This window comes from Musa acuminata, chromosome BXJ3-5 (assembly GCF_036884655.1).
Source record: "Musa acuminata AAA Group cultivar baxijiao chromosome BXJ3-5, Cavendish_Baxijiao_AAA, whole genome shotgun sequence".
In the NCBI taxonomy this organism is placed as follows: Eukaryota; Viridiplantae; Streptophyta; class Magnoliopsida; order Zingiberales; family Musaceae; genus Musa; species Musa acuminata.
This window is the reverse complement of record NC_088353.1, coordinates 39,140,404-39,212,492: the sequence shown is the minus strand read 5'-3', so window position 1 is coordinate 39,212,492 and position 72,089 is coordinate 39,140,404. Positions and strand designations below refer to the sequence as shown.

The 72,089-nt window shown below is 35.9% G+C and overlaps 5 protein-coding genes across 6 annotated transcripts; 1 reads left to right on the top strand and 4 right to left on the bottom strand.

The window, feature by feature from the left end:
- Positions 1-8,114: 8,114 nt before the first annotated feature.
- On the bottom strand, positions 8,115-10,094 carry LOC135637715 (dormancy-associated protein homolog 3-like). Its single transcript, XM_065150455.1, has 3 exons — positions 9,898-10,094; positions 9,594-9,770; positions 8,115-8,471 (listed from the first exon to the last, which is right to left on the bottom strand). Exons 1-3 carry the CDS (start codon positions 10,010-10,012, stop codon positions 8,365-8,367), a joined length of 399 nt encoding a protein of 132 aa, XP_065006527.1. The 5' UTR covers positions 10,013-10,094; the 3' UTR covers positions 8,115-8,364.
- Positions 10,095-21,171: 11,077 nt separating this feature from the next.
- LOC135638812 (probable ethylene response sensor 1) lies at positions 21,172-33,200 on the bottom strand. Of its 2 annotated transcripts, XM_065152248.1 has the most exons (7): positions 33,043-33,200; positions 29,900-30,849; positions 25,971-26,339; positions 25,572-25,838; positions 24,951-25,078; positions 24,351-24,408; positions 21,532-21,661 (listed from the first exon to the last, which is right to left on the bottom strand). In XM_065152248.1, exons 2-6 carry the CDS (start codon positions 30,803-30,805, stop codon positions 24,381-24,383), a joined length of 1,698 nt encoding a protein of 565 aa, XP_065008320.1. In that variant the 5' UTR covers positions 30,806-30,849; positions 33,043-33,200; the 3' UTR covers positions 21,532-21,661; positions 24,351-24,380. The 2 variants fall into 2 exon arrangements, with proteins under 2 accessions (XP_065008319.1, XP_065008320.1); XM_065152247.1 differs by lacking the exon at positions 24,351-24,408 and having other exon boundaries at positions 21,172-21,661.
- A 12,885-nt stretch (positions 33,201-46,085) lies between these two features.
- LOC135638237 (putative pectinesterase/pectinesterase inhibitor 28) lies at positions 46,086-48,016 on the bottom strand. Its single transcript, XM_065151271.1, has 2 exons — positions 46,928-48,016; positions 46,086-46,846 (listed from the first exon to the last, which is right to left on the bottom strand). The coding sequence occupies exons 1-2, from the start codon at positions 47,886-47,888 to the stop codon at positions 46,128-46,130; spliced, it is 1,680 nt and encodes a 559-aa protein (XP_065007343.1). The 5' UTR covers positions 47,889-48,016; the 3' UTR covers positions 46,086-46,127.
- A 1,014-nt stretch (positions 48,017-49,030) lies between these two features.
- Positions 49,031-53,322, bottom strand: LOC135638810 (GDSL esterase/lipase At1g28570-like). Its single transcript, XM_065152243.1, has 5 exons — positions 53,027-53,322; positions 52,708-52,917; positions 52,264-52,412; positions 51,867-52,143; positions 49,031-49,545 (listed from the first exon to the last, which is right to left on the bottom strand). The coding sequence occupies exons 1-5, from the start codon at positions 53,277-53,279 to the stop codon at positions 49,295-49,297; spliced, it is 1,140 nt and encodes a 379-aa protein (XP_065008315.1). The 5' UTR covers positions 53,280-53,322; the 3' UTR covers positions 49,031-49,294.
- A 15,757-nt stretch (positions 53,323-69,079) lies between these two features.
- On the top strand, positions 69,080-70,582 carry LOC135638157 (uncharacterized). The gene has a single exon (XM_065151133.1). The coding sequence runs from the start codon at positions 69,223-69,225 to the stop codon at positions 70,357-70,359; it is 1,137 nt and encodes a 378-aa protein (XP_065007205.1). The 5' UTR covers positions 69,080-69,222; the 3' UTR covers positions 70,360-70,582.
- The last annotated feature ends 1,507 nt before the right edge of the window (positions 70,583-72,089 follow it).

Sequence of the window (72,089 nt, the reverse complement as noted above, 5' to 3'; positions counted from 1 at the left end):
CTCGAGGAGCATGTCAAGCACCTTCGGACGATTTTCAAGGTTCTCAGGGAGAACACGTTGTTCGTAAAAAGGGAGAAATGCTACTTTGCTCAAACTGAGATCCTATTCTTGGGGCATCGAATCGGTGATGGCTCCATTCGGATGGATAAGTCGAAGGTGCAAGCAGTTGCGGAATGGCGAACTCCAAAGAAGGTGCCAGAGTTAAGATCCTTCCTTGGTTTCGTCAACTACTATCGACGCTTCATTGCCGGGTATTCGAAGCGGGCAACCCCACTGACGGAGTTGCTGAAGAAGGAGCAGCCTTGGAAGTGGTCGGACAAATGTGAGATAGCATTCCAAGACCTGAAAGCTGCTGTCCTAGAAGAACCAGTGCTCAAATTGCCAAACTATGGAGAGCCCTTTGAAGTCCACACAGATGCTTCAGACTTCGCTATTGGAGGAGTACTCATGCAGGAAGGTCATCCGGTGGCCTACGAGAGCCGCAAACTCAACGAGACCGAGAGGCGGTATCCAGTGCATAAGAAGGAGATGACAGCAGTGATTCACTGTCTACGAGTTTGGCGACACTACCTTCTCGGGTCGCGATTTGTGCTGAGGACAGACAACATCGCCCTGAGTTATTTCCAAACTCAGAAGAAGCTCTCCCCAAAGCAAGCATGGTGGCAGGACTTCCTGGCTGAATTTGATATGGCAATGGAATACAAGCCCGGGAAGGCGAATGTCGTGGCCGATGCGCTGAGTCGAAAAGTGGAATGCGTGAATGCTGCACAACTGGAGGGCAGAGGCCAAGCAAGTCAGTTACACTCCAACTTCCTTTCCCGAATCAGAGATGAACTGTATAGTGATCCTCAGGCAGTTATCCTGATGCAGCTCATCAAAGAAGGCAAGGCACGACGATTTTGGGTCCAGGAGGGACTTGTTTACACAAAAGGGAATAGGGTTTCTGTTCCCCGAGTGGACAATTTAAGGCGTGAACTCTTAAAAGAGTGTCACGATTCCCTTTGGGCTGGACACCCCGGCATTCACAGAACGTTGGCTCTCGTGGAGAGGGCCTTCTACTGGCCAAAGATGGGGATTGATGTGGAGGAGTATGTTCGAACATGCCTTACTTGCCAACAAGACAAGGCGGAACAGCGGAAGCCGGTGGGACTTTTGGAGCCGTTGCCCGTACTAGAAAGGCCATGGGAGAGCATTTCCTTAGACTTCATATCAAGTTTGCCACCTGTAGGGGGACTTGGATCGATACTCGTGGTGGTCGATCGGTTTTCAAAGTATGCAACTTTCATTGCTGCCCCCCTACATTGTTCAGCTGAAGAGGCGGCCAGACTGATGATGAAGGGTGTAGTGAAGTATTGAGGAGTCCCACACAATATCATTAGTGATCGAGATGCTCGGTTCCTGGGACGATTCTGGACCGAGCTATTCAAATTGTTGGGGTCAAAGTTATACTTCTCTACAAGCCTCCACCCCCAAACGGATGGCCAGACTGAAAGAATAAATTCGCTCTTGGAGCAGTATCTCCGGCACTACGTGAGTGCCAACCAACGAGATTGGGTGAAGCTGTTGGACATCGCCCAATTCTCCTACAACTTACAGCGGAGCTCTGCATCCAACAAGAGCCCCTTCGAAATTATCACTGGACAACAACCGTCGACTCCGCACACTATGGAAATTGGGTATACGGGGAGTAGTCCATCAGCCTATCATTTCGCAAAGGAGTGGCATCGAAATGTCGATATTGCGCGAGCTTACTTGGAGAAGGCGGCAAAACGGATGAAGAAGTGGGCAGACTTGGGAAGGCGACCACAAGAGTTCAAAGTTGGCGATTTGGTGTTGGTAAAGCTCCAACCAGCATCACTCCAATTCTTCAGGAACAGAGTTCACAAAGGATTGGTGCGTAAGTATGAAGGGCCCTTCCCAATTATCAGCAGAGTAGGCAATGTTTCTTACAAGTTGCAGCTGCCGGCGTGGTTCAAAATTCACAACGTTCTTCACGCCAGCAACCTGAAGGCCTACCATTCGGATCCGCAAGATGCTTCTCGAAGTGTTCCAACTCGGCTTCCTCCCATCACAGCCTCCTACGAGAAGCGAGTGGAAACCATTCTGGCGGATCGTAAGATAAAGCTACCCAGCGGAGCGGAACAGACAGAGTACTTGGTGAAGTGGCGAAAGCTTCCCCGAACTGAAGCCAGTTGGGAGCCTGAAGACGCCCTGCGACATGAAGAAGAAGTCATCAACAACTACCAACAAGCGTCGACGAGGGCGTCGACAGTTTAAGTGGGGGAGAATGTCACGAACGGTCGTCGCGCACCCGCAACAACTCCGTTCAACGAACCGTTCGTCGCTCACACCCGCATGTACAGCTACTTGACAGCATGTTTTGTCATGGTTTTGGGTCATTTTGCTGTAAATATGTAAGTTCGAACAAGCTGCAGCGTTGCAAAGCGATCGCTCACCGAACCGAGCAAAACAGCCCCAAAACAGCCCAAAACGGTTCCGTTTTTGCGTGCCGCGGGAGGTGAGCGGAGTGCTGCCTCCGCTCACCAAAATGTCAGCCATCTCAGCACCCAGGAACCCCCCAGGTGGCACATGGCTGGATGGGGCTTCGGTTATATACCGGGCGTTGAACACTCTTTCGCAAGTTCGCACGTGACCTTTACGGGAACTTGGTTTTGCGCCCGGGACCAGGTGAGCGGCTGTTTGTGGGCTTGCAGCTATTCATTCATCCTTGAAAGCCTTGTTTTCCTCCCTCTCCCTCTTTTCTCTTGTGCACACAAGGTGTTCGACGATTTGCTTGTAAAGCTTCCCTTTTCGCGAGACTTCGGGACTTGTCCGTTGCTCGTTCTTTCGATCTAACTTTCTTTCTCTTTTACAGGTCCTTCGGGACCTGCGAGAGGTTACAAAGTGGCTGATCCTTGCGGAGCAAGATCGCAAGGGCGAAGCGCGACTTAGGCAACGCAAGCTAAGTTCGCGTCTTTGCCGCACGGGTGACCCGCGACTTTGGCAACGCACGCTAGCTTCGAGTCTTTGGCCGCAAGGGTGCCTCACGCCTTAGGCAATTCCAGCTAAGGTCGTGACAATACGTTGGTTTGCAGTAAAACGAGTCCTGCGGTATCTAAAAGAGACTCTCAATCATGGACTTCATATTTGCAAATACTCATCACTTCATTTGCATGCCTTCGTTGATGTTGATTGGGCAGGTAATATTGATGATAGAACGTCTACATCAATCTATGTTATCTTTCTTGAAGCAAATCCAATCAGTTAGAGTTCCAAGAAACAAAAAACAGTTACAAGATCCGTTACTAGAGTTGAATATTGAGCCATTGGCATCATACTTAATTGAGTCATCAATATACTACAAGAACTTGATATTATATCCAAATCCACTCTTATAATATACTGTAATAATATTGGTGCCACCTACCTATATGTCATTCCAGTGTTTTACTCACGCATAAAACACATTGTCATCGACTTCCACTTCATCAGAGATTAAGTTGTCATCGACTTCTCACGTATATATTTTTGATCAACTAGCAAACTCTCTCACAAAACAACTCGCCCATAAAATATTTTAATTATATCAGTCCAAGATTGACATCCCTGATAGAAACTCAATCTTACGAGGGCATAATAGAAGATCATGATAAAGATATATATGGAATGATATCCATATTTATTAATATCCTTAATCAACCTATGATTTAAGGATCAATCACAGTAGTTGATCTTATTACGTGATTTGAGTGATTTATTAAGAAAAAAATTTCCCTCAAAACTTATATAAATATTCATCATCTTAATAAATAAAATCTATCTCTTTTCGTAACATATTTCTCGGTTCAATATATTTTAAGTTCTATTACCAAAGTCGTTGAGTCACTGTACCGATGCTTATCAATCCCCTATTCTCAAACCAATTCTTCCCTCTCTTTGTGCCATCGAATTTCTTGGATGGAGCCCCCATTCAGAACGAGTAGGGACTCAACCGGTTTCAACTAGTGCGAAAGGGGACGAAGATGCTCCCTAGTGCCCCTGGATTTGTTTTGAACGTTGACCTTTTCGCAAAAGACCTCCGATGAAAGGCACGGTGAACTCATCGGTGATGACGATACTGAAGGAACCACCGGTTGGCACCTCACATGATACTCATGTGAAGGAATGGCAGGTTTTGGAGGCTTTTATCGTCTCAGTGACGCCGTTGATTTCCATGCCTGTAACTGACGGTACCTCAACCGATGCACCCTCTTACGACTCTTGTCCTGATTCATTTACTTCTATCACTGCACCACCTCAAAAGTTGCAATCTCAAAAGATGCAACATGCTCTTCTTACGTCAGATGTTAACACATCTGTCGCACCCTATGTTGGATGCGGATATGTTGGAGGATCCAAAAAACTTTTACCCGAATCCTCTTTGCTTGCACCTGAAGTGGCCATGCCCGGAGGAAACCCCAGAAAACATCCGTTTGCCTCCTTGATCGACTGAAGTGTCTGCACTTGCTTCTCCTCAAGCAACCTCTCAGCTCTATGATGGGTCGGTCCCCCCGAAGCTCAGAATCTTGCTGCCTATGTAACGATGTGTCTGGATGCTCTACAAGATTCACACATTACTCAAACTCAGATGGATGGTTCTGAGGAATTGGATCTTCTCTGGGATTATCTTGTTTAACAAAGGAAAGACTGCTCTAAAAAATATCTCATCATATTTATACACATACTTTATCCGGTCAAGTCTTCTATCTCAATATCTGAGCATGTGTTGCTTTCTACTATAACCTGCTCCTCTGATAGTCCTATATTTGATGGACATATATCTGGAAATTCTTTCCTTTAATAATGATTATTTTATCTGAAACTTGTAGAGGCATAAGAAGGAAGCCAGTTCGTGATTTCCTTACTTATGCTGGAAGAACATCTAATCCTTTTGTAGGAAACACATGCATCGGTAGAACAATCCAATAGACTTATACAAAGCCTTGGAAAGGAGCTATAGGTGCTTCGGGTGATATTTCTCATCACTTGGTGTTCCTCTCTTATCCATGTCCAGATGCTATCTATCAATTAACACATGCAATAGTTCAATTTGGGATTTATGTAAGTACGTTGGCTCTTTTAGGTAATAATTTGTGGACAACTCTTTCTGAACTTAATTTTTCTGATTGTCATGGTGTGTTGTTGGAGATTTTAATCCTATCTTGAATAGTTATGATAAATTTGATGTTTATAGATTTCAAATAAATCAATCTATTAGAGGCTTTCATGATTTTGTTAGAAATTATGATTTAATGGATCCAGGTTTTTTTGGTTCTAAATACACTTGGTATAATAATTGTAAAGGCCATGCTCGCATTTCTGTTCGATTAGCTTGTGTTTTTGATAATTCTACTTAGTTGCAAATCTTTGATCTATCTTCTGTTTATCATCTCAGATCATTCACCCCTTAGAATCTATATTAAAACCACTAATCTTAATCTGGTGAAGTGTAACTCCTTCAGTCCTTTTGATCATTTCCATCACAACCTTTATAAACTAAGAGGTGCTTTTTCTTCTTGGAATAAGCATTGTATTGGTAGATTAGAACATAATCTTGAGAAACTTCAAACCTCAACTTAAATCTCAATTAGATGATAGCATTTCTTTATATTCTCAACTTCAACACTTTGCTTCTCTCATAGAAGGCTAAAGCAAAATGTTCTTTGGGTTAATAATGATGATAGAAATATTAAATATTTTCACAATTTTATGAGGCATTGTTGTTCTTATTCAAGCCTCCCTTATATTTTAGGTTTCAATAAAAGTATGAGAGCTGATGATTTTACTTATAAATTTTATCGAACATATTGGGATACCACCGCTTGTTCTTTTATTAATGTTTTTTAAAAATTATGAAAAATATAAAATTTAAAAAATATTTTTGAGGATAGGAAAGACGTGAAGCCCTTGATTCTCATACTTCCCAACTAATGTGAGATTAAATTATTTTATCACATTCCAAAAATGAAAAACCTATTACTGTTAACCTTTTGCTTTTTCCAACATAAATTAAATTATAGAATCTTTGCTAAAGTCGATAAATTGAAACCTATTATATCATTTCTGATTAATTTCAATCAATGTGCATTCCTTCTAAACTGAAGTATCCATCATCGATAATATATCAATTGCCCAACAAGTTGCTCCGACCATGTTTTCTTCTAAATTTACTCAATGGGTTTAGGCATGTATGTTTGCATGTTTAATAAATGAAAATGTTTCTAACTCAATTCTCTAACATGTGTGCAGTTCATTGAGGTGATCCATTATTATCTTATATATATTTTGGTAGCCGAACTCCTAACTTAACTTTTCTCGTAGATTGTTGATTCAAATAAGCTAACTCTTTTAACATTTAATTTGACCTATAAAGTTAGCCATATGTAGATGATATTCTTTTTATTCTTTCGGATTAATAAAAAATCATGTCAAACTTTGCCGTCCATTTTTTAAACTTATGAATTACTACTCATTAATTAACATATCAGTCTCTCTAAATCTGAGATTTACTTTCCTAAATCAACTTCTAGATATATTCATGCTCACATTTTCTCTCTTTAAATATCTTGGAGCTTATATAGCTCGTTATCGCCTTGCTTTCGCTTACCATAAACGTTTGGGTCATATATTAAAAAAAAAAAATAGTAAGATTGGTAAAAAAAAAGTTCTTGATATCGAAATATATATTGATTGTGTTAAAGAAAAACAAAGTAAGATATATTAAAAAAGGAGCCGTAAAAAATTCACACAGTCATATGTGAATCTTTAAAATTTTCGTATTTTGATGGAGAAAATTATTTTATCATATTTGTTAATGATCATTCATATTATGGTTATAATTATATATTGCATGAAAATCTGTATATATTAAAGAGGCCGAGAGATAATTTGATAAAAAATAAAAAATTATAAGATGGTTATATAAGTCTATTTGCCAAACTCCTTCAAAGTTAAGGTAAATGTGATCAATATACAATGTCAGGTAGTTAGGAGTAAGTTAAGTTATTTATATTTACCTATTTCATTATGGATGTATACATTAAAAACCATTTTATATATGTATATATATATTAAAAACTGTTATATATGTACATATATAAAAACAGTTATATATGTATACATTAAGAAGCAATAATTAGTTTGAGTTAAAACACACACACACACATAATACAAACTACCTAAACTACCCTTAATATTGGATATTAATGCTAGTTGGAGTATAATTTAATTGATAAAAAGATATTTTAAATATTAGTTTGGCAATGATGTATAAGACATTCTTATCAAAGATTGAGAATTCAAAACCTCAACTAATACGTTTAGAAAGTATCAAACTTAGTAATTTATCATAAAATCTTGAATTTGAATTTCATCTTCGTCACTTATTATAAAAAGGGGAGCTGAAGTAAGATTTGTTGACAAGAAGCATAAGATAACAAAGAAATCAATACAAAACTGCTACTGCTATCGAGTATTAGATAACAGAGGAGAATTTTTCAAAGTAAGCAACAGAGGTGACAAGAAAGCAGTTTCTGGAGATACTCATGCAGACAAAGCTGCAGCAGTGCAGCTTAAATGTTAATAAAATGCGCTTGGTGGTACCATTCAGTCAGCCATGCCGGCCTTGCAAGGAACATTAAGATGCAACCTCAAACAAAAGAAACGTTGCTTGATATGGTGCTAAAGGCCATGACTCAAAAAGGGTTGCACAAATAGTCAACCACCCTCATAGGATCTTTCAACAGTTCCGTAATAAGACTGATGTATACTTTGAACAAGCACCAAATACACAAAACATAAGCTATCAAAAAGTTGGATTCTTGTTTGTTTAAAAGTTCCACAAGAATACATAAATCAAATCATCATCTAAGATAAGTGAACATTCACCAAACCAAACAGTTTCATTCAAAGAACAAATTAATCCAAGCACCGAACAAGAAAACTGGAATTGTTGTATGTTTTAGTACGAGTGTTCTATAAGATAAATCACAGCATCATCTAAGATGAAGTAGAACATCCACCAATGCAGAAGAAGCCATAACATATTTGATAGGTGCCATTGACGACATATCTCATCCCAGCAACCATTATCACAAGCTCTTATTATGTCTGCAAAAGTAGGAATATGCACACAAACCAAACAGCCTCCCCAACCCTATGCACATTACAAGAGACCTCATTTCTAAGCTGGCATCCTACATAACACTAGTGCAATTTTACTTGCATCAACATATTAGAACATCTTAGAAAGAAACCCTGCCTCATTTTGCGCTCCGATCATAAGTGAGTCTCTATCTCTCCTCATGGAGCAGATAATGGCACAGCTCAAACCTCATTTGTAGGATCCCGGGATCCGATGCTAACCGTTCCTCCAACTCTTTCATATGCATTGGATGATGATTTCCTCCTAAATCGATCCCAGTCCCCGCTTCCTGCTTAGCACCAAAAAAATTCTTGGTCACCCATTAGATTGCAGAAAGTTTGGCTTGGTAAACTCCAATAAACTAATGTCAAGATTCAGAATACAATACTTCTGTTCTCACTTAATCAAGATGTTATGCCCAGGAAACAGCAAGGGATTCTACAATGAATGTCTTGACAGAATTACGATACAGAAACAACCTACATCGTCACATCGAAGGAGCACTAAGATTCATCAGAAATGAGTTAAGTAGAGATTACTCAGAATATTTCTAAAGCCTCAACCTACACTTGACAATTTATGACTTTGATCAGTTTTGGGTTTATTATTCTTGTACAACTATGAGAACTTTCTAGAAATAATGAAAACTGATTTGATCTATGTTGATTCAACGAGGGAATTACACTAAGTTAATATCAATGGCAAGAAAATATCCACGCAGCAAAAGCCAAATAGTTGAGACATTATGGTTTGTTATTGTGTTGTTATCGTTGCTTTTGTACAATTATATGGCAGTAGAGATAGATCCAAAGAAATTTAAAAAGCTTCGAAACTATTCAACACAACTTAGCAAAAAAACTAATGTCATCATCCGACCTAATGGGCTAATTGATCTATCAACTTTTTTAACCTAAATCATTAGTTAAAATATTTAACTTAAGGTTAGTAATAATATATTCATCGGACTGAGTTAATCTTAATCTTACTCACTTTCAATATAAAACTAATCAAGACATTATAATTTCTCAAACCTGCCCAAATAATAGAAATGACCGACGGGCTAACTGGCGAATCAATTTCGTTTAACCTAAGTTAATTACCAAAATATACGATTTATAAGTCAGTCTTAATTTTACCCGCTTTCAATATAAAATTAATGTTAAAACTAAACTTTTTTCTCTTATATAACTACTAAATCATAAAACTTAAAATTATCAAAGTTATTAAGTAGAAAAAGGACAGCTCGTTCGATCTGCTAACAGCAGAAAAACTCAAAGTAAACCTACCAGAACAACGAGGCGTTAGCAAGCGATCGAAGCATATATCACTAATAAGAGATAAATCTATTCTGTTATGCCCAAAAATAGTCCTTGATTACGGTGTAGATGTTGCTAAAGAAGCAAACCCTCACCGGCGAAGGGCGAGATGGGCGGCGTGGATCCTGCGGGCGACGCAGGCGGCGTGGAATTCCCCGTAGAAGGGCTCCCAGCTGGCCGCTTGATCATGATGCTTCGCGTCACCCTCACTTCCACCTCCTCGCCGCCGCCCTCCGATCGGCCGATCCCTCCTCCGTCCGCCGTCGGTCCCTCTGCTCCACCACCAAACGACCGCCACCGGAAGCATCGGATCAGATCCATCAGACCGTCGGACGCCTCCGATCTGGGTTCAAACCCGAGAGAAAAAGATAAAAGGAGAAAAAAGAAAAAAGGCCGAACCTTTGCTGGGGTTGGAGCGGAAGCCAAAGGAGGAGTGCTTCCGGAGGCGGCCGAGGCCGGTCTCGGGTCGGGGCCCGGCGACGGTGTCGTCCCAGAGCTGGTCAAGAAGGCCCATACCTCTCCACGGAGATGCCCCCGAGAAGAAACAGCTCAGAGTGGCGAGAACCGAGCTATAATAATAACAGCAACAATAACCGATCTCCCAATAACAAGGGGAAGGGATATTTATAGATGGAACGGGTCAGGGGTGAACCGATCCGAGCCGTCGATCCGGATCCAGATAATGACGTGGCGGCGTAATTAAAACGATCAACCGGGTCGTTCCCGTGTGGTTATCGGTACGCGCAATTACCAGTGCATCGCATTGCAGGAGGACAGGTCATGTTTTCTTTCATGATGATTGACGTTTCAGTTTCCTGTAGGATGGATTACAGTGTTTGTGTTGGTGGTGGAACAGGAAGAAAGAAGTGGGAGACAGAGAGGCGGCGCGTCTCAATCACGGTTGAGATGAATTATATTGATTTTAGTTAGACAAAAAGTAAATTCAATCCTTTTTTTTTTTGTTTGGAACCTAATAAAAGTGAACTGAATTTCTTGTTTTATACAAATATAATATAATATTTTAATTACATAGTTGATACTGATATATTATATTTTTGATAAAATAATTAAAAAATATAAATATCAAAATAAAAATAATATATTAGAGATATCAATTATTCTTGTAGTTATCCATAGAGACCCATCATATTAGTGTAGATGAAGAATATATTCTATTTACTGTGCGGTTATGGGACAATGATAGATAGAGCATTTCCTATCTTGTTCTTTTTTTAAATATTATTATATATAATATTTATTATTAATAATATAAAATAAAAAATACATATTTGAGAATTAATCATAATATTTATAGCTTCAACATTCCAAGATTAATCACTAACCAATATTGTTATGATGTAAATTTTATAATAATAATAATAATAATAAATTTTTTTTAATAAATTTTAATATTATTAATTAATTTAGATAATAATTTTATTTTTTTTGAAATGAAATGAACTAATTAGAAGAATACGAAGAATATATGAGTTTCTTACCTCTAATAGGAATTCTCTATCCCTTCCTTCCCTAGTTTGTCTAAATGGAAGAGGTGGTGGAGATGGGGGAAGGAGATGGAGATGAGGTAAAGAAAGCACTTATCGCCCTCGCTTTTATCCCATTGATATCTCTATTTTTTAAATTATAAATATTTAATAAAATAAATATAAATATAAAAAGTATGTGACTGTAAGGCAAAGTGGATGCCAGCATAAGTACTTTCATGACTCTATCTTGCTAAGAATAAGAAAGATATTTATCGTTGTGCCAGCAAAAGGAGCAGGAAAAAAAGAATTCAATACAAACTCCTTCATGTGATCACTATTTCTTCCCACCAAGAACAAGTCCAAGCTCCTCGTAGTAGAGGAATGCCCACAGCGACTGATCTGTGGCTACAGCAAGCAGTCACAAGAGAAACATATATAAGTGCATTGTCCATCACAAACTAATTTTCTTTGTTGGAGACTGACATTTCAAGACAAACCCTTATCTCCCTGCTCTAACCTAATAACCACACTCTCTTTCCACCATTCAAAGAGTCACGATGGTGTGTGTGTGGGTAAAAAGCATCCATTATTCTAAGAGAATCTAATTCCGAATATGGCCCCATGTCTGCACGCCTTCGGAAAGGTCGCCGAGCAACACCCAGCCATCCTTTTGGATTGTAGCTGGCCATTACATCTACTTTATCCCTGCGTTCTGCACACGTTAGATCCAAGATCTTCACCTCGGATTTCGTATCTTTGGAGGAAGTAGAGAGAATCGGTGACGCTTCATCAGAGATCGATGGCTGCTTTGCCATGCTTGCAAGCAAAGACCGGGATTCTGCAACATCCGAAGTCTATGTAAAGGGGGAAGATGATATTGGAGTTGGTAACATTGGTGACATCGCATCACCTGTGTCAGAGAAAGACCTGTTCGACGCTTTTGATTTCTACACGCAACATCGGATAATAACCTATCACTGAGACTTGTCAATTGTCATTTTTATACACCCCGTTCCTTATCATCTCCAACAGCTTTGAAGCAGAAGCCACATGACTTTTGTGTCCTTATTCCTTCAGCTAATAGTGTTCATGGTTGCGGGAACGGACTGCTCATCTCTTGCTCCAAAGAGTACTGAATTTATACCATTTTTCCTAGTGGCGATCGCCATCCTTACCTTCATCGAAAGAGGCGTTAATGCAACTGAACAACGACTTCAAAGCGGACTGTTCTGATGCTTATTGTCTCAATAGAAAAGTTGCTTCTTCCATCCTCTTGAGATAAGATCGACTACAGTCGGGGAATAGACCTCAAAGCAGCTTGACACCGGCAGTTTAACTCTAATGATGGCCTTGACCTTTTCGTGGTATTTATGTTCCTGGAGAGGCAGCAAGAATACGCTTCAGCAGCAAACACCCACCCAGAAGTTTCCCGCGCTGGAACATCTCGGGTGGACTCCGAGTTCGTCCTCATCAACTTTTCTCGTGAGCTTGCTGAGGCCGCGACCACGGCAGTAGGGGTATCCAGCACTGAAAGATTTGTTGTAGTATTGCATGTCTTCATGTAGTTGATGGGTGCTTGCTGGCCCAACTGGAGCAGGAATGGACCTCAAGAAATATTAGATTCTAGAATCCAAAACAACACGAAAACTAAATAGACAAAAGACGTATGATCATTTTTCGTTGTATGCATTTCATCTCGAAATATGCTAATTATCCATGTAGAAGAACTAGAGAGAGGAAAGAAGCAAGAGCAGACGTATGATCATTAACAGCTTATCAGCATCATCTTGCACTAATCAAGTGAGCTTATGCAACTATAAGTACTTGATGCAGACTGCTGAAATATTAAATCAAATTTTATGATTAAATATGATTTTAATTTAGGAGTCTCAGTCAAGATAGAAATTACTAATATAATCGGGATCAAAATCTTGAATTTATCCTTTTATAAATATAAGCTTATGTAATAATACTTTATATATAAAATTAGGAGAAGAGATGTGGTAGAGCTAAAAGAGGCTTAGAGATCCAAAGTCTAAAAGATTGTAAATTATCATATTTAATATAGGTTTTAGTTTTAAGTTCTCTATGCTTCCTTCTTCCCTCTTCTCTCCTCTTCAAGTTTTTTTCTATGAGATTTTTTCCTTCTAACAGGTTTTAAAACCTTATTAAGATAAAATCCTATTAGAGAGATAATTGGATCTGTTTGAGAGAGAAAATAGGTCTGTTACAGAGAGAAACAATGTTGTAGAGAGAGAAATAGGTCTATTAGAGAGAAACAAATATGTAGAGATAGAAACTACAGATAAAAAAAAATTGAGAGAAAAATATATGAGGAAAAAGAAATCATTGATAACAAAATCTAAGGAGAGAGAAAATCCTCACAACATTGACAAAGAGGATCCGATGGTGACAACCATTAGATAAGAGAAGATACCCAAATCTAGAAAGCAACTGATAGCTTATGTTCCGATAGATGAAAGATAGTCAACGGAAGAGATCACTACCATATCGATTATTTGGTAAAGAAAAATCCTTAGATTAAAAGTTTCATCACCTTCTCTTAATTGAAGACATGGAGGATGATTTTTATAAGTTGTTTTGGATCTCTTTATTATCTAGATTTGATGAAAAAGATTACTAAATATGAATAATGATGATGAGAACTTTCGAATTGGAAGGTCTCAAAATTATGTCACACTTGGAAGAATAGAAAGAACAATTAATTTTTAATACAGAAGAAGATAAAGGAGCAAGCTTATTTTTCAATCAATACTAGATAGAAATATTATTTTATCGATTTCCGTAGCTAAGAAGAGAAGGTTTGCTGATAATAGAATATATTTATGAAAGAGATATATATTCTATTATATTAACTAAAAATAAATTAAAAAAATTGCATGATATATAATTAGAAAAAAGGGAAGATCTCTTATAAAAGAAAACCTCATTAGATGTTACATATTTTTCCCAATAATATTCTAATTGATATTGGATTTAGATTGTGGTGTGGATGATATTGATTTTATTAGAGTAGATAATTTTGTTGGATTATATGATTTTATTTTCATCGGAAGCATAAAAATATTTTTACCTCGCTACCAAAAAAAAAATTACAAAGCCAATCATTATAGATTCAGAAGAAGATGTTACTAATGCTACTATCAAGATAATCATTTTCCAAGATTTAGAAGCTATAAAGACTAATGAATACTCAATGATAAAGAAATTAGATTTCTATGTAGATGATTTTAGTTTAGTTATTGTTATGTGTAGTATTTTTTGTAATGCTTTATACATACATACAATTAGGAAAAGAGATGAGATAGAACTAAATAAAACATTTAAAAATCTGTGGTCTGAAAAATTATAAATTATCATGTTTAGGATAATCTTTAAATTTTTAGGTTATCTATTCTACCTTCATCTTCTCTCCTTTCCTTTAAAAAAAAAAATAATAATTTTGGTTTCTTTGAATGCTTCAGTTTTCAAGATGAAGCCTGATTGTGCCATCTGCCAGACAGCACACAGCTGACAACAAGACAATGAATTAACTTCAGCAGTTAAAGAAAGGACCAACATCAACATTTTGAGGTTAATTTCTACGATGGAGATCCGATAGAAAGAGTCGGTGACCTTCGTAATATTTCTCTGTCAACTCCCATTTCTAGCTGACGAACATATGGTTTGCCTGCATCGCGGCAGCGAGCGAACAACTGCTGCAAGTCAGAGAGAATGGTAATACAAATTCAAAATCAATAAACAAAATAAAAGGGTGTGTTATCGACAATGTAGGCTCGAGAATTCAGGAAAATAGAAGACTAGGGAAGCCAATTTTGCATTTGAACAAGACTAGCATAACATGTCAAAGTCCATCGTGAGAACAGTCAAATCTCTCATGATAATAACCTCAATAACAGACAAGATCTCCTCAATCATCTTCTGTTGAGGAAAATTATCCCTTCTAATACGTATAAATACGAAGTATTGTGTATTATTTTTATCTTAATACAATCTTCTTTTTTGTATTTTATTTCTTTCACATCCTTAAGGTTCACATCTATTTCACCCCAGTTGCGTAGAGGGTCGCCCCCATCTTCACCGATAGCGCTTTAGCAAGTTACGTAGTTTGGTCCCGAGCGCGTATGCAAATAGGGATGATCGTAGGCTAATTGACTCTGTACGTATCAAACGTCCCCTTCTCGTTAGACAATATTTTCCTGTTAGAAGCTGCTCATCATGCTCGATGTCATTTACCGCTAAAGAACAGAACAGGTAATGCATGTATGTTCCTAACCACATACTAAGAATCACTTGTTGATCATACGTTAGACTACAAGTGACTCCATACGATAACAATATTGTACACTTAGCTTCAGCTACATTATTTTTTACTAGAGAGTAAAAATATTTTGTAACTATGTCTAAATCTGTTTTTGAACCAAAATTTCGGAATAGCTTTTAAAATAAATGATTATTTTTATTTTTAAGCTTTTAAGATAGGTATTTTTACTAGTTTGAATACTTAAATGATATATAAATTTAACTTTTTAAATATCAAAATCAGTAAAAAAAAATACGATTTAAAATCTACATCTTTCTTATTTATTTTAAAGATTTTTTAACATTTAAAAATTTTATATTCTTTTTTGTTTTTAAATATATAAATACTAATAATATTATTATAATTGAATGTTTTCGTTCAATATAATGAATTTTATAAAAAGAGAGAAATGATGTAATTTTTAAAGGGAAAAGATAAAAAATGATCGATAGTCACTATTATCATTTTTTTAATAAAATATTTTTCTGAAAAATTTAACATAATTTATTAAATTAAAATATCTTACCATTTGGTAACACTCGGAGATCGGCCAGACGAAGAGAATTCACGGTTGATGACCGCCCTGCCATGTAGGTCTATTCTTTCATTTATCAAGCAAAGCATGACAACATCAATCCATGCATGGAATACTTCATTCACATGTTCTCTCTCGATTTTGTTGTTTACTTCTTAGAATATATGGAGATCCGGAATTTAAAGCTTTTAGTGATCAGCACAAGGTTTGTGGCCCATATCAACATGTCGATCATTCAATAGTATAATAATACATAGAGTCGTATTGATATATCATATATCAATATACCACATATCGATGATATCTTTAAATTATCGAAAATAATTCTACAAATATTTAATAAATAAATAAAATTAATTTAAATTTTTTTAATTAAAAATAAATATAAATTTATTATATTTTTAGTAAAAAAATTTAAATTAGAAAAAATAGTGACATATATCTTTTTCGAGTTTTGAGGATTAGCCTTGTGGTATATTTCAGACCGTCCTTATATTAATATTAAATTATTTACAAAAAATAATTTAAATTATTATATTCTTTTAAACAACTTAAACTCTAAGATTCAAATGAATCAAGTAATCAATCGATAGATGTATCTAGTTTTACCATAAAAAAGAATGTGGGACTCCACGAGCGATGGATCGAGATCCTCTATATACTATTAATGCATCAATGTGATGATGATCGTAGTTTAATCATCATAAATCACATGTGTTCAAGGCAACTCTTAACACAAGAATGATTATGACATATATTGGTGTGAAGTATGAAGAATAACGTTAGAATTTCTATTTTCCCAATGATTTGTTGCTCTATATCATAAGATCGATTACCGTACTATTGCTAAAAAAAATATAACCATTGCTACACTACTGTTGGTCAGAAGATTCTCTATAATATGACGATTATAAATATGATGATCTTTGCTCAGTGTCTACGTCATGTAGGCTCTATCGCATTTGCTCAAAATCATCCATTGCCTTCCCTTTCCCCTTTCCCTTCCATGTATAAACTTAACTAGTAGCTTATCGAACTCTATGATCTGAATCTTCAATGACATATATAAAATAATACTTCTTGGTTCATGCACCATTCTCAAATTGGTTAAACAGGACTATCAACTCCCCGACATCACTGCCATCATCAATCGAGGCATTATTGTGAACATCGTTGTCATGTCTTGGATAAGCAGGTTGTTAAATGTGATTGAGAAAGTGTTTTGTGATCCACATCGATTCTTTCTAACGATGCAACTTATGCTACCACTTTCCCCTTTGCCTTTATCTTTATACGCATGACAGATTACATAATGGTTGGGTATCTTAGTTTCTCAAGCAATCTAACTTGATGTTTTTGGCTCCTTCCACTATGTTTTGACCGAGAGGGATCTTTCTCTTATTGGGGATATATTTCATCTTTTTCTATTGCCTCAGTAATAAAACACGTAGGACATTGAGGATCTCCCACCTCATAAAATAGAGGATTCCCTTGGTTCTCTACTACTTTTTTTTACTCTAATATTGGCTTTAAATCTTCATTGTAAAATTGAAGATTGATAGGATTAATCTTTGTTTCCTTTAACTTCTTATCTTAGTTCGACATACCACAATCTTGGTCATATATTATAGTAGACATATACGAATTTATCCAATTATCTATATAATAGACTATTGTAAGCATTTACGTGAATCAATATGAACATTAACAAATTAAATTTGATGTGTCCCCTCCAAATTATAGCCACCACTCAATTACAAAAGGATATAAATAGGACTTTATTAGCATAGTAAATAATTATTAAATATAGTTTATAACTAACATGTGTATAACTATTCTTCATCAACATCCAAATTATAACAACATGATACAACTATAATGTCAGAGAATAAACTAATTATTTTTTGAAATAATCAACCCTCTATAATAGTATCGACTAGATTCGCAGTATTTGACAAGAGTCAATTGTATTCCAAGAATATACCAAAATTGAATGATTGAGTTTAGATAATACACTACAAGATAAATGATTTTATTAGTAAGAATTATAAATATTAAAAAAAATATAAATTAAACTATATTGAATATAAATTTATCTATATTATAGATATCTAGATCCATATGAACTTTAATACTGTGATCGATGATCTGTAAGTATTACTCGGCACTAACAGCATCTTTGAATGATTTCTTGACTTCTGCTTTAATCAACATATGTCTAAGATAAATCATTTGAGAATACTTGTCCATATTGATCTTATAGAGGACAACGTAAAGTGGTTCCACTCGTGTTATAATTTCATTCATTGTATCCTAAAATCTAGAAGAAAAATATAGTCTTTTTCAACTTTTTTCTATCACTAGATCTCGAATACTTAGAATCGGACCATTCCTGTGAGGTGACCATTGCCTTGAGACCTTACCTCTTTTGTTGTATTGACCTTAAGGTAATGAAATTTGTAGCCAACCAAGTGACTCCAAGTTTGAATATCTCATAATTTATATACTTTTACATTAAAGAGTGTATCAAATGATTATATATAAACTTTGTGATTAATTATGCTCTAGCTACACACTTATTGATTGATGATAGCTTACCAACATCCTTTAGTATTAGATCTATGCAATAAGCTGCATACGAAGTCTAAAATAATGTTTTCCTTTTGTTCATTAATTGTAAATCGACCTTCTTAAAATTAGATATACTATGGTTCGATTATATAAATGATATACTATGGTTCGATCTCCTCTACTACGATGTCTATTATGTTTTCAATATAGTTTACATCTTAAATCTTATAAAAAACATTAGCTAACTTATGAAAAATCATTTGTCTATTGAAATAAATAAGAAAATTGATGATACTTATTCTTATCGATCCAGTCCAACTATCATACGTCAATGTCATCCCATATTCGTCCCACTACCTCTTGAAGTACTTGATCTAATCCTTCAGCTCTACTACCTCATCATCTAAATATATACCATGGATCTCCTTTGGTATTGGAGGTTAGATCCTCATGCTAAAATTTTGAATAAAGGAGACCATACTCTTATAATATGGATCTTGGATTGTATTTGTTGGAATAATATGGAAGTTAAACCATTTAGCAATTGTCTTCCCAATATCTTGATTCTTTTCTTTTGTATATGCATTGTCAATTCATATTTGCTTCGTAATTTATAAAGGATAGGTTTACAGATCAATATTAATAATATCTAGTGTTGACCTCCTACCGAGTACTATTATAAAATCATAGATTCTACCCTACCTTATGCTATCAATTTGACTTAACAAAAGAGGGGCAATTGGTTGTCTCACATTAGTCGACCTTTGGATTCCTTATGGCACAGGCCTACTATCATCACCATGCTCTCATTGTGATTCAGGTCATCAATGTCTCATTGCTTCAGCGTACATGTATTGATACTCCAATGATGCATTAATACTAGCTTCGAGATCCGGATCAATTTCATCCTCACGACCCTTATATTTGTCATAAATCGGTTCCTACGTAATTCTATATATTCTTCCTCAACTTTTTATCTTCTTTTTTATTATATCTTCCCTTATTATAACTTACCTTGAAATGATTTACATATGAGAACCTTCTTACATTGTGCAAAAGGTGGATAACCTTTGTCGATGTATCAATAATGATAGTTCTCATTTATCTTTTTAGCACGAGCGTTCCTTTCTGTCATGTTTATACCAAAATTGAATTAAATAAGTAAGCTATGATTAGCTTTAATTTAAAATAACAAAGTGCAATTATAGTAATGAACCATACTTTGTCACTATAAACATGCCAATTAACATATTCCATATTAAATATGTACAATTGATTTAGTCTCATTAAATATACTAATTATAATAGTAAAAAACTTGGTTAAATTGTAAGTAGTTTTATTTTACTACTATAAATATGTCAAATACTTGTCAAATACGGTAAGAAGCATTAATTACATAATTTTGATCTAATATAGGTCAAATTATGATGAAATTATTATTAAATATACTAACCACATCATTAATATACTTAATTACTCTTTAATTATTCCTCTTTCAACATTATAGATATATCAAACATTCTAATAGGCATTAAAGATATTTATTAAAATTTGATATTATCATAATTAAATACACTAATCATAATATTAACATAGTTAATTAATCTCTAATTAATTCTTTTTCACTATTATCAACATGTCAAACACCCTAATAAATATTAAGGATATCGAATTGACCCAATATTAATTAAATTTTGATTAAATCATCATTAAAACTATTAATTATAGTATTATACAATTTAATTAAAATACAATTAAACTTATTATACAAATGCAAATATATAAATCACCTTAATATGCATGAAATACAAAGATTTGACTGTCTAATTTAAAAAATCAGCATTAAACACACAAATCATAATATTAAAAGCTTTAATTACTTCATAATTAATAATATTCTAACATAAAAAATATATCAAATATTATATTAGACATTTGGTCATTAACCACATAGAATAGGCTTAATTATCTCATAAATCAATATAAATCTAAAAAGAGAATACATACCATTTGACTATAATATTCTTTTTTTTTTAATATTTTCAAATTAGGCTTGCAAACTTAATCTAATTTCGTTGAGTTTATAAGAGTGAAAAAGGTGAGAATGTGAGTAAAAACGAGTTTAAGAGAATAAAGAGATCGAGAGAATGAAATAAGTTGAAATAAAGGGAGGAAAATATTTAAAAATCATTTCCTATTGTTCAAATAGAACGCCCTTGATCAATAATGATCAAAATCTGATCGTCATTGATCGGTAGGTAACAATTCGATTGTTACCGTCTGATACATCTAACGATACTGCTTAATAGAAGGTAATCCACATACCAATCCCTTATTTGATACATGACGATATAGCTCTGTAAAGAATACCGTTTGATACATCTAATGATACTGCTTAATAGAAGGTAATCCACATACCAATCCCTTATTCGGTACATGGGCGATATAGCTCTGTAAAAAAATTTCTTCAAAATAAAGTGGCATATATATATATATATATATATATATATATATATATATATATATATATATATATATATAATATGACATTCCATTGGTGAGATTCACACAAGACAATACAATGGTCTGATCAATTTCTACAAGCTAATGTCTTCATATTCATATGAATCTTGAATTTAACTTTCTTGCTCAGAGTCTAAAAGCTAACGCCAACCATGAGCATGGATTTCACAGGGGGGAGAGAGAGAGAGAGAGAGAGAGAGAGAGTGAATAAGTAGAAATAATGAACAGAAAATTAACTAAAGAACTATAATCAAAATATTATTAGTAGACAAAACTTTGGAGTGAATAACATATTGAGCGCATAAGCTACAGATATCACAAGGCATGCGGGTTGGACGCAGCAAGAATGCTATTTAGGAATACAATCTCGATGTACATAATCTCTCCAACAATACATGCTGACTGAGAGCTCTTTCTCCTTGATCACAATAAAATTTCTGGTACAGATATGGGAATAGTTACATGCTGCTAAGGTAACCCATAGCATCTATACACTCTTCTGATACCGAGTCTTCAATCTAATAAGCCCTCCGGGATCTGTTGGCATTCCTCTTGAGCTAGAAAACTTTTGTCTCTGCTTCTTCCAAGGCAGAGGCAAAATTTTCTGCTGAGATCCATCTGGATTTTCGCACAATCTAAGTCTCACTACAAATGTGGCTGTACAACCTTTTCCAATGCCATCGCTTTCGACCCATATGTGACCTTGCATGAGACTGACATACCTGATGGACAAGAAGTAATCAGCGAAGTGGAGAATAATGTAATGTAACACTACTATTGACAAATAGACTTGTTTCACAAACATGTACAGTTAAAGATCAATAATGCATAATGTAGATAGGCAATCATCATAATACTCTTTTGTACAAGCAACAAATCACATCAACGACCTCCAAAGCTTGTTTTGCTTGCATAATTTTACTTACCATCATGGTCCATCACCTGATATTTTAACCTTTGTTTGACTTCTAATCTTCAGCAACATGCCCACTCTGCTATTGTCCTCAACTTTAACTAACACAAGGGAAAAAGTTAAAAGAGGTACTTACCCAGTAGCTGTGGACCTTAACATTTTAATAGCATGATGATTTTGCTACCGTGGACTGGAAGTGCATGTCATAGTATAGCTTCGTTATGTCTATGTCATCTATATTTTCTTTTCTCTCTTAGTTAAGCCCATAATTATGCTATTCTATTGTTTTTTCCTTTTTCTTTCAAATGATAAAAGGTGAGTTTGATATTTGATCCTTACACCTTACTATGAAAATCTTAACCAAATAAGTTAGCTAGCATCCTCTTTCAACCTTTGCTAAATGAATATGGTACATCATCACAAAACCAATGTTTATAATATAAAAATATATCAGATGATAACTTAAACTCTCGACCTTTGGTAATAAGTGGATTTGGTAGACCCCATCAGACTGATGTTGAAGTGTAAAGATATATTCAATGAGGTTTTAAGCCCTCAATCTTTGATAAGTGAGTCTGATAGACTACCACCAGATCAATCTTTTAGATACAAATATATCAGATGAGATTTTGATCCCTTACCAAATCTCAACCTATGCGACTGATACACTACTACTAGAATGAACAATGTTTTAGGTGAAAAATTTATTGGATAAAATTTTAATCTCTTACCAAATTTTGGTAAGTGGATCCAATATGCACCAAAATCTTTCTTTGAATGAAACATTGATCCCTAAATCTTTGATAAATGGGTCTGAATATCATTCCCAAACCTTAGAACAAAACCCTCATTATAGTTCAGTGATGCAATTTGATTGTCGAATGGTTTTGGAATCTTAACTGTATTTTATTGTGCATGAACAATAAATCATCTTAAATATACCATATTGACCAATGGTGTCCCAACAAGACATGGATATTTCAAAATTTTCTTCTCAAATGAGGATCTTTCTCTGATGTCTCTAGTATATATGGGTAATAAGTACTAGGTCTATTGCCGTGGTAAGGCATCTTCCCAAGAACAAAAAAGATGCCAGCCTTTGTCTTTTACCACAGATCTATATGCTATTTGAGTTATTTATACTGGAAATATCAGTTGTAAAATTTTCAGCTACGGCCATGATCTAGCACTGTACAGGTATTGAAACCTTGTCTTCTATGTTAACTGCTGATTCAATATGCAGACCAAACATGATTTGTTGCACTCATACTAAGATATCTGGAAGCGTCACAGAACTACCAACTAGATGTTTGATTTTTAATGATCCAAGTAATTTTAATCACTAGGAGATGGGATGAAAGAGCTAGGACTGGAGAGAAAGTGAATATGATGCATGGAGTGGCATAGTTTGGGGAATACATCCAAGTTCCACAAAAGTATCAGACTTTGCAAGAGGATGATCAAATGAAGCCTAATATATGTGAAAAGTAGAATATTAGTGTGGTTTTGTTCCAGGAAGATTAAACATACAAGTTATTTATGTATTGATCCATTAATGAAAAAAAAAATATACAAAGAAGAAAAAGATCCCATACAGCTTTTTATCAAGGAAAATTCCACCTTCACTCCTATGCTTTTGTCATTTGGCACTTATGATCTAAAGTTTCACATATATCCACATGTATATTATTCCATTGCACACACTAGCCTATCATCTAACACCATCTAGTTTAATTTAGATCGTATGTCATCTATGTAGATCCCTAATAGCGAGGCAATCCACATAGACACTATGGATCGTAGACACATCAAAAGCTTGATGAGTTTATACCCAAATGACAACCACGAGGTGCTTACATGGCATCCACATGTTGTGATGATACATGCCAATAAATGCAATTTCTGGTTGGGGCCATAGTAGTCCACAGGTTCCAAGTGGATGACAAATCAGGTAGATGACTCCTATCAATATATCATCAATTGTCATTACGTGGATGACAAATGAGCTAGCACCATGTAAAGAAAACAGATTGGAAATTGGAGAACACATTTCGACATCCACTTCTAATCAACAGATACAATGGTTATTAGCAAATGCTAAATTCCAAACAATGTTTGTTTGAACCTAATATACAATGGACATGGATTCAGATTGGATTAAACCTAATATACACTAATAGCCAATAAAACTGTCCTGGAAAAAAAAAATTTCGCTTGCATAAGTGAGTTTCATTCAGCACTCCTCAAACTTCAAACATATGAAGAGCTTTGTGAACTGGGTGGTTCTTTTTTTTTTTCCAAACTTAAATCAGATATAAGGCAGGTATAGATAAATGTTATATGAACCAAAAATATCATAAAAAAATAATTACTGACACTATAATGACTCAACTGTATTTGATTGTATCTCTTAGGTAAGAAAGCATTATACCAAATATGAAATGATGACATGAGAAAAGGAGAATATACTAAACATAAAAACTTTTGTTAAGTGATACCTCTACTTCAGTTAATTTTTAGATATGTACCTACAGATACAACGACCCATATCTGGATCTGCATTCAGAAGACAATGGATAGTCAAACTTGAATACAGATATGGATATACAACAAATATGTATTTATGATAAGTCATATTCAGCTCCACTCAGATACAAAATTATATTTGAATAGATTTTATCTGAGCCACTTTCACCTTAGCTTGTGCCATTCTATCTACATGAAAAATAAATAAATTTGAACACCAACCTGCACCATCCCATATCACAAATAATAATAAAATTTTGAATAACAATCAGTAACGACTTATATGACCGAGTCCCAGTGCTTGGACAGCTGGATATGATCAATTGAATCGTTGTTTTCTACATTGTTAGGCAAAAACAAAGAGCAGGGAATTGGTCCATGATTTCTAAGCTGAGGAATTAGTGTAATTTGATACTTCAAAAGGAAACATATGCAAAAGGATGCTTGCAAGGTTTCATATGCAAAGACTAATATATTAGTCTTCATGATTCAATGTAAATTAAGAAAAACTAAACATTAAAGACAAGCTTCTGAGGCAAAAAGAAAAACCATGTCATACTATATGGTTGTACCTCTCACAAATGGCCAGCCCAAGGCCATTGCCACTGTATCCTTGACTTGATACATTTTGGCTCTGTGAAAATTTGGTGAAGAGATTTGGTAAATCTTGATAGCTAATTCCACAACCAGTATCTTTGATCTGAAAGAGTAAAGAACTAAACATATTATGACTGACAATTGTCAAAAGATATCTAAAAACATGAGATGAGATAATGCAGTCCTCCAACTACAAAACTGTTCCTAGAACAATTTGTGTCCACTACAACATTGATGCACATCCAATTGATAGCAAAGAGCTTATGATCTCAGAATTCTAATTGCCATGACTACCAGTCACTCCTATGAGCGACCCTGGTGAAGAAAAGTGGTGCAAAGAAGAATATCAGAGCTCTTAAACTTTTAAGCTAATAAAAAGCTAATCAGTCTGTCACAGACTTTTAGGATGTGCTACTGACAGTGAATACAATTAACCCTACATCCAGGATTTGGAAATTCAGGACCTCCCTTATTTTCCTACTTCTTTTCTGCTACCAAATCTCATACAACTGCATTGCACCGTTTTATATTAAACAGATCTATGATGAGATAATCAAAATGATACAGGTTAATCAAGTATGGTATATTCCCAAAACCTGAACTCTCAAGTAGAAGTGTCCATCACTAGCAACTGGATAAAAGTCAAGAGCTCTAAAATCCCTTAAATAATCTGTCCTGGCAACAGAAGCAGTAAGTGAAATGTCCCCTTCCTTTGTAAACCTAACGGCATTAGCAGCAACATTCAACATAATTTGCATAAGCCGTTTTTCATCTCCAATGGCACACAATGGCAGGTCAGGTGACAACATCAATGACACTTGTAGTTTCTTGACAGCTGCAATTGGCTTTACAAAGTCCATAACCTACAATTCAACAAAAATCTTCTATCAAGAAATATAATGACAAAGTAAAACATATCTCAGATGATACAAACATACAAACAAGGACATGCATGCACACACACACACACAGGAAAGTGGGAAAATTCAACATACTTCTCTGAAGACAGAATGAAGATTAAAATCTCCAATTTCTAGCTCAAGGCTTCCATCCTCCAACCTGGAAAGATCTAAAATATCATTGATTAGAGTTGCCAGAAGGCTGCTACTTTTCAAGACAGTCTCAACCATCGATCGCTGTTCAGGGCTTAGTTCAGTCTCCAGAAGCAGGGAAGAAAGAGTAATAATTGCATGCAATGGATTTCGCATTTCATGGTTCATGACAGCTAGAAAATCATTGCGAGCACGAATTGCCAATTCTGCCTCCTGTCGTGCTAAATATAGGGCTACATTTTGTTCCGTTAGAAGATCACGTGCCCTCATAGACTCTGCTAATATAGCTGCGTGTGAAAGTGCAACTGCTACCTGAACAGAGGGTATTAATGCATATGAGAGTTTAGGAAGTATACGCTAGGAACTTAAATCACATACAATGCAAATATTTGAGAAAAGAATGACAAAATTTATTCTGACAGTTGGCATTTCAAAACATTGTAGCAATTGCTAGAGCTGAAGTTATGGCAAAAATGAATGACAATACCAGGAACTTGCATGGAAAAAAAAACATATCAAACTTGAGAAAATCAATAAATCTATGGAGGAAGTTTAATAAGTTCAAAAGTTAATGCCTCTGGATTAGCAAAAGAGAAATCATATCTCCCTGTAGCTTTTAATCCTATGAGACTATCAATTAAGATAAAAATGTCACTAAAACCAATATTCATAAGGCAGCGAAGTATCATAGTCATGTGCATGAATAAATCAAGAAGGATTTCTCTTTGAATGTTTAAGAGAATCTGGAACATATTTTACTTGTGCCAGGCTCATTTAAAAATCTTAAATCAAGCTGAGGATCACTTAACTTCAAGATTGATTAGATTGAATCTGATGGCTGGATCTGACAGTAAGCATTCAGATGGACACAAATTGGACATCAGGTCTGAATTTAAAATTTAAAAAACATGAAAACCAAATCAAAGTTACAAAAAGTCAAAAACAAATACATAATGAACACTATTGAATTAAAATTCTTAAAAAAACTACTACATAAAGAAACTGAAATAAATTTTAGCATATAAAAAATATAAATATATTACAAATAACAGATTTTTTTAATATTCATGCATATTTCATGTTAAAAATATATTTTAAAATTATACTTTATATATCTTGCCAATTATATTTTATAGTTTACATGCACATATCCCTCTCCAAAAAATTTCCCATCCTATGTTAATCTCTCACAAACCACCCATGGTGTTGATAGGTGAGGTTGTTATCATGCAATTTATTGCCTGCACATATTGGATTTGAGAAATTTTTGTAAAGCGAATACAAATGGAGATCCATCTGCATCAGCGAAAAGGAGCTTGGCATAAGGAGAGGGGTGCATTCTCACCCTAGCTGTAAAAAAAGCAGCAGCAAAGGTACCTCCTCACTTTCTCCCTCTCCTTTCTTCCTTTCCTTCCCTTCCTCTTCTTTCTTATCCCAGGCATGCACCATCAAAAATCGGATGCTCCAAATTGACAATATTTCATGTCAACTATAGCCGGTTCGCATCCCAATTAGCAGATTGGATTGGGATTAACAGTTTTAAAACCTTGACTAATGGTTCATATTAGGTTAAAAGCCAACACCGAACAATGTACTGAGCCCTTCCATGATCCCTTCTCAGCTTACGGAACTTTATATTTACATGATATTAGCTGTCAAAGGCTGGATGGTTTCAATGACTATGAAAGGCCATCATGAAAAATCAAACTTAAAATTTGCAATAGGAGGGAATTCAGAAGATAAATCACCTACTTTTTAGCATGCAACAAAAGTAAATTGTGGCTGGGAATTTGTAAGCTTGCAAGTTCTTTTGAAAGAATATTACAAAGGAAATTACCAAAAACAACATAGATCCATCATAACTAAATAACAGGTCTTTACCTGCTAAAGTCATGGTTCTCTGGATCTTTAGACACGTGGTACGCCAGTCAGTACGTACCTCATGTTTCGAGGCAAAGAAGGAGAAGAGGAAGGCACAGTGGACGAGGAGGAGGACGAAAAAGAAAGAGGAGGAAGGAGGTGATGGAGAAAAAGGAGGAAGAAGAGGAAGCGATGGAGGAGCAGCAAAAAGAAGGAAGAAGAGGAAGCGGTAGAGGAGAATGAAGAAAAAGGAAGAAGAGGAGCAGAGAAGGAAAAAAAGAACTTCCTAAATCTGTTGTGTTATCATCTTACATAAACATTAAACTAGTATACATATACTATATAGTTTGAATAATATTGGACTATTATCCATCACCAGTAACTAAGACTATTGTTTGCAACTTCTATTCAGCAAAAGTACAAAAAGAAAGTTCATTGCATAATTTTAAAGTAATTGTCATGCGACTTCTCAACCATAAACCTTAACATTAAATGAGAATGCTCTTGAGGATTTATTCGTTTGAACAGTTTATGAAAGCAAATATAACTCAGATGTTAGCCTGTAGGGCTTAATTTGGTTTAGAAATTTCATGGGCATATCCTATGAATTATGAAATCCAAAGATTTTAGCCAAACACCCTTAAAATCCCACCTAGAAGTTTTTACCCTCAAAATCCTACACTAGAAATAGCATTCACTGAATTCCACCCTTTCAACATCAGTAATTTAGGTAAGATATCCTTTAAAGTCCAAAATTGCACCTCTTAAGACTCAAGCTCCAAGAGTACCCATCAAATTTACTGATCCTAGAATTCAGAAATATTCACTCAGTACGTTCCATGGTTGAAACCTTCCAACTAAACACAAATTTTTATCATTAGTTTAAAAAAAAATTGTACCCCTTACTTATAATTTTGGAGAAATACTAGGTTCTAAAATCCCCATACCATACAGGGCTTGAAGTTGAAACTAGATTTCTATCCAGATAACATGAGGCAAGGTAACCTATAACAATGACAATTATAAGGCTCCTTTATATTTATGATTTTATCTATCATGCTTATCTTGTTCCAGCTCATCCAATCTAGGATCAGCTATTTAGAACTTTACCAAACTTGAAAGAAGAAACTTCAAGAGAAAAGATCCATGGGGAGCATACCTGTGGTTAACCCAAGGAACAACAAAACCAACCAAGACCTAAAAGGTAGTCCTCTACAGCTACGGCACTCTGAAAAAGATTATTTAATTGTAGAAAATACAATGGAACACTTGTAAACTAATTTCATCAAGAGATGTATTGAAGATCACGTGCATGTACATAAGAAATAACAGTGCTGAGAATTGCAAATGAGAAATTTAGGATATTTTCTCCTGACTGACAACAAAATGCACATTCATAATGCCACAAGTATAAACCAAATGCAACATTTTTTAAGATTCATATCTAAATGACATCATATCAACTTTGACTACGGTAAAGAAGGGAGAAAGGGGAAATGCAAAGAAGAAGCACATGCTGGTAGGTAACTATGAATGGAGCATCAGTTTGGAGATAGAAAAAGGGAATTGTAGGTAAACTCTGAATGGAAATATGTTGAATTAGAAACTTGTTTGCAAATTAAGATACATGCAGAAATTAATAGACATTTTAATGATTAGATTTAGGGCTAATTAGATAATAATTCAAGAATCAGAAACTTTTCAAAATTTTCACGGGCAAGTAGGAAAACTAATATAAAATACCTCACTACACAACCTGATGTGCATGGCACGTAAAGACGGGGAAACAAAAAAAATAATTAAACATGAAAAAATAAAATAACTTGCTAAGGATAATCTTAAAACTACATAAATAGTTAAATACTTTTGTTATATTGAAGAAAATAGAAAGCAGTGGCAAAATTTTAAAAAGCAAAAAGCCAGGTTATCATTATAACACAAACACTACCAAACAATATAATGCTAATACTAACAACATTAGGGATGAACACTGAAGACTTAGGAGTAACTACCTGATCAGCAACCACCTCAACAAGCTCTAATTCATGAACATGCCACTTTCTCGCACTATCTGACGGGAGAATTAAAACCATTACCGCATAGCTTTTTGTAGAAAGTTCTGACCAATCACTCATTTGAAAATTTGAAAGATGTAATAGGGGAACTCTCACTGCAGCAACTTCTGGTGGCACATGTCTTACTGATAAAGGCCATATCCTTGCTAATCGACAAGTATGTGGAATTATCATTGCATGATTACTACTGAAAATTTGGTTGACCACAGGAAGATTAATTGGCACAGCGGAACCAGTAGGAATTTGGTGGTGCAGGGTATGGGAAAGCTGAAGTGATGTACCACTATGTGATGGCATCCATAACATACAGTCCTTCAAATCCAAGGTTCTCCCAAGCTCAACAAGAGTCGTCTTTAGTACTGTATCTCTATCAAGTGTGCTTCTTATTTCATGAGTAAGCATTCGAACATGCCTTCCAGTTTCTTCCTGTGTCCGTATCAGGCCCATCTCCCTGTCAAGCTCTTCAGCTTTATTCTTCAGAAATAGCTCCCTCGTTTTCACACTTAATAAATCAGGAATGATATGAACGAGCATTAAAGCTGTTGCACAGGATACTACAGCAGTTGAAACTTTAGCAACAGTCATAACAATGGCAAGAGTTTTTGAATGCAGGGCAAAGGTCCACAGGTTGATCAAATGGGTTGCTCCACAAAGAACAATAAATGCACCAAATTGTATCAAAACCCATCTATAAGGAAAGAAGGAAGACTTCTTTACAAAATAAATGAGCTCAAGAGGAATGGAGAAATAAGCAAGGGCGATGAAAAAGTCCGATATGTACTGATATTTTATAAGAAGCTCATCAGCAGGCCATTGTGGCTCAATGCAGTCACAGCCATCCATCCTCTTAACAATCACAGAACAGCAGAATATTCTCTCTTACATTCCTAGAAAGGAAAATATCTGGTCAGCAGTCATCATGGATAAAGACTTAATAGAACATTCACATTTTATTGGCAGATGTCAAACTGGCAAGGAAATATTTTTACAGCCGCAATTATGTCAAGAACTAACCTCAAGAACAAATATATAAATAAAACTAGAAGTACTACATTGTAAGCGATAAACAAAAAAGAAACATATGGATACTTACTAGAAAGTGCTCAACTACAATGAGGGAGTTAGATGGGAGCCATGCATGATTTGTTCTTTTATCTTAGTTTACAACGATATCTTATTGCCCTAAGCAGCTAAAGAATGATATGGGAGAACTAGTCTACAAAGTCAAAATTTTCACAGGTTAGCTCATAAGTCAAATTTTAACAGGCTATCAATTATTATACTTGATTTTTTTCCCTATACATAAATTTGTACTACTTCACATGTTTTAAAATGAACAGTAAGTGTAATATGCATAACCAGTCACATATTGCATTTGCACTATGCATATCTCAACCACTGACGTATTATGATCTCTCTCTAGCAAGGTTTGCAATACCGCCATGGTGTGAGTGGTATTTATCAGTCCGACAACTTACTGGTATGAGACACAGTGATACAGGACCTGTTACCATCCGGAACACAAATAAAAAAACAAAATGAATTTAGTTCAAGGCCAAAGGCAATAGAAGGCCTTTATTTCTTCATTGACAATTGCATTAACAAGGTCCAAGTCCACTGCATAGCCAAGAAATAATCCAATCTTGAGGCAATCCCCTTAGGTTTTTGACATCTTATAGTTATGCACATGTGATTCTACAAGGAAATACTTTTCCACTTCCTCATGCACAAACTTGGATTGCTTTGCCTTAGGTGTTTGAACTATCAATTTGACCCTATCCATGGAAGACTTATAGGTGATGCCATAAATAACAAATGAATCAACTGAGTTCTTACGGTAGTTAGCCATATTAATGGGGATAGGGCCCAACCTCCTAGGACCCTTAGATTTGTGATGCCATAAATAACAAATGAATCAACTGAGTTCTTAAGGTAGTTAGCCATATTATTGGGGATAGGGCCCAACCTCCTGGGACCCTTAGACTTGTGATGCCATAAATAACAAATGAATCAACTGAGTTCTTAAGGTAGGTAGCCATATTATTGGGGATAGGGCCAACCTCCCGGGACCCTTAGACTTTAAGAACTCAGGAGTCTTAATTTAACAATTGAATAGTCAAATAACAAATATTCATTAGTCATAATAAACAAAAATTTAGTCATAATAACAAACATTCATGTTGTCTTTATTAGCCCAATCTTAAGTTCATGCTATCAGGAATTGATAGTCCAACACTTAAGTTTATGTAATTCTCACAATCCTCATAGTAACTATTGGACTTATGTGATCCTATTTAAAGCCCAAAGGAGGTTTCAAAATCTTCAAGCTTATACAACGGATGTGTAGCCTACATGTTAGCTCAGTGATAATGGCATAGTCTTTGTTAAAATTATGGGAGTGTACTTATATTTTTAGACTAGACGAACCTTAATCCAGCTTGTTTAATTGATGCATGGACTTTAATGATCATAAAGCTTCTTGATGGTTAGTACTCGACAGGCCTAATAAGTGGATGTGCACCAAGGAAACTTACCTTCTATCTCAGGCACAAATTCATCCAGAACCAATGCATGTGGAAGGGTAGTAATGTCCAAATAAAGTATAGTATAGTACATCTAACCCCATCAAGCTTCATATTATTGCAAGCCAATTATCACAGATAAGTTCAATGCAATCTCTATACAAGTCTAGCTCATGGTGCCTCCGCCAAGCATCGTGGCACACACAATGAAGTTTTAGTCAAGCAGCCACATCAATAACCTCAACTCATGAATGCTGTCGCAGATCAATTCCAACCCTATCGATCCACCATCTCGAACTCAATCATAAAGAAATCGGAAGCATACTGCACCAAGCCCTAGAACTCATCAGCACTAACACCCCTTCAAATTTCGAATTTGTGAACACGTTCCCAACAACACAAACTATCAAAACCGAACAAAATGAAAAATCGAGATCTAGAGCGCAAAGGGGCATCAAAACCGAGTCTTTGGTCCACCGAACCACCACCGACGGTCGGAAAATGAACTGAAGAAGGAAGTAAACTGGATCAAAATCATTCGGCGAAGAGAAATCGCACCTTAGACCTAACCAAAAGGGGAGAAGAAGCTCAAATCAAGGATTCTCCACAGCACCGCCTCCTCCGTCGTCGTCGTCTCCAGTCCACAGTAAGTACTCTAGTTGGAGAAACAGAGAACCTGGGCTTATCGCTTTCCCGCATCCTCTACTTTATGGGAAAGCCAAAGGGATCGGGTCCGGGAACCCTTCGAATCGTTGCGCCTTGATCAAACCGTTCATATTTCAAATGGCGGTCGGACAACCCCTAAAATGAGCAATTGGACGGCTGTGATGTGGGAAGTGGCAGTTTCTAGTTATGGGCGGGAGTTGGAGCGGATCAAGGGACTCGGCGGTCCTGCGTTATGACGCATGGTCCGACGCAAGCCGGCGTGACAAGGAAGACACGTGTTCATAATTGTTTCGTCTTTTTTCGATGTTGGGTGTTCGAACGGCTGTTTCCACCAACGTCGGTGTCGTCATACTAACTAACAGATAAGATGGCATGGCGGGAAGTGCGATACGGTTAGCTTCGTGGGTATATCTTAATTTTCTCCTTTTTCTTTTTTTTTTTAATTTCATCATGAGAAAATAAATAAATTACAGTCATAAAATAAAAATGCATGCCTGCAACAACAGCAACAATAATGCAATGCAGTAGAAAGTAGAAAAAACAACGCATCAGCTGAGCATTAGTAATCAGACATTTTGACTCTCTATTCTCGACAATCTGGGAGTTCCATAGATACCGACGGTCAACTCATCATGTATGACTTCCTCAACAAAGTGCATGATCCTACGTGGAGTGTCAAGCTGGAGAAGCTCGGAGGGATCCTTGGAATCAGCTTTCAGGTCTTGTGCTGCTTTTAGCAGTGCACTTTCTTCATCAGTTGTTTCTTTTATAGCAGCAATTATTTTCTCCTGAGCTTGGTCGTCGGAAAGGTAGTCACACCTATGAAGCTCCTCTTTCATTTCTTTCTTCACTGTCTGCACCCTCTGGATCTACTCAACATGTCAATGCTGTAGTGCTAAATCAGGATGGCCTCTGAGTTCCCTTGGTATGCAGAGTGCAGTTGAGGTACACTATAGTATTTCCAGGTAAAGGTAAAGGTAACAGCATGATGATGTGCCCTCATGCAAGACGAGAAAAGACGACGAGGATTTGATTCGCAGAGTTTGAGGCATTGACATGGTAATTCATGGATGAAATTAAGCTTACAATTCCAAAGAGAGAGCATAACTCAGCTAAATTTTGCATTGAATCTGCCTCAACTAGGTTGCAGGATGTCACAAATGACATTAAAGATGATATCCAGGCACCACACGTAGATGTGAGTGTACATATCACCAACTACTTTAGCAGACAGAACTCTAAAACATTCAGACGTTCATTATCATTTGAATGAAGCAAAAAAGAAGGGGAAATGCATGACCAGTCAAGCAAAAAAGAGCTAGCTATCTAGCTAATAACTATCAGGCTTTCATGTACTCCTACACCATAAATTCCCATCAAGTGCTACAACAATTTTAAAGAAACCATTTTAAGTATAATCATCCTTCCAACTTGGTTGCAGGATTGTTTAGGGAGTCACATTTTAAGGTCACACATTTTGATTGCATTCTTCTTTGATTTTTAGCCAATCCGAATAGGCAGTCATTTCAACAATCAGATGCAAATAGATGAATTGGTTAAATAAGTCAAATGCTAAATTTAGATCACACTTGTGGAGCTTTCACCTCCAAAGAAATGTAGTGATAGTTGCAGGTTATTGGCTATCTAGAAAAACTCATTAAGAATACCACCCAATCAAGCATCGACAGGAGGTTGTTGACGTAAACTGGATCAATCCTTATATTTATTTTTTTCTGCTTCCTATCCCTCGAGAAGTCTATAAACTGGATCTTGGACATGTTAAGTAAAATAATTGATAAATCAACATTTGGACATTAAGTAAAATAATTGATAACTCAATATTTGATCATTATTGGTGTAATCTGATAGGCCCATGAGAAATTATCTACTTTGAGCGTACCTATACGATTTTGCCCTTTCAGGGATAGTAAGCCCCAAAAGATGTCTTTTTCTGAAGTGGCTAAACCATCAATGAATAAGGTCTAGGTTAGGATGGCATGCTCTCCTCGTTCTGCTTCGGGAGAGGATGCTAACTCCAATATAAAATCCGTCAGTACCTGGGCCTTGATGGTAGTCCTCGAGACATACTGAATGTCAAATTCTCTAAGCTCTACTGACTACTTTTGCATATGCCCCGAGACATTGAACCTCGAGAGGACTTATCATAATGGTTGGTCAATGACTATCCATATCGGGTGTGCTTGTAAGTATGGGTGTAGCTTCCTTACTACTAACACTAGTGCGAGTGCCAGCTTCTTAATGGGGGGATAACACTCATTGGGCCCATTCAGCATGTGGCCGGTGTAGTAGATAGGCCATTGTGCTCCCGAGTCTTCTCGCAATAGCACCGAGTTGATGACTTGGTTGGTGGCTCAATGTCTCACCCGAGGTGGCTGAAGTGAGCTATGGTAGTCGGGTGAGGTGGCACTTCAATTCTTCGAAGGCTCCTTGGCACTCCTTGGTCCAAATGAAGTCCTTTGGGTTCTTTAATACTTAAAAGAAGGGGAGACATTTGTTGCTCATCCGAGATAAGAACCAACTTAGCGTCGCTAGTCGCCCGGTAGGCCGTTGCACTTCTTTCATAGACCAAGGTGGTTGCATCTCGGATATAGCATGGACACTTCTTGGGGTTAGCATCTATTCCCCTCTAGTGAGTGATGAAGCTGAGGAACCTCCCTAACCTGACTCTGAAGGCGCACTTAGAAGGATTCAGGTGCATGCTGAACTTCTTCAGGGTTTGGAATGTCTCTGCTAGATCTGCCATATATGTGTCTAATATTTTGATTTAACAATCATGTCATCCATGTTCCCTCCAATCTAGTTCTTAAACATTTTGTTTAATCACTCTTTGGTAGGTTGCCCTCACGTTCTTTAATCCGAAGGGTATGACCTCATAGCAATATATGCCTCAGTCGATAATGAAGGAGGTGTGCTCCCAATCTCGAGGGGTCATCCTTATCTGATTGTAACCTTAAAAGGCATCCATGAAGGTGAGGAGCTTATGCCTCGAGGTGGTGTCCCCAAGGTGCAGGAGAGGGTAGTTGTCCTTAGGACAGGTTTGGTTGAGATCGGTGTAGTCAACACATATCCTCCAACTTCCATTAGCTTTATTTACCAACATAACATTGGACAACCATTCGAGATAACGAACTTCAGAAATGAACTATGCTTCTGACAGCTTTTCCATTTCGTCATGAATTGCTTGCTAGTGGTTAATAGCAAACTTGTGGGACCTCTATTTCACTGGTCGAGTCTCGGGGACGAGTCTCGGGGAGGAGTCTCGGGGAGGATATTCAAGTGGTGATGTGCGACTTCTAAGTCGATGTATGACATGTCTTTTGGTGACCAGGCAAAGACGTTGACGTTCTTCTCGAGGAAGTCAATTAGCTGGATGCATATTTCCTAGGGGAGCATAGCTCCAACCTTGACAACCTAGTTGGGTAGGGCTTTGTTGACAAGGACCTTGACCAACTACCCTGTTGGTTCGGGGTGTAGAGAGGTCTTGCTAGGATCATTAGGGTCCACAAGTGGTGCTTTGATCTTCGTCTTCTTTGGTAGTGAAACTACCATCACGTAGCATCAATTGGACTCCCAATGACACTAAAATGAGAGCCACATTAATTTGAATCTAGAGTTTGCAATGATATTAGCGACTCTACTATCAAATGTTCCCTTGAAATATAGTTTAAATGAGAAATCTTCTCTCTTGTGTCATATATGTTTGAGACATCTTCAAGAAAAAAATTGAAAGATTAATGAAGGATAATACTTTGGAAGATTTATACTTTACTTTTTTTTTGCATAAATTACATTAAAAAAAGTAGTAAACTAAGCACATAAAGAAAATTATAATAATAAGTAAATAATTTCTTAAGATTATTTATATTATTATTTGTAGACCACTTCATATTTTTTTATTTTAATGGAGAGGGATATTTCATTATATTTATAAATGAGTTGTCAAGAAATGATTATATGTATTTAATACATAAAAAGTCACAAGTTGTTGACACTCTTGAGATTTATATAAATGAAGTTACAAAACAATTAAATTGTAAAGTTAAAATCATCAGATATAATAGGAGTGGTGAATTTTATAATGAGTCGGGTTAGAATCTTGGCCCTTTTATTAGATTCCTAGAAAATTGAAGTATTTATGTTCAGTTTGTCTTACTATTACTAGATGTGAATAACATCGTTGAAAAATATAATTGTATTCTTATGGATAAGATTATAAGCATGATGAGTTAATACTTTGTACTGGAGTCGATATGGGGTGAAGCTCTTAGAACGATTATATGTATCTTGAATAGGATTCCTAGTAAGTCAATTTAATTAACTCTATTTGAGTTATGGATCGGTAGAAAACTCAGTTTGAAATATTAACATGTTTATAGTTGTCAGATAAGTGTCTTTAATCCATATGAAAAAAAATTAAATCTAAAAACTATTTCTAGATATTTTATTGGTTATCTAGAAAAATCTAAGGGATAGATTTTATTATCCTAATTATAGTTCGAGGATAATAGAATACAATAAAGTAAAATTTTTAGAAAATAACAAAATTAGTATGAGTAAAAAATCTCAAAAGATTAATTTTGATATAGAGAAAATACAGGTTGATGCTCTTTTATTATTTATTATTCAAGATGTTGTTCCTCAAATCATTGAGTGAATTGATAAGGATGAACAATAAAATAATACTAATAAACTCTCACATGATGTTGATGTCATTATTAATGATCCTGTAGAATAACTATAACAAATAGTTTTGATGAGATCTCAAAGGAAAAGAAAACATATCATTTCTAATGTTCAGTATATATATAAAAATTAGATTATGACATAAGAAATTAAAAAAACCCTTTATCATTTTGACAAGCCATGGAAAATAGTAATTATGAAAAATGAATCAGATTATGACATAAGAAATAAAAAAACACCCTTTATTATTTTCATAAGCTATTGAAAGTGGTAATTCTGAAAAATGTTATAATGTAAGAAGAGTTGAAATCGATCTATTAAAATGATATATGAAAACTCATTGAGTTGTCTAGAAATTATAAAAGAGTCGATTGTAAATATGTCTTTAAGATAAATTGAATGATATTAAGTCAAATTTATTAGTTAAAAAAATTTCTTAAAAAAAAGGTATGATTATAATGGGATCTTTTCTTCTAATTTCTGACTCATTGATGATTATCATATATTAATAGCTTATTATGATCTTATGCTATCTCAAATGGATATAAAAATAATATTTCTAAATGAGAATCTAGACTTAGAAAATCCAAAGGATTCAAAAGAAGGAAAAGAAAAGTTAGGCTTGCAAACTTAAATTTATTTATAGCCTTAAACAAGCATTTAGACAATGGTATATAAAATTTCATTATATCATTATTTTTTAAATTTTAAAAAATACTACTAATTAATATATATATATATATATATATATATATATATATATATATCTCTCTAAAGATAGTAAGTTTATTATATTAGTATTATATATGGATGATATTTTGTTTGTTATCATCAGTGATATTAATTTATTGTACGAAACCAATATATTTCTCATTAAGAATTTTAAGATGGTTGATATGAATAAAATATTTTATATTATTGACATTGAGATATTTAGGGATAGATCCAAAAAATTACTAGGATTATCTTAGAAAGGGTATACTGATCAAGTCTTTATGAGATTTAGGATCCAACTTTGTTCAACTAATAATACATCTATTACTAGAAATAAAAAAATTCAGTAAAAACTAATCTCTAAAAAATGATTTAAAAAATCAAATAAAAGATATTCCTATATATACATAGTTGGAAGTCTATTATATGCTCAAACATATATGAAATAAGATATTAGTTTTATAATTTAAATATTAGGTAGATACTATAACAACTCAAGAATGGAATATTAAAAAATATAAAAAAATGATGAGATATCTATAATGAATGAAATACTACATACGGGATATTTATATGTTAATTTTGTAAACTACCTCGAAGTTCACTTCAGGATTCATATTCATGTTAGTTGGAGGAATAATTTTTTGAAAAAGTATAAAGTAATTACTTATTGTATAATTAATAATGAAAGTTGAATTTATGATATGTTTCTAGATCATAAATCAAGTTTTATAGCTACGAAATTTTATTTTAAAACTTGGTATGGTCAATTCATTTGCTAGGTTGCTAAAGATATTTTATGATAACACTGTATTAGTTTTTTTATTTATGAATGATAAGTATTCTAGTGATTCTAAGAATATTGAGATAAAGCACATGGATAAATAAAAAATTCAAAAACAATGAGTGTTAATTGAGAATCTAAACATCACTTTCATAATTGCTAATCTATTTATTAAAGTTTTATAGTCTAAAATGTTTATAGAATATAAAAGATATGTTCTCAGAAAAAGGCTTGTGAGTAATTAATAAAAGATATGATGATATATGTTTAAGTATATATTATTATTGATATTTTTATTTACTTAATTAAAATTATTTATTTCTATCATCATGTTTATATTTATATATATGGATATTATAGTTTAATGTGACAATAAAAATATCTTGACAAGATAAATTACATGAATCATTATGGACTGCATTAGGAATGATTAATAATATTATAATACATAAAAGATAGTATGATATTGATGACATATAATTACTATGACTAGCATTAGTAATAAGATTTAATAGAGTATTATTGTACTTATTTGCTTATTTTAAAACTTATGATTACTTGTAAAATATTTTTTAAAATATTTAAAAACTAATTAAGTAAAATTAATTATATATTTTATTTATTTTATTTATTATGATTTTAAATTCTTTTATATCTTATCAATTAATAGATCAAGTAGGTATTTATTAGATTATGTGATCTTATTTAATTAGATAAAATATATTATAAATTTGATTTGATTCTGATTATGATTATCGGTCCATAGAAGAAGTTCAATTATAGTAAGATTCCTCATAATATTATATTAATAGGAAGAACTCATATAATTATTTATCTTGGACCCTCTGCTCTTATTTATAAATAAATATGATCTTTTGGGGCTGCATACGTATGATAATATAATATAATACAACATAGATTGTAGATCTATTATCATTTTTTTTAGTCTATATTTCATCATTTATATTGGTTCTATAATAAAGAGAAGGAGAAGGGGAGGAGAAGGAGAGTTTAGTTCTCTTATAGATCATTTTTTTTATATTCAATGGATTAAAGTAGTTCTATGAATAAATAAAAATATTTTGAATAATATAAAAGATATGCACATCTAATATTTGATCTATAACTATTTAATTTCAAATTTTGATATTAAATTATTTCATATAATAGCATAATTATAATTTTATTCTTATACAATGTACATTCCAAGTATAGCACAGTGGCATGTGCCAATCATGGAATGTGTATTCTGCTGTTACAAATCAAGAATTGTCTTGGCAGATACGGAGAGATCTGTGGTTAAGTTTAGAGACAGAAATATTGGTCGTTGAGTCGATGATGCAGAAACAGAAAACATATACGATAATTAGAACATTTGATGAAAGCGTCGACCATAACTTATCTGTATTCCATGAGAAAAGATTACTCAGTAAGATGCATCAAAAGAACCGTGGAAACTGGCTTAAAAGGCTGCATAAAAAGGACAAGTACCTTTTTCAAGCTAAAATCTTGGTTTTCTTATATTTGGATCAGCATCTCAAAGAAACACCTTATACGAGCAAGATTTAGTTTGGTTGATCATCTACTATAATAATGACTCCTGCCTTTAGGCTCTCGAGATTTAATAGCATCGGAAACAGGAACTTGATATGAAACACGTTTGCTAAGCTTCATTATTTTAATGAAGCTCTATTTCTCCGCGATAACATGCAGACATGATCTCGTATCCGGAAAAAAGACAACACTGTTCACGAAATAGAAGCTGGTATAACAAGTTTCCAGCAGTTGCTTATTTGCAAGCCAAAAGAACTCATCCTACTCATGATTGCTAAATTAAAGAAGAATAAGAACTGAATCCTCTGAATGGAACTGCATCCCAGTTCCAACAGTTCTCTACAGGTTCGTGCGATCTCAACATCTTCTGTCTCTTTCTTAGTATCAAAGTCTAAAGATTTCCTAGAAAGGACCTAACAAAATCTTATTTCTATCATGCCCCGTTTAAGGATACCAATCGTGAGTAGAACAAAGGCAAAGTTTTACTTTTTTAATAGCATTGATCGCTGGTCGAAGGCAAGAGCTAAGCTTCGCTTTTTCCTCACTGCTATAATATTATGATAAAAATAATAAAAGATAAAAATAATTATTGAAAAAATTTTATTGAAGAAATAAAAAAACTTAAATACATTAAGTTATTCGTCTCCTATTTATACAACCTCATATAGTTAAGAAAATCTTATCTTCTATCAATCATCCTGTCAGTCGCTCCTGCCACAGCTTCCCCGTTAGGATTTTCTTGCTCCAAATCTCACGTCCGGTGCATTCACCAGCTTGCTGCTGCTTCTTCAAAGTCGACCACGAAACAGCAGATCTTTTATTCTAAGTGCCACTGCATGGCCATCGATGACAACGCTCGTGAGTTGCTAATGCCATGCATCATTTTGCTCTTGAAGAGGGTAAAAGAACTGGCCGAACTCCTCTTGGTTAGCTCCATGACCAGGTAAGGATCGTCGCTCTGGTTGGGATGGGCTTCGTGTGCTTCTATTTCCTTACTCATCGGCGACGATTGTGTAACCTCAATCTCCGTTTCCAGCTTTTCATATTGCTCTACTGAGAACAAAGAGTCATCCGCTCCGACTTCAAATTCGCTGGTGGCAGTGTCATGATCGCCTGTTTCAATCTTGAGGACGTCACTAGGAGCGTCCGGCCGTAAGCCTGTTAATGCTTCACCATCCTGTGAAAAGGCCTCTGACTTATCTGATCTCGTTTCAGATTTATTTTGATCGATATCAGTCTCTTTTTCGTCCTTCAGCGAGTTATCAAGCGGCGACACCAGTAATTGCTTGCCAAAGACTCGATAGATTCTCCTTGCAATTTGCCCGACTCATTGCGACTTGTGGAAGGTTCAGAAGAATCCAAGCTGGTGATCTTCTTGGCATCATCTTCTTCGTTGCTGTTTCCATCGCTACATAGCTTTTTCTCCAGTGCAGACGAGTGCAAGGTAGACGAGGACGGAGATGCCTCTTTAAGAGGGCTCTTCTGGCATCCAAGAGATCCAGAGCCACCTTCTCCTCCACCGACGGGGATGCTGCTGCTGCTTCTGCTTCGTAAGCTAATTTTGCTCCTGATGAAGAAATACCATCGTCGTCTGCGTCTGCCCTTCTTCGCGTTACTGGTGTCGCCACCATCACTTGCATGGCCTTCTCTTCTTCTGGAGGAGAAGGGGAACAGCATGGGGAGGTTCCGGAGGGAACCTGAAGAAGGTCAAGGCAAAAGGAAATGATTGGAGGGAGGGAAATGGATGCCCCCTTCACTTGTAGCAGCGGAGATGGATGACGTATGTGGAGGACAGCCTGAGAGGGAGCCGAACATCTCCCATGCTCGCTGTCAGAACGAGGATCGATGAAGCAACAAGGGGTTGAGGTATTAGAAATTGAAGGGGATAAAGACCGATAAGAGTTTTAAGAATTTTCAGGAAGGAGGTCTTGAGGAAATCTTTGAAAAGTTGAGGAAAATCCTTTATAATATATATAAATAGCCATCAAAAGTTTTAGCTCACTATCTAAATGAACTCTACGATTACATTTCATAATTTATTATGGTATCAGAGTCACTTGCCTAGAGACTCCTCACACAACCTCATCAATGGAGGTGCTCGACGTCGACACTGTTGCTCGACGCCGACGCTGCCACTTTGCGCTAGTATCTCGACACTGGTGCTTCTTCCCTCACCGATGCTGTTGCTCCATCCTCGCCATCATCCTTGCTAGCAACAACAAACCACCTCCCTACAATCGCTGTTGATTCGATCTCCAGATCTGATTCTGCTGAGTCTCTGTCGTTCATCACCGAATCACTACTGGTAGAACTCCCTATCGCAGCCTTTGCTCACGCCGGACTTACCCTGTTTCGCTATGTTCTCCTACTTGAGCTGGCGATCGCTGTCATTTCCTCTACCTCGGTGCATCTCGGTAACATTAATCTAAAATGCCTCAAGTCACCCTCATATACTCCCCAATTGGTTGGCTCTGTCGAACGCAGACATCGACATATCGTTGAAACTAGTCTCTCCCTTCTACCCTCAAGATCTGCATACTACTATTACTCCAGTTCAACAGCTTCTCACTCCCTCTATTTCTCCACTCCCTTTGAAGTAATACTCTCAGCAACATTGCCACTGGCTTTACCTTCTCCTAGACCTAGTGACATTGACATGCCAACGGCTGGCCCGGTCCATGACGGTGACTTGCTCTTGGCTATACCACCAACATAATCTACCACTTCCATCGCCCCTAGACATTCAATGACAACATGCTCCAAAAGTTGTATTTTCAAACCATGTCAAGTCCTTGACTTACATGCTATAACGAATTCCTCTACTGAGGCCAGTGAACCCACTACAATCACTGAAGCTTAAAAATCTTCTCACTAGCGTAAAGCCATGTGTGACGAATATGATGCTCTCCTCCGTAACTCTATATGAACCTTAATACCTTTTCATCACACACAAAATATCATCGGGTGTAAATGGGTCTTTCGAATTAAGCGAAACCCAAACGGATCCGTTACCAGATATAAAGCATGTCTAGTCGCCAAAGAATTTCATCAACGATCTAGTGTCGACTTCACAGAGATATTTAGTCCTATTGTTAAACCCACAACAATCCATCTTATCCTGAGTTTGGTCATCTCAAAGGGCTGGCACATACGACAATTGAATGTTAACAATGCTTTTTTACATGTGTCTTTTACTAAATATGTCTTTATGCAGTAACGTCTTAGTTTTGTTTATTCTCAGTATTCAAGGCATGTCTGCAAACTTTAAAAAGCTATTTATAGACTTCGTCAAGCTCCAAGGGCTTGGTATACAGAGTTTGGCTCGTTTTTTACCTCAATTAACTTCATCAATTCCAAGTCTGATACCTCATTATTCATATGCCAGCATAATGGAAGCACAATATATTTTTTGGTGTATGTGGATGATATTAGTGTCACAAGCAATGATCCTTTGGAGACTCAGGCATTTCTAAAGCACTTAGCCAATCGATTTTCCCTCAAAGATCTAGGAACTTTGAGCTATTTTCTAGGAGTGGATGCAACATTTACATCTTCAGGTCTCTTCCTATCACAAAGAAAGTATATTCAAGATTTATTATCGAAGACAAATATGTAGGATGTGAAAGAGGTTACAGCTCCTCTCTCTGCCAGTGAATCACTCAAATTATGTGATGCTATAGATTTGACTCAATATTGACAAGTCCTTAGCTCCTTACAATACTTGGCTCTCACCCGTCCAGATATCTCATTTTCCATCAATAAATTATCGCAATTCATGCATCGACCATCTACTATGCATTGATCTATGATCAAACGAATTTTGTGGTATCTTAAAGGGACTCTTAATCATGGCATTTTTCTTTGCAAAAATGCTTCACTCCATCTCCATGCCTTTGCTGATGCTGATTGGGCAGGGAACTTTGATGATAGAACATCCACGTCAGAATACATTGTCTTCCTTGGAGCTACTCTAATCAATTGGAGTTCTAAAAAACAAAAGACGGTTGCACGATCTACAATTGAAGCTGAATACCGTGCCATTGGCACCGCCACTACTGAACTCAATTAGGTCACAAATCTGCTCAAGGAACTCAACATCAACTCCACAATTACTCTTACAATATATTGTGATAATATTGGAGCTACGTGCCAATCTAGTGTTCCATTCCTGCATGAAACACATTGCCATCGACTTCCACTTCGTGCGAGATCAAGTTGTCAGACATCAACTCCATGTTTCCCATGTACATATGGCTGATTAACTAGCAGACTCACTCACAAAGCCTCTCGTCTGTAAACTAATTTTATTCCATCGGTCCAAGATCGACATCCTTGATAAAAGCTCAATATGGGGCATGATAGTAGATAAGATTTCCTCGAGGTAGTTGAGGAAATTTTTAATCAATTGAGGAAATATCTGAACAGTTGAAGAAAATCGTCCTTGTTGAATGTATATAAATAGCTATCAAAAATTCACTATCTAAATGAACTCTACTATTACATTTCATAGTTTATCAGTTTCAAGCCCGATCAAACACAATCGAGAAGCTACAACTGACGCCTCAAAGTCTTGTTCTTGTGAGTAGAGATGATAATGGAGTAGAGTTTTCTTTAATTCGGATATCCTTGTCTAATGTATCCATTTAAAATAGATTAAGATATCGTTAATTGGGTACAATTAGAAAAAAAATAGATATTGATATCACCCAACATCTCTTATGTTATCCCACATCAAAAATGTAATTTCATTCTTATACTGAAGGCATTCCTTCCATTCATGAATCTGTGATCATGAATAATCGAACCAACATGAAATTGGAGATGATGAATAAGGTGTAGGATACACCAAAAAAGAATTGATACATTAGGCTGCTTATGTATCAGCTATTTCAACATACTTTTTCTAGTTTCTTCAAATTCCATGCATGGTTTCTGTTCATGTTTGTCTTCCTACATGCTGTTGTACTACACAATTTTCATGACGACTAGCTTGAATCATCTTGCAAGCTAGGTGGTAAAGTTGAACCATTTCCTTGATGAACAAAATAGAAATGGTTAATGTATCGGAACAACATCGGTCATCATCTCTAATGCTACTTGCACGCAACAGGCAAAAACCTCTTCACTTGGGTTGCTTTCACCAAGAGATTTAGCTGCATTCCAACATCTCCGCCAGGGACGTGCGCGGTTGAACTGTCATCTACCTAACAGAGCGGCTTCATCAGTGGATTCTGCCGGCCTCGGTCATCGGCAGGAGGCCGGGAATGTAGGGCACGCCGGACTTCGGCAACCATGCGTTGCCCTGGATGAAGTGCTCGACGGTGAACTTCTGGGCGTGGGCGTAGCCGATGGTCTTCACCCCCTTCCACTTCACCCTTTGGCTCGTGTTGGCGCCGGGGCCGCGGTTGTCGAGCTCGGTGTAGAAGCAGGTGTTGAGGCCGAAGTTCTCGAACCACGGAAGCCACCCCTTTGGGTCGATCAGATCGTCCAGCTGCGACTGCAGCACGAAAGTCCTCGAGAACTCTTTCCACGGCCGGCCGAGGAACGTCGGTAGCTTCTCCCGGAAGGGGAAGAAGGCGGGGTCGGCGCTGATGGTGCAGTTGTGGAGGATGATGGCTGTGGTCTGGCGCCGGTCCTTGCGCCCCTGCGCCGTCACGATGTTCTGCTGGTTGTCCATCGGCTTCCTCGCCAGGATCAGGCAGTTCTGTAACACCGCCGCGCCGTCGCCAAAGATGAAGTCGATGGTGCCGGAGATGTTGCAGTCGCGGTAGAACTGGCGCTTGGTATGGACGTAGAGCGTGTCCTGGTACCCGTCAATCCGCACGTTGTAGAAGACCGACTTGTCGGACTGCACACGGAGCGCCACCGCCTGGTGCTTCGCCGCCCCGGCCGAGTTCTCGATCCAGAGGTCCTTGCCGATGAATCCATCGCCAATGACAGCTGCGTCGTCACACGAATAATTTAGTCGTTAGTACCAGCACTTCACCATTACCTAAACAACTTAGCGCATGGTGCACCCACCGACAGTGGCGGTTTTGAAGGTCGCGGTGCCGTCGATGTAGTTGAGGCTGCCGGTTATCTTAGTCTTGTTCGTCCCGTCGCCGACCATAATCACGTTGGTGAGGCTCCGGTTAACCTGAACTTTCTCCTTGTACACTCCTTCCTTGATGTAGATGACGAATGTATGGTTGCTTTTCTTCGGGACGCGGAGGAGGGCATCGCTGATGGTCTTCACGTCGCCGGTGCCATCCTGAGCTACAGTGACGTTGGGCTTCAGCTCGGCTGGGCTCAGCTGGAGGAGCCTTCTCTTGCCGAGGGAGACCCACGACGGGTACTCTTCGGCGAGGAGCTTCCGGCTGATACCAAGGTTGAGGGAGTCGAGCGTGTTGTCCAAATTGATGACGATGGCCAAGATGTTGCTCGTCATCTCGGCGGAGCTGTTCAGCGCCTTCCGCATCGACTCCGCGGCGTTGGTGGTCGTGTTCTCGAACCCGTCGAGGCACGTCTCCTGATACGTGATGGAGGCGCTGATCCACACCTTGAGGTCGTCCAGGAACTTGTCGAGCTTGATCAGGGAGAAGCCTTCGAGCTGGTCGATGGAGCTCCTGAGGTCGTCGATGGCGTAGTCGAGGAGCTCGCGGCAGTTCTCGAGCGCATCGGAGGTGCGTGGGTTCTTGGCAGCCTCCGACAACACGGTGGAGTGGTTGAAGGCCTCCTTGATCTGGTCGATCGTGATCTGGAAGGCCAGGTTGACGAGCTCCTTGGGGTCGGTGGAGTTACCGGCCGCCGCGGAGAGGGTGCTCTCGCAAGTCTCCTGGTAGTCGGTGGGGTTGCAGAAGTCCTTGATGTTCTTCTGCGAGCTTGAGAACTGTGTTTTCGCCGGTTCGGAGTCGAGGTTCGATATGGTGACGGCGACGGTCGCCACGATTGCCACGAGGACGATGGCGGAGACGCTGAGAGCAGCAACCTTCATGTTCCCCATGGTGTTTGGCTCTCTATTCTCTAAACAACGCTTTGAGAGGTTTTGCAGTGGCCTACCAAGGCAGAGACTAATGGGGTTATCCTACAGAAGAGAAAGGGGATGACCCCAAGGTCGGATGAGTGAGGAGTGACAGGAATCTGGCCCTTCTTTATATAGAGGAGTTAGGGGGACAGGGCCAAGAAAGAAGATGGCTGTGGATTTGCGACGGTGGACACAGACGAGGATGCAGGAGAGCCACGAAGACAAAAATAGCGTCTGGTCAGAGATAAGAGTCTATTTATGACCTAATAGATTTGCACCATCACATCTGGTTAAACTGTTTGCAGGAGGAAAACTAAACGTTTTTAGTTAGGCTAAGTTTTCATATATTCTAAGAATTTATAGTTATTTCACTGCAGTTAATTTCATTACCTAATTATCATTTGATGCTAATTCAAACTCTACATTATATAATTATAATAAAATAACGCATTGAGATTATGACAATAATGAAGAAGATATATATATATATATATATATATATATATATATATATATATATATATATATATATATATATTATAGTTAATCTCCATCGGCTAACAATCATCAGATTATTAATTAAGACAGACTCATTAAAATTATAGTAATACTAAAGACGTTTTAGATTTAAATTTTTTAAACTCAAACTAGCTAACTATAGATGGATTATTTGGATTTTTCTGAATAGACATTAACCAAAAAATAAGGATACATGTGATGTTAATGTTTGGAGGGTTATTAGTGATATATAAAAATTGATAAGGGTAAATACGCCATATACAAGTAGATACTAAAAACTCTAGTCTTAAAAACTCGTTTTATTTAAAGATTACACCGATACCAAATCTTCACTTTTTGACTCCAACAATATTAATATAGAACAGATATAAGTTTGTCCACGGTGTCACTGCTACATCATGATTCAGTGCTTCAAAATCGACCTGTTTGTCCTCGATATCCCCGTTTTTAACAATGAAATGTTTATGATGAATGTATACTGTAGCGTAGATATCAACATTCTCACATGAAAACGTAATACGATACATCAATGTTATCTGAAGGACCACAAGTTAGACCAAAACATGTACTACAGCATTACATAATAAATCAACACGGACATATGTTTATCTTCAATCATTTTGAAAAGTTTATTAATTCTGTTCGTAGTGATTCAAACAATTATCACAATTATACAGTCTCTCTGAAATCTAGAATAAAAAACAACCAATTCAGACATGAAAGACTTTAGTTTTTCACCTCCCATGTCTTCAACCATCAACTCCATTCGAGATCGTACGGCAAAATAGCCACAGGGATGTTGATACTAAAGGATGACACCCTTGCTCAAATAAATAATAAAGTATGTAGTCCCTGCAATGAAGTCACTAGAAGTCATCAATTGCGCTCCGTTGTGCGCCTGGACATGCTCGGGTTACTGGAGGCTTGGCATGTGGTCCTTCTAACAAGCTTCTTGCAATTGTCTCGTAAGCTGCCTCGGTTAGGTGAATACCATCCCAGGAGATGGAACTAGATGGATCACTGCAGACTGTTGCATCTTTGTGACCGCACTGAACAAATCGATTGACGCCATATGGGCCATCGCTTCCACAGCATGCGTGCAGTGGAGCTTTAAATCCTGCACTCACAAAGATCTCAGCGAAGATTCCATCAAACTTAATACACACAGATAAACATTGATTCTAATGAACTTTTTCCCACAGGGTGGGTGCAAGTGCAGTTCATTGAGGTTCTGTCATATCTCAATTGGATCCATATCTGGATCAATCCGAATTTTCCACCTAATTCTGATAGACATCCAATTTGACCAATGTGTAACAGACATCCCTTACTACTACATTGCCTTCGTTTGGAACAGTTATGCCTCAAATCCAACCACAAGAAATTTGTGTGAGAACATAACTCTTCAACTATAAGTTTGGTCACAAGTTCTCTACTAATAGCAACTCATTTTTTATATTCAACTATAAAAAACAGAACAAAACTCGTTAGTCCTGGAACTTCAGGGGTGGATTTGAGTTGTAGTTACCAAGTAAATGAAATATGTTTTCTAATCCAAGTCAGCTCAAAATGGCCTAGGTTTAAATTTGAGTAAGTGATTTTCAAGTAAGAATCTGAAGCCATATGTATCAAACATTTAAAGATTAAATGGATCAAGCAGTAAAAAATTTGATGCAGCTTAACATACAGAGGAAATCCATCCAGAATACCATGATCAAAAGGTCTCAAAAATATGATTCGGAATAACATCCAAATTATAAGAAATTCTATAGAAGCCACAAGCATCCAATTCGTGCTTTGCAAACTTTGATTTGTTCTAGTTCTAGTGTGTAAATAAATCGCCAATATGGTCCAAGTAATAAATGTCCAAGTTTCTTTGGGGCCCCAATTCCAATAAGATCCCCATGTCTCATTGGCCCATACAGCTCCACAAAGAATGCCTATGGTTATAAAAGGTAAACCTAAACTAAGGACACAATTAACTCCAATAATCTAAAAATGGCCATGCGCTCACAAAAGAACTCCGAACATCAAATCTTGCAGACCGATACTAACCTATGGGAGTTATCAAGCATGTAGTTTCTTGATTAATTCCAAATAAGTATTTGCTGAAGTCAGGAGCGTATACATAAATCTAATTCAGGTATTTTCAGCTTATAGGTCCAGCTACCTGCCCCATGGACAGTTGGAGTCTATTGAGATCTCAATAGAAAGTCATGCAGATTTTTCTGTTTCTGAAGCTGTAATATTATGAAACAATGGGTTCTTACATTGGATTGGCATACTTTCTCTTGTTCTTACAATTTCCTTGTGAAATTTGAATAATTGACTGATTATTACAGTAAACTAATGGTGATAATTAAAAAATGAATCGCCCCGATCATTCAAGTTCTTCAGCTGAACTCCGGTTACAGATTCTAGCACCCAAGTTAACTACAATCAGGGCAAAGGTAAGTAACTCAGTTAAATGATCATATTTCTTCTACCTTTAATAGATGAAGATACATAACTACCTTCTAAGGTTAGGAAAATAAGTTTAAATCAAATGTTTTTACTTTGCCTGATAAAACTACAATAAGATGCAACTCAAATTGGAACTGCACCAATTGAGAGCACTACAAAATCATTTGAGTTTATTACCTTAAAAGTAAAGAATGCTTTTAAGGGAAAGGATTAATGATGACTCACTGTGCAAAATATTTTGGACCAACGACAATTCATGATGAAATGGTTATTATAATTGAAATTGTATAAAGATAGTGTCATAAAACATGATTTAAAAAGTTCAAGTTTAAGATGGAGGATAAATAGTGGGTATCGTAACTGTTATAGCTAATCAAGATGACATAAGCATAGTGTAAACTTGAAAGCATGTAGGAGAAAGAATCACATGTTCACCAATAAAAAGTTCCAAAATGTAAAATTTTTCAAGAATTTCAACATAATGCCACACATCCTATCTCAAGAACCAGCCTCAGCAAAAGGTTCATATAACAGCTAATTGGTAAAGCCAAATAAAGTGGTTTTAAGCCTCATGTAAAGCCTTTTAAAGCCCATATTTGAGCCAAAAAAAAAAATCGATACAAGATAGAATGCACTTGGAGCTTTTCTGAAGGCATAATTGACATACATATTTATGCAGATCTACATTCTAGTGTAATGTCAGAATAAGTGGAAATAGTTGCCTGATTCCTGCAATTACATGTATCATGTGGTTGTCGTCCAATTTTTTATGCTGACATTTGAGAACCAAATATTATTTTGAACCTCTTACTGTAGTAACATACAACTACCACAGTATGCAAATTCAGTGTTCCAGTCATGATAGAACTCTATATAAGGAACAATAGTTCAAACCAGGAGTGCTCTAGGATTAGCAATATTTTTCTTTTCTTTTGAAGGAAGGATTAGTACATTTTTGACAGAGAAAAAACATACCAAAGAGTTGTGGAGCACGGAAAAAGGTTATGGTGGCATCATAGTAGTTTGCATAAATGATAGTGACATGTGGGTGAAGCTTCCGAAGCCTATCCAACTCATCCTGGAGTAGGCGATTATGGTACTCAGAGAACTCATTCAACCACTTGATGCAGCCTGTTTGCGAGTCATAATCCTCAACATTCTTGCTCTGAAAGACATCTAAATATGCTGGAATACATCCAATTGGGAAGTTCCCGGGAACCAACAATGTCTTTACCCCAAGTTCTATTAAATCCTAGCCAAAAGAAAGGATTATATGAATCTAGAGTTCCAGTTGGCAATGCTTGAGAAGAAGCACCACATTATGCCCAAAATGTATACTAAATTTCCAAAAGGTCAGTGGCAGAACCCTCACATTGATTGCTGAACTGATTGCACCAACGACGCTAGGAACGAAGGTTCTTACTTCATCTGCATTTATTCCTTGGAAGAATGGATGGTTGTAGTCATTTCCACCAATCTCTCCCATCAGGATCAATGAACTGTTCAACACCTCTTTGGTATCTGCCATTACATACAAAGACAAAACAATCAGAAAACATCACACCCAACAGTCAACTCTGCTATTCAGCACGTACATGACTAACTGACTTCTAACAAGCAATTGGAAAAGGGATTTTTCTTATAAGTTTGAACTCCTGATACAATCTTACGATTATCTTCATCCACATATTAGATCAATTAACTGTTCATATTTGTTCTCCTTAGTAGCATTAATAGTTTTAACATAAGTAATCATCATTATTATCATTTTTGGAAACACTACACAGAATATTGGGAATCGAAGGCATATGCCTACCGGAGGAGAGCGAAGACAACAACTGCTTGAACGACTCGATCTGAACACGCAAGGACCTGTCGGTCCATGAAGCTTGAATCCCCTTAGAGCTAAAGAAGTCAAGATCGAGCGCGGTGGCCCCGCCGACTGCGAAATTCGCCCCTTGCCGGAAATCATCCCCGCTACCTCCGTCCAGATACGGCCGCACCAGCGGCAACCCCAACCCTTGCGCTGAGCCAGTAGAATCATCCGAAATATAACTCATCTCAAACACTAACATCGCCGCTTCTCACTATAGAAACGAAAATTGGGTGGTAATAGTAGTAGTAGTGGAACAGACCGATGAAGTCGATGATGACGCGGCCGTCGGAGAAGCGACCGGTGGGGCGGTCAAAAAAGGTGCGGCCGTAGGGTGGGCTGCCGCTGGAGGCGCCCAGGCTACCGAGGCGGACGGCGTTGCCGGTGTCAGCAATGGAGTCGCCGAAGCTAAAGATGGCTGTGAAGCAGCCGGAGGCGGGGCGACGAGCGCCGGGGAGAACGGCGATGACGATGAGGAGAGGGAGGAGGCGAGGAGGAGGCGCGATAGGGGCCATCGATAGGGTGAGACCACACACACACACACCGATAGGATTAACGGAAGTACGACAGGTGGCGTAGTGGTCGCGTCAACAAAAATAATCGGTTGGCTCGCTGACAGTTGGCTTTTTTTAATTTTTCACGTGAAAATAAGGAATCCGCGTGAAGTTGCCACTCCTTTTTTTAATTAAAAAAAGGATATAAATTCACTTTTTATCTATTTATTTCCTTCTTTCTCGTACGGTTCATTCTCATCCAACACAACCAATCCATTAGATCGGATTAAACTAAACTAATATCAATTCCTAGTTGACATCCGGTTCATAAATTTGTGTTTGAGTTGCCTCAGCTCTAAAGGAAGCTGCAAAACCTGAAAGCAGGTTCCTTTGATGTCAAGATAGACTCATGTAATCATATTATATTTGTAGCTCATTTATCTGGAAAGACAATTTTTATGGGATCCCTATCTATCATAATTTTCAGGATAAAGGATTTATAGTCCCTCGCCTTACCACTTGACCATTGTCACTAAACCAAATTCGATCTAAATAAAATAAAAATAAATTTCTTAAGAGAAAAAAAAATAGATTTCTGGTCAAAAACTGAAAATTTTAAATTGAAACTATAAACTATTTATTTTGTTGTCGGTTAAGTCTTGAATTAGAATTATAAACCATCGATTCAAAAATAATTTTTTTTTTTAAAACTAACATAACTAAATAAGATTAATATATTTATTAAATCTTATTAAATAAATAATATCATAAAAATATAAAATAAAAAGTAATCAAATTATTTATTATAAAAATAAATATTATTTATATATTTTCAAAAATAATAGAATTGCCAAATAAACCAATAAGTATGAATATTAATTAAATCTATTGTTACATGTCAAATACTAAAAAAATTTATCAAAAGTCCTTCTTACCCAAACTAATAAAATATTTTCTTATCAAAATAATTAAAGTAATATTTTAAGATTTAAATTTTGAAAAATATCATATCTCGTTCTAGAACTAATTTTTAAGAGTTTTGATGGATTTATAGATTTTTTCACTTCAAATGACTCAAATTATATTAATTTTAAATGGGGACACACTGACTTTTGATCTCTTGTTCAAAAAATGTGAAACTTCATTTAAAAGTAGTATAATTCAACTTTTAAAAAAATTCATTGAGATTCATTCTAATACTTTATACAATATATATAATAAATTTTAATATTCAAATCTATGGAATGAAGGATTAATTTAGTGAAGGAATACTTTGACTAGAATTGTATATTGTTGAATATCGTAGAATTGTATATTGTTGAATTATGATAAAATCGATTTGATATGTTAATGTATTTTTGAGATAGATGAAGTAGGAAATATTTTGATTATAGACTCGAATTACCTAAGAACTAAATGTATGAGAGTTATAAGTTATGTTGGAAGATCATCGTATGATGTCGAATTGATTGATTAGTTGATGTGCTTAAGAATATATTTCATGCTAGAGATTTATATATCATACTAAAAGGATCAGATATCATGATAAAATTAATATGTTAGAGGATTGAGTGATATTCCAAAAGATAGGATAATATACCAAAGACGAAGGTTAAAAATCGAACGATATGTAAGAAGAGTGGACATTGTCAAGTGGTTGATGAATTAGGGTTTTAATTGACGTAGTTTTAAGCTAATTTAAGTTAGGTTAAACAAAGCTCACTTGTCATGAAAACTGTTGGGGTTGAAGTTAGGTCAAATTTAAGTTATTAGAAGACTAAATACATGGCATAAACTACCTATGTCAATAATAATACCACTAGTTATACAATCAAAATTAAGTTTATGATATTGTATAAAAAATTATCATGGTAGTATCATGGCTCCATGTCAAAAATTATAATGGTAATACTTTAAGAGTCTAGTATTATAGTTATGTATCAAAAATTACGAAGGAAGTATCGTACGAGTCTATATTATAGCTTTTGTTTCAAAGATTACAATGGTAGTACCATCTAAAATCAATAGTACTACTCGTATCGTGAAATATTAAATATTTAAAATTTTACTCTATTTTTAAAAAAATTTGGGAGCTATAAATGCCTCACTCAATTGATGGATGATCTATTCTTGAGTTTATGAAGTGTTATCATTCTCTCTTTAAGCATTATTTGAGTCTTTTTTTTATTCTTGAATTTAGTTATAATATTAAATAGTAAGAGGTAAGAGGTCTCTTGTAAAAGATTAAGTGTGAATATTCTCTACTAAACTCATTGAAAATAGAAACGACATAAAGAGTTATTAATCTTCACTCGTGGAAAGCACGATTAGCAATGAAAACTAATAACATCCAGAGAAGAGGAATCAAAAGTGGATATAAGTTACGAAGATCAAACCACTATAAATCAATTTATATATCTTTTTCTACTTATGACTTTTGTTCGTGATTACTTATTTATTATCATCTAAAATATTTGTAAATCTTACTAACACTTAATATTTAGTTGATCATATTTTTCATTTTTTTGATCGAATTTTAAAATTAATTAAAATATGCTATAACACTAATTCATCCTCCGCTATGTCATTAGCATCGTAGGTTGATCTGAACATGAATACAATTGAAACTAAGACAGGTAAAAAGATGAAATGAAATAAAAGAAAAAGGTTAGAATTATGAACCACACAAAACTTATTGTCCTAAGTGTATTCCCTAGCCCTGCGTGCAACTGCTCCATGCACGTACTAGAGAATCAATCGGACGATCTGCGCACGAGTGAAAAATCTGAAGCGAGAATGAGAAGAAAATAAGCTCAGCAATATGTGAGAAGTGCTGAGAGCATGAAATTTATATATACTTTTAACGGATGAGGGACTGTCCATTCACAACATGTGAGCGTGCCACATGGCACGTGCTAACTCACCACTTTCAGAAGCAGGCTCAAATCCCACTTGTGCATGCAAAAAGTCAAACCAAAGGGAGAAGAGAGTAAGGAAAAACTTATCATATTATTATTATTATTATTATTATTATTATTATTATTATTATTATTATTATTATTATTATTATTATTATTATTATTTGTTAAATCCCTAACAATCCCCCACAAAACATAAAATTATCATAAAATAAATAAATAAATAAATAATATAAAATAAAAGTCATTAGTTGTGCATCTACTATTATGATGTCAATGAGATATCTTTTCAAAAATGAAATCTTATTTAGTAAAGTAAACATTTATTTGATCAAACTTCAACTAACTTATATATCATATCGATTATATCTATCTTATTTATTTATTAAAGATTTTAAGAATTATTGAAATCTTTAGTTATATATTCTCTCATATATTAGATCTCCTACAAAAGGATGTGCATAAAGTCACATCTCAAAAAAATTATCATCTTAGGTCTCTTTTAAAGTTATATTTTTCTTTTACCTCTACATATAAGCACTACCAATCATAGGGATGAGTTTGAAGATAAATTCTATATCTATGTATACTAAGATGCTAACCGATGTACTTTTTAATTAATCAATCAACTTATTATTATCATATTGTATCTACTAAAAGGAACTCCATAGAGGTTGGATTCTCATTGCTAAAAAGGTCATTCTAAGCTAAGATCCATCTTCTTGATGACACTAGGATCTTAGTCTTATTAAAACTTTTATTAAGATAGTTATATTATTATTAGTTTTAATTAAAAAATATAATAAAATAAAAATCTAATCATCTAACAGACTTTTTATCTAATCTTTATATGTCTACTAATTTTGGCATTTATAAATTTTTCTTTTACAATAGTCAATTGTAGCTCTGCAATCACAAAAGAAGGGTTAGAAATCATTGGATGATAGGAAATCAAATTTTTAAGCAATTTAGCTTCTTTTTTTTAAAGAAAAGATCATCTATTAAGATTTAACAGTTCTACCTAAAGACTTGTGTAAGTCATTTTGGAGCAGTACATATAGATCAAGAGGAAAGAGATCCTCCCATATAATGTTACATCTATCAGATCTAACTTAGCAGCCCAATGCGTCGCTTGATTACATTCACGATAGCAATGTATTTCAACAAATGAGGTAAGTTGTAAAAGTAGATGTTTAATATCCACAATGTTGTGGTTTATAAGCCAAGGTGATTGTTTGTCTGATCATAATAGTTCCTAGAGTATTGTTGAGTCTGTTTCAATCTAAAGTTTGGTGAATCCTTTCTCCAGTGGAAATTGTAATCACTTATGAGAAGTCCATGTCTCACAATGTAATGCAGATTTTTTATGTAGGTAGTGGATGCCTGCTGCACAACAGAAATCATTGTGATCATGAATGATGAAACCAGCTCCTCCATCCTGCAATATAGAGGACCCATCAGTATTATGTTTATGCCAATTAAGCTTTAGAGTTTTGTACAATATTTCTCCTTCAGATAGTGTTGTTCTAGCATGGTAGCAATGGCTTGAGCCAAAATTGATCTAATAGAAGGCTTTTTTACTATTAAAGAAAGCATTATTTTTGCATTTTCCATATGAACCACAGTTGGCTTGCAATAGCAGTCTGTGCAATTTTTTCCTTCCCTATTGTATTTCCTTCCTTTAACCAATCATTGAGGAACCAATGAGTTCTAAATTCAAAACTAATCTGTAAATTAACGTACCACCAATCCCAAAGTTTGTTTGGAAAGGGGCAATCAAAGAATAGATGATCAATAGTTTCAGGATATGTTTGACATAGAGAGGACATGTTTTGAGCAGGTAAATAAAATTTAGTAAGTCTATCAGCAGTAGGTAGTCGTTTGTGAAGTAAATTTCCATAAAAAGAAAATGTATCGTAGGGATTGTAGGAAGGTTCCACATATATTTCCAACCATACCAATTATGTTCAACTTGTTTACCTCTCGAGTATAGTAAGTGATATGCACCTCTTGCAATAACTTTACTACCATAAGGATTAGCTTTCCAAATTCATGTGTCATCACAATGATGTTGTACAATCTCTATAGTTTTAACAGCATCAACCAAGTTAGCAACTGGGTATTCCAGCTATACAAGTGTCTCAACTTTAGTATCTGAAGACATAATAGAAATATTACCCATTGTAGGTTTCTTGCTAAGCAGCATGTCAATAACCCAAGTCCTCAAAAATATATGTATTAAAACCATTGCCAATGTATTTACAGAAACCATATTTTAATGTATACAAAGATTGTATAAAAAGCTTCCAACTCTAGCTACTATGGTTAAATTTGGGAATGTTCTAGAAGTGGACAGTGCCATATTTGGTATGCATAATATTAGACCAAAGACTTCTATTTTTATTTAAATATCTACTAATTCTGGAAGCTTGTAAGGTATACTTGAAACTTCTAATGTCACCACCATTATCTTTACTTGTAGTAATTGTGTCCCATTTATTTAAATGAAGCCTTATAGAGTGCAAGTTATGTTGCCATGGAAAGTTTTTAATTAAACTTTTTATTTTATTAATAATAAAATCTTGTATCCCAGTGACACTAAGAGTGTGAATAGGGATAGAGGTTAGCACTAATTTAGTTAAAACAATTCTGCTAGCTTGTGACAGATGTTTTGTTTGCCATGGCTAGTTTAGCTTTAATCCTTTTGAGAATCTCTTCTATTGGCAATTTAAGCACCTAAGTATTTAAAAGAAAATTGGTCTTCATGAAATCCTAAAAGAGAACATATTTGAGTTATAGGTATGAAAATTTTGTTTAATTGTGGCATAAGATTTTTTATTAGCTCTGAGATAAAAGGATAATATCATCAACAAACATAATATGACTAATTTTACTATTAGACCCAATATTGAGAGGAGTAAGTTATTTATTTATAATGGTGATATTAAAGAGTAAGTTATGTAAACAGTTGTCTTTAAATAAAGATGAAATTTGTGCTTGATAAGACAAGCAAAGAGAAGATATACAAGATTGAATCCAATATATAAATTTTGGAAGAAAATTCATGTTAGAAATAACTTGAAGAAAAATGCATTATCTAAGCCAAGTTTAACATGAACCAAATAATTTTTTTCTTTAGAAGAATACATGATGTGAGTTGCTTCTTGTGTTATTAAAATATTATTATGAATAATATGTCTATGAATGAATGCAGATTGCTCACTACTAATAAGAAGAGTATTAAGGCATAGTTATGGTCTATTAGCTAATACTTTGGCTAGGATATGATAATTTACATTAGAAAGGGCAATAGGCTTAAAATGAATGACAAGAGAAGGATTCTTGTTTTTTGGTAAAATTGAGGAAGGTTTTAGATGGAGAAATATAAGCATAATGATAAAAAAATTTGAAAGGGCAAGAGCAGTCCAATATGATTTATAAAATTCCTCAACAAATCTATCAAGGCCTTGACTTTTGGCCATGTGTATAGAAAAAATAGCATTACAAATCTCTTCAATAGTAAATGATGCAACTTAGAGTATTTCTTTCACTAGCAGGAAGTAATGGAAGAGCTGGCCAATTATGTGGAGTATAAAAAATAATAATAAGATTATTCTGAAAGAGTTGTATATTACTAACATAAGAGATTCATGATACTATGAGTGCCTTGAATTAGATTATGGTTACAATCATAAAAATCATGAATAAAGTTTCTATGCCTCTGTTGGACAACAATATTGTGGAAATACCTAATATTTTTATCACCATCATTAATCCATCCATGTATATTTAGCTTTTTAGCCCGCGATTTAAGATTAAGATATTTAATAAGAGTAATTTAAAAATTATATAATAAAATAAGTTGGATAAGGTCAGAATCAGAATGGCTAATAGTATCAATTTTGGATTCAAGATCAATGATTGAAGATTGAATTCTATCAAGTATAAATTCAATATTAACCGAAATATTTTTATTCAATAAGAAAATGCTCCATGTGTTTTACACAAATTATAATGAAAAGTGTAAAGGAGATCAAAGTTCATACCATGACTATTCCAAACAGAAGTAACTAAATTACTAGTTTCAAAATAATGAGTCTAAAAATTTTGGAAGCGAAAGAGTTATTGTGATTAAGAGTATGTTACATAAGATGAATTTTAATCGGAGCATAATCAGAATAAAGTCGAGAAAGGTAATAAACAGTCGAATTATCAGAACAATTAATCCACAATCAATAGCGAAGAAAAACTTTTGCATAACCATTCTATTATTACACCAAGTAAATTTAGAGAAAAAAACCCTAAATAAGATTTGACCTATTAATGAAATCATGAAAAGCTTGAGTAGAAATATTAACAGTAAACAAGGACCATCACTTTTATCACAGGAGTTTAAGATGCAATTAAAATCACCCATGAGACACACACACACACACGCGCGTGCGCACACACACACACACACACACACCAAGGTATATCAGATAAATGTAAATTAGATAGGCTTTCGCTTGGACATAAAAGCTGAGATGGTAGCATAAATACTAGTTAAGAACTAAGGCTTATCATTATGCACCTGAATTGCGGCATGAATTAATTATCTGGAGATGTGCTACATCAGTCGACTAAGCAAGTAAAAGACCACCTGAGGCGAGGCACCTTAGTACATCTACATAAGATAAGTACTCCTAACTGGTTTCCTTCTTACGGTTTTACAATTCCAGCTAAACAAGATCATTTAGAAATAAAGGGTAAACTATTGTTGGACGTAAGAGTGGCAAAAATAGATGACGATAATAAATCCGTGTCAGAAATAGCATAAGGAGTTTTAAGTTTCTTCTTATCTTTGATGGCACCGCTGATTGCTTGTAAACCAATCTCATTTAGAGACTCTGCTGGATCGGTGTTTATGTGAAGGTGATTCCTTCTCAGATAGATGATTTCATCTGTTCTTTCAATAGATTAGATTAGAGGTGTCGGTCGACTGAATAGAAAGTTTGCTACAGCAATCTTGAGCATCAATAGCGGCTAACACTTTTGCAGCCAGAGCAGAAGTAATGTGAATTATTCCGGAATCCGGAATATGGCAAGTACCAGATTCTCTTGCAGCTAACAACACTTTAGGGCAAGCCGTAGCACCTAAAGCTTCACGGATTCTCTTGATCCGAAACCCTTAATATGGCAAGGTACAAAAGCAAGGAATAATGGCTAAGGGGTTCTTCTCGGTTGAAGCATTATATGATATATCGATATGCATCTCACCCTCAGGAAGAACACAAGTTGGGAGAGCCAACATCAAACCAGGTGTATGGAGTTCGGATTAGATGGACTCGAAGAAGAAAGACAAATCTACCCCATTTGATACGTCGATGTCCGAATGGAACGTGAATGAGTAGTCAATTGCATCAATGGTAAGAGGCAAATAAGGAATTAATTAGATCATTCGACCTGTCTATCCTTAGTTACTATGTATCTATAGTCTCTTATCCATCTAATATTCTCGAGATCGTATATCGGGCATGGTGCTGTCAGGCTCATACGGTTTCTACTCGAGTTTCTTTCAATTTGAATGACCCTAGTTATAAATTTGTTTGAGCAAGAATACATGGGATACCCATCTCATGACCACTAGAGAGGATGATCCTCTATCGATACTTAATAGATATCGTAAGGTTGGTTATCACTCTCAATAACCGACTGTGATAAATCTAGAGCTTCTAGGTCTATAAGTCTGGTATCAAAGATGAAGTACTCATATAGGATATTCTTGGTGTCTTAAGCCTAATGACCAGATATACCATTGGGATGACAGACTCCAATAAACACTTTCATTGTATCCATAGTGTTCTCACATGAGCAACTATGAGACCAGCTACCTCCATCATATGAATGAGTATACAGTACACTAGTATATCCAATTATCTCGATGTCCCTCTCGAGTAACCTATAACTATGATTATTTAAGGTCTGTATTTAAAAGTAAATTGATCTCATTATCGTGATCTTATCATGATTTGATTCCCATTACACAGATCCATGGACATTATAATACATGTAACAGACAATATAAAGTGAAAAAAATATCAAATAAATAATAAACAAAAAGAGTATGTACCATATCACATATGTTAACACTTACATGATTGACTTGTTAGGCACTTATGACTAGCAACGGTAAATATACTTTTGTAATTGTTGATGATTATAGTAGATATACTTAGACATATTTCTTGAAATATAAAACTAATTCTTTTAAATATTTTATCAAATTTTATAACTAAGTTTAAAATAAAAAAAATTTATGATTTATTTTATTTATAGTGATCATGGTGGTGAATTTAAATATCATTATTTTTATAAATTTTATGATTTGAATGGGTATGACCTTTTGTGCTCCAAGAAATTTATAATAAAATAGTATTGTTGAGAGATAGAATAGGAGTTTATAAGAGATACATAGATCATGTTTAATGAACATAGTCTATCCAAATACTTTTGAGCTAAAACTGTTAATATAACATGCTATGTCATGAATATGATTCATATAGGATCTCATATATATATATAACTAAAGTTTTTAGTTATAAATATTTTATTTTAAATGATAATGACACTTTAAGAAAATTTGATATAAAATCCAATAAAGATATTTTTCTTAGATATTTGTCTATCTCTAAGGCTCATCGAGTTTTCAAGAATCTATTAATTTTAATGTTTTTATGAATCTCTCACAACTAAATAAAATAATTTTAATAATAATTTTGAATTTGATAAATTGAATTTGAATGATGATTCTTCTCCCCAAAATAACTTGGATACATTTACTTTCAAAGAAGCCTTACCTAATGAATAAAAGTATATAGATGCACATCCTAATGAGTTAATTATTGGAGATATATCAAAAGGTATTCAAGCTCATTCTTTGTTAAAAAATATTTATACAAATGCTTCATTCAAAAATATTTACATAAATGCTAAGACCTCTCATAAAACTATGGAATCCACCATGTCTCATGTTACTAGTTTGGCCTGACTAAGGAGGAGCAGTTTGCTATCTAATCTGGCCGATCTCTAGATTCCATTGCCAATACTATGCTCTAATTGTGAGTCAGGTTATTAATATCTCATTGCTTCATCGACCATATATTGATGTTCTAATAATGTACAAATCTTAGTTGTGAAATCCGGATCAACTTTATCGTGGCGACCCTTATACTGATTATAAATTTGTTCTTTCTAATTCTAGAGAAGGTTTTTCTAATGCCAAAAGAATCGTCATCTCCCAATCCCTAGATTTTCCCAAGACAAGTATATTGTTCTATGGATACAAGAAAGATATAATACTCATCTGATTCATAATGGACTCGATCAGAAAAAGGATGTAGTAATTAGTTGATATAGAACGAGTAATAAAACATAAAAAAAAAAGAGAATGTTAATAATTGAAAGATAATATAAAAATAAAGATAATTAATCTGATTAAAGGCGGATGATAATGGTAGGTTGATGGCTCTTACACTGTCAATGATTTTTCAAAACACCTCGTGGTGCTACACTTGCCCAAAGTGATGCCATGGCAGAATCAATCATGTCTTAAACATGCCCAAGATCTTCATTTACCAAATATCCTCGTTCCAATAGATGGCGAGTACCTCATCAATTATATCAATAATGCTGCCATTACCCCCTGCTACCTTGGAGCTAATGTAAACAACATCAAATATATCTCCTCGCCCGGTAAAGAACATGAGCTTTTTTTTTTCCTTCTTTTTTTTTGGGGAAAAACTCTGGTTCTATTGTATTTTGTATGGCTGATGAGATACACCCCTCGCGTAATCCTTTTTTCCTTCTTTCCTTTTATAAAAAAATTTAAGATTAAGAAAAAGTAAAATAAAATTCAACCGGCTAAGAACTACGTATGATTCACCCATAAGCCATTGTCTGATGCTGAATAATTGATGAAGATGGTGGGGATCAAATTATGCACAAAATTCAGTATTCATAAGTAACAACTGAAACTAGTAACAATATCAGCAAGTCAACAAGCATTTATATTCCATGCAATATTTATGACAAGGATATCATGTTTCGTTTGATAGAATCATAATCGAAAAAGAAGAAAAAACACAACAGCTCAAAACATTATCGAAATATCAGAAAGACGGTCTATTTTACATATGATTGATGTGATTTATATATGTAATGTCAAGTACCATCAAAAGGCAAAAAAAATCCAAGTCTTATATACAAGGAACAACTTTAGTGTTAATTCCGGTAGTTCTCTTGATCGTATATTTCGCTGTGGTTCGTTTCCTTATCATTTTAATTAATTCATGAATCCGAACATCTAGTTCTTTACTTTGCACCATTTGCCAAAAAATGGACACAATTCAACACCAAAACTATGAACATATCCTTAAAATAAAGTAACATATTTGAAGATTTGGTGCTAATTATGGTCACCAAGTGTTCTAATATTTAACTAAACCTAATTAATCAAGATTGAGTACTCAAGCTTTCCAATTTTTTTTTTAATAACAAAGGTTGGATTTAAGATAAGACATCAAAGTCTTTACCAACTAAATTATTTGATACTTTCAACCTTTGCAGCCCTTGTTTTATCATATGGTCTAGCAAAAATATATGAAAAAACATGATTGGCTGCAATCACGAACGAAACTAGGTTAAGATTATTAAGTTAGGATCAAATCCACTCTTTTAATTCTTACCGGCATGAGTATCTTCTTAGTGTTTTTTAGTTTCTAACACATAAATATTTTTTTAGCATCTTCTCATTTTTATATATGTTAACTCTAATTAAAATTTATATGTTTATTCTTTTTAATCTTGACTTTGATATCAGAATGATGAGTTTAAGTCAAATCATTCATATTTAATATATATATATATATAAATATTAGATTATACATCAAACTTTATACATATGATTCAACTCCTTCAATATTCAACAATATAAGATTATTTTTAACCCACTTTTAAGAAATTATAACATAAAACGAATCACATGACCTCTTTTTTCTTCCAAAAAAAGAAAATAAAAAAACTAATCACGTCGTTGTGACTGAGTGATTGGATTCATCATTGGAGTCGTCCCAGTCGTATGCCAATCACAAGCAAGAGTGCAGCGTCTGTCGTACCATTATTTATTTGCCTGTCGTTAATTAAAACAATCACATCACGTCAGATTATTGGGTGGATGTGATAGTCCATCAATCGGAGTATACGCCGCTGCTTCATCATCAATCAGCATCACTGTATGTGAACGTTTGGACAGTCTGCTGCTGCTTCTTTGGCTTGTGATATGACATTTCGCCTAAGAAATGGGTTGGCTTATATCATAAATCACTTCAGATGAATCTTTGTAGAAATATCATAAATCATCACAATTAATATTTATCATTTCCTGCCAGTTAACTTGATGTTCTAAAATAAATTACTATGGAATTATCTCCTCTTGCCTTCTTCTTCTTCTATTGTCAAACTTAGTAGTTATGAGAGCACAAGCAATATCATATGATGGTCAAATAGTTCACCGAAGCACTATTATGTCATCCATATGTATAAGTTAACATTAATTTAGATATAAGCATTTTGATTTAGTGATTTATGCTCAATAACATAATAGGTCAGTTATTTCATCAAGTTGAATCATAATAAATAATATTACAATTAGATAAGAGCCTCCAGTAAAAAGATTACTAGCGGAAAGGACTAGAGATATATCATAATATTATGTTCATCGTTTAATTTTATGCTATGTTAATCTCTGATAAATGACATCAAACTCTTAATTAAGAGATATTTTTAGGACTAGATGAATATACTTTTATACATTTGGAATTATGAGTTTTTTTGTTATTTAATTGATTAATTACCCGATAGAATTGGCATAAGTACTGTTTTGCAATGATTAATTCTGCTCTTGTGAGGCGTCTTTTCATTAGCTTTGGCAGGAAGCAATGATCTCGAAGTATCAGTGAGATATTGCATCACAGATGATTGATTATGTGGTAGGAGCTCCATATCATTTGACATGTGCGACTGGTGCATTGGATTCCTTTCTTTCCGATAACTTTGAGACTATGAGAAATAAGGAAGAAACCAGGTGGAAAATTATTGGAGGGCAAGGAAGAAGGCGTTGTCCGATTGTGCGAAGCAATGCTTGGATTTGAGATGTAGCAGTTTGTGGGAGGACATCATGCGCGGACAAAAGGGATGCCTGCCACTGAAATGGAATTGGCTGGAGAGACACTCGAAGGGATCTCATGGGAGAAGAACATGGCAGGTTGGGTGGTGGATTAGTCTGTGGGTCATAACATTAGCACTCGCTTGGCGTCATGTCATTGGAAGCTGCAAGGAATTCAAGGTGTTAAACCAAGCTCTTTGATTGACAAGGTTTTAATTGTATCAAAAGATTGTTAATTGAGTTGCACTGAGACTACAATTTGTCAAGCAAGATGATATTCTAAGCTTTCTTGATGGTTAATTATTACAAAATATTTGTTTCAATTCAGCTAAAAGATTTTTGAAACTACAGTCTACCAGGATCTTGGTAAGTATGCCTTGATCACTAGTTGCTAATTGGAAGAGCATTAACAGGTGCTTTAGATAATAATAATTCAAGCCAATGACAAGATCATCTCTATACTAACCCTAATAAGAAAAGAGAAAATGGATAGAGAGAGTGTGTTATTGTTGGATTTGATGGAAGAGACGAATCTTCATTTCTTTTTCTCTTTCGACGAGTCTCCACTTATGACTTTTTCATAACCCACTTGTTGTATATCTTCATTTTCATCATCTATGTAACCTATTTCTTCATTGTCATTTTATCATGGTGTCTTATAATCTCTTTCGAGTTATTGACCTCTTTCTAACCAAGTTTATCTCTCCTAGGTCCTTCATATTGTATATTAACAAAAAAATTTCTATCATATATCAATGGATATACTCAGAACATGATTGCTAAATTCCCTGCACTATTAGTTTGGATAGGAATATTACGTTCCACAACCTTTTTCTTGGCATAATCCATAGGCACCCTTCTTGCTGAACCAAACCATCATCATTAGCAGATGTAGGCAACAACCAATTAGCTAGCCATTTGGTTGGTGATGGTTAGACAGTCTTTATCACTGTCATGGAGACTATGGTACCAGCAGATATATACAATTCATGGTGGAAGTTCTCAGATCTGTGAGTGATGAGGAAGACAGTTTAGCCAAAGATAATCTCACTACTACAATCACAAATCGGGTGTCAATGTGACAAATCCTCCTTATCAGTACAGTACTATATGAGTCCTGGGTTCATTCATAATTGATGAAAGAGTGATGAGGGAGGACACAATAATACTGGCAGTACACATCATGTGGGTCTAAAGCACTGTAAGCGCAAGTTGATGTGGCTTTGGCTTGTTCATGGCCTTCTGTAGCTTGGAAGCAAAGCATGAATCTTATCAGCTCGTATAACATAGGACTTGAGAATAAAGTGAGGTTTCACGGTGAAGCAGTTTGACATTATTGTACATCTCCTACAAATTCCTCCATCTCTTTGTAAGAAAGCAAGCTCGTTCTGTAGCTGACAACCAACAACAATAAAGAACAAGGCTAGGTGATAAAAGACATGCAGAGGGTAGCAGCTTAAGACTGTTTTAGGGTTCCGAACTCAACTCACGGGGAAAGAAGGGAAGCACGTTGCCGCTGACAGCCTGCAAACGTGCATGCCACCCTCCCACTTCTTCACCACGCACGGTAACATTAACCCTCTCATCCTTTTGGGACTCCAACTTCGCGCACCCACCAAATGTTTCATTAAGTAGCTGTTGTTGACATGGCATCGAGCAGGGAGCGCACATGGGAGTAGTACTATAGCTGGGTGTACCTCACACCAAGCAAAGGTTGACTTTGATGAACTGATACCATGTTGGGCTTCTGCGCCTTCAACTCCACCATAAGCTCAATCTAAAGACGTTTAAAGCTGCAACTAAGTGTGGGCAAAATTATCTTATATTTTGCTTGTTTTGCACAATTAAATTCATAGGGTCTGATTTCATCATCTTGTCATATAGATACTTGAGTTGACATGATCGTTTTTGCTAAGGTAAATGATAATATATGAGTAAATATGTCATCGAGGAGACTGAGATTTGTTTTCTAGGTGCAAGACTGCTTTCAAAGATGATCGTACAACAACAAGAGAGGGTAGTGAGGATACCTCCGATGAGTACTCCTCCAAGAGAGAGAAGAAGTCTGTGGAAAGGAAGTATGAGAGCTTGAAGAGATTAAACTTGTCTTTGTACAATGAAACTGTTAACATAGGCACATATCTTTAGGGAATTAATATTCGATTTAGATTTGGGAATATACCTGGAGTCGATTCTTGATTCAACTGTAATTTCTCATGAACTACCTTATGACGGTTATGTAGTACGTTGGTCACATATTTTTAGGGAAGCCAACAGTAAGACTCAAACTGTATATTGGATAAGCTTCGGAGGGATGAAAATTATGGTGACTTTATTTTGGATCATGATTTACTTTCTTGTCTTAAAAAAGAATAACTGCTATATGGCAGTTTAAACCTTTAGATTAGTGATTGTTGATTGTCCACGTGTCAAGAGCTCATAGGTTATACCAAGTATTTTTGGCTTAAAACTAATTAATGTCTTAATTACATTAAAAACCGGTATAAATATGTTTAATTTTATTGACTACTAAGAAGTCAAAATCGTAGAAGGAAACCAAAGTCAGGGTTGTGCTGCTAAGCAATTGATTTAAGATGACTTACATACCCTTTTTTGGGGCTAAAATCGAGTAGAATTTTCAAGTATAAGTAGGGGTATTCTCGTCAAATAGGATACAGTGCGTGGCCGCTAACGTTTGGAAGCGGTTGCCAGTTTCCGTCTTCTACGTGTTGCCTGCTATTTATATGATCTCGTGCCGCTCCCTTCGCTGCCTTCCTTTCCGACTTCCTTTCTCTCTCTCTCTCTCTGTAAATAGCTTCTCGTTAGGAGGACGGCTAAGGAGATGGATCTCGAAAACCATAGGAATGGCGAAGCCCTAAAGACCACGCAGTACCCGCTGCTTTCCTTTGACACGACGATGGATAGCAGTTCCTCCTCCCCTGCCCCGTTTGGCAGCGACCCTTCCAGCCCCGGCCGTGCCGCTGGCTACTACTTCAGCTGTCCCGCCAGCCCCGTCCACTACGTCCTCTCCTCTCCTCCTTACTCCTTCTCCTCCTCACCCACCGCCGACCCGGTGGCGGCCGACGAGGCCCCCGCCTCCGGGAACTTCGAGTTCGACGGCGCGGACCCCGGCGGGACGATGACCTCCGCCGACGAGCTCTTCCTTAACGGCCTGATCCGCCCGATCAAGGTCCACTCTCACGTCCTGCGCCCGCGACCACTCCCGCCGCTGATGGATTTTGGTGACGAGGACGACGAGGAAGGAGAGGAGAAGGAGTGGCAGGAAAAGGAGGAGGGGAGGGGACGGAATCTGACGTTTCGGAGCAGATCCGTCCATCGGAGGACCAGATCCATGTCGCCCCTTCGAAGCCCTCGGTTCCAGTGGCAAGAAGACGAGGACGAGAAGCAAGAAGCGGTGAAGGAGCACGAGGTGTTCGACCCGGATCCTAAGGAAGCATCGCCAACGCCGCCGGAGTCGGCGTCATCCTCGCGCTCATCATCCTCTTCTTCGGGCGGCAGGAACTCCAAAAGATGGATCTTTCTCAAAGATCTCCTCCTCTACCGAAGCAAAAGCGAAGGGAGCGGGCGGGGGAACGGCAAGGAAAAGGAAAAGTTCTGGCACTCGATCTCCTTCTCCCCGTCGTCCAAACCGAAGGCCCCACTGCCGCCATCTCCGGCGACGGCGGGGACGTCAGCTTCGTCACCGGCACAGGAGCAGAACAAGACAAAGCCGTCGCAGAGGCCAGCGAACGGGATAGGGAGGCGACGTGGCGCCACCGCTGCTGCGGCGGCGGCGGCGGCTTCTCCATCGGCACACGAGCGGCACTACACGGCGAACCGAGCCCAGTCGGAGGAGATGAGGCGGCGGACATTCCTGCCGTACCGCCAGGGTCTCCTAGGCTGCTTGGGCTTCAGTTCCCGAAGCTACACCACCATCAATGGCCTCGCCAAGGCCCTCAATCCCGTCTCCTCCGGGTAAACGCCCAATCCTCAATCCAAGCTCCGTATAGCATAAAAGAACCAACTTTAAGCTCTGTTGTTAACGTAAGTTTAGTGATGATGTCTTCACTTGTGATCCATCTACTCACTGTCAACTTTCATCTGCATGGAAACGAGATGTATCGCTGTATCAATTTTTGGTGAATTGTTGTATGGATTGCAACAATATAAAAACATAGATGTTGATATTATTCTTGCTTCAATGCTTTGCTCACCCAAGTTTTGTTGCATCTGCTCCTCCACATGTGGTGCAATCAATGGTTGTACTGTGTACTTTTGTCGGACATATTACACAAAAGACAGTGAGAGACTGTCGTTATTTTCGAATCATACATAGCTGATGCACTAAGGTGGAAGGAGGGACCGAGTGAGAGATGGAGGGCAGTACATTAGGGGAGATGTCCCTCTCCCTTGTATGCATTAGATCTTGGTGGGTTTGTGCCATGCCATTATGCTACCTTGTCTCCATGTCTTGTGGGACCTCAGCACACCTCACTCCCAAATGAGTCTACACTGGCCATTAAATGCTCCATATGTTCTATCATTCTCTTCGAGCTTGCATGCCACTGTACGTGGCTGCGGCATGAACATTTATGCTAAGGATGATGATGAGGTGAGGAGGGATTCTTAAAACCTACGTGACGGGGCGCTCTATCACTCTCTTTCCTGTAGCTGTATTGTACCGTTCGATACATCGTATTGTATTAATATCGAGCATTCATCGTTACGATACGGTATGACAGACCCTGGTTATAATTATAATATCAAAGTTAAGGTTATGAGTCTTGTAAACTATCTGTATTAGTAAAAGCATGGGGCACATTACTTAACTATTTTGTAAGTTTTAATAATTAAGTTACATTGATTTTCTTATTATTGTTTGATACTCTTATACTTGGCGGTTAGGGTGTGAACAACTTAGGATTAATCAGGAAGATATCATGACAATTAGAGAATAAACTAGTAGCTCTGGTAATATTCTGGAGGAGACTCTCAATAGTAAGGCATTGACACAAGAAGATCAAAAATATTATATGATTAATAGGTTAATAGAATTGGTGAAGGTGAAGAGACAATCTAAATAACTGAAGTAATTATTGGCTTAAGGATAGGAGGTGGTGCAATGAGCAACTCGAGGACATGATATTATAATATCAGCAAGTGAGACGTTTAGAAAAAATGATCCACCCATCTTTAAAGTGAATACAGATCTACTAATAGCTAAGGAGTGGATAAAAAATATTAAGAAAATCTTTGGGTATGCAAAGATTTCAGATGAAGATAAAGTAAAGTTATTTGTGTAATTTATATACTGTGAAAGGATGTCGATGGGATGCAAGAAAGGGGGATTACAAATGTTGAATAAATAACTTAAGAAAGATTCAAAGGTATCTTTTATCAAAAGTATTTCAATGTAGCTCATTAATATGCTAAAATAGTATAATTTGTTAACCTCAAATCAAAAAGTTAATCAATAGTGGATTATATCAAAAAGTTTGAGTTATTCTGATTTACACCTACGTGGCTAGTATTAATGTCTTGAGGGTGGATCATTTTCTATAAGAACTTAAAGCAGAAATTTATCGATGTGAAGATAATAATAAATGTACCAAACATTTCGTATCCTTAAGTAGTGGAAAAGGCCTTGGAGGTAGAGGAGATTAAGTGAAAAATATTTTTACTCCAACTGATGCGTCCCAAACATTTCGT

Excerpts from the sequence above, each read along its gene's own strand:
- LOC135637715 (XM_065150455.1), bottom strand. The coding sequence starts at position 10,012 with ATGGGCCTTCTTGACCAGCTCTGGGACGACACCGTCGCCGGGCCCCGA. Across the intron at positions 9,771-9,897 it reads CCGCTCCAACCCCAGCAAAG|AGGGACCGACGGCGGACGGA; the intron begins GTTCGGCCTTTT and ends GTGGTGGAGCAG. Across the intron at positions 8,472-9,593 it reads GCCCATCTCGCCCTTCGCCG|GAAGCGGGGACTGGGATCGA; the intron begins GTGAGGGTTTGC and ends GGTGCTAAGCAG.
- LOC135638812 (XM_065152247.1), bottom strand. The coding sequence starts at position 30,805 with ATGGATGGCTGTGACTGCATTGAGCCACAATGGCCTGCTGATGAGCTT. Across the intron at positions 26,340-29,899 it reads TTGAGGTGGTTGCTGATCAG|GTAGCAGTTGCACTTTCACA; the intron begins GTAGTTACTCCT and ends CCCTCTGTTCAG. Across the intron at positions 25,079-25,571 it reads ACTTCTACTTGAGAGTTCAG|ATCAAAGATACTGGTTGTGG; the intron begins GTTTTGGGAATA and ends TTACTCTTTCAG.
- LOC135638237 (XM_065151271.1), bottom strand. The coding sequence starts at position 47,888 with ATGGGGAACATGAAGGTTGCTGCTCTCAGCGTCTCCGCCATCGTCCTC. Across the intron at positions 46,847-46,927 it reads CTTCAAAACCGCCACTGTCG|CTGTCATTGGCGATGGATTC; the intron begins GTGGGTGCACCA and ends GTGACGACGCAG.
- LOC135638810 (XM_065152243.1), bottom strand. The coding sequence starts at position 53,279 with ATGGCCCCTATCGCGCCTCCTCCTCGCCTCCTCCCTCTCCTCATCGTC. Across the intron at positions 52,144-52,263 it reads CAATCAGTTCAGCAATCAAT|GATTTAATAGAACTTGGGGT; the intron begins GTGAGGGTTCTG and ends TCTTTTGGCTAG. Across the intron at positions 49,546-51,866 it reads CCGTGCTCCACAACTCTTTG|GATTTAAAGCTCCACTGCAC; the intron begins GTATGTTTTTTC and ends TTGTGAGTGCAG.
- LOC135638157 (XM_065151133.1), top strand. The coding sequence starts at position 69,223 with ATGGATCTCGAAAACCATAGGAATGGCGAAGCCCTAAAGACCACGCAG.